At 39.3% G+C, this 72089-nt stretch overlaps 3 protein-coding genes across 8 annotated transcripts; 1 reads left to right on the plus strand and 2 right to left on the minus strand.

Annotated features, from left to right (window-relative positions):
- Positions 1–5285: 5285 nt before the first annotated feature.
- LOC117206528 (leucine-rich repeat neuronal protein 1-like) lies at positions 5286–9145 on the minus strand. Of its 2 annotated transcripts, XM_033445972.1 has the most exons (5): positions 8791–9145; positions 7955–8311; positions 7283–7884; positions 6553–6799; positions 5287–5525 (listed from the first exon to the last, which is right to left on the minus strand). In XM_033445972.1, exons 1-5 carry the CDS (start codon positions 8848–8850, stop codon positions 5520–5522), a joined length of 1272 nt encoding a protein of 423 aa, XP_033301863.1. In that variant the 5' UTR covers positions 8851–9145; the 3' UTR covers positions 5287–5519. The 2 variants fall into 2 exon arrangements, with proteins under 2 accessions (XP_033301862.1, XP_033301863.1); XM_033445971.1 differs by having other exon boundaries at positions 5286–6799.
- Positions 9146–10445: 1300 nt separating this feature from the next.
- LOC117206526 (protein C12orf4 homolog) lies at positions 10446–18107 on the minus strand. Of its 5 annotated transcripts, none has more exons than XM_033445967.1 (11): positions 14338–14480; positions 13670–13811; positions 13022–13577; positions 12255–12476; positions 11980–12183; positions 11766–11881; positions 11543–11679; positions 11344–11464; positions 11155–11273; positions 10915–11040; positions 10577–10822 (listed from the first exon to the last, which is right to left on the minus strand). In XM_033445967.1, the coding sequence occupies exons 3-11, from the start codon at positions 13525–13527 to the stop codon at positions 10709–10711; spliced, it is 1665 nt and encodes a 554-aa protein (XP_033301858.1). In that variant the 5' UTR covers positions 13528–13577; positions 13670–13811; positions 14338–14480; the 3' UTR covers positions 10577–10708. The 5 variants fall into 5 exon arrangements, with proteins under 5 accessions (XP_033301859.1, XP_033301858.1, XP_033301854.1 ...); XM_033445963.1 differs by lacking the exon at positions 13670–13811 and adding an exon at positions 14255–14256 and having other exon boundaries at positions 14316–14480; XM_033445968.1 differs by lacking the exon at positions 13670–13811 and having other exon boundaries at positions 10446–10822.
- LOC117206529 (SUMO-activating enzyme subunit 1) lies at positions 14534–16674 on the plus strand. Its single transcript, XM_033445973.1, has 6 exons — positions 14534–14854; positions 15028–15199; positions 15262–15518; positions 15605–15786; positions 15854–15986; positions 16074–16674. The coding sequence occupies exons 1-6, from the start codon at positions 14757–14759 to the stop codon at positions 16237–16239; spliced, it is 1008 nt and encodes a 335-aa protein (XP_033301864.1). The 5' UTR covers positions 14534–14756; the 3' UTR covers positions 16240–16674.
- Positions 18108–72089: the final 53982 nt, after the last annotated feature.

Consider the following 72089-nt stretch of genomic DNA (forward strand, 5'->3'; position numbering starts at 1 on the left):
TAAATGCGTAACGTACGCGCTTAACACGCGCCTATGCACGCGTGTAAGTGCATGAGCCTCTCTCTCTCTCTCTCTTTCTCTTTCTCTCTCTCCCTTCTTCCCTCTTCTACGGGGGACTCCATAATGTAAGTTCATCGCGGGCGCGCTGATGCGTATGTAATCCCGTGGTGCTTACCGATACTATCGTGGGTTTTATTTTCATTATTCATTTGTTCGACCCGTTCCCCATGGATGGCCGGCAAGCTTACACGCGTAACCCCGTGTTTCTATGTTGCTTTAATCAGATAAAGCCCCGGAACGCCAAAAATCGCCGCACACTAAACCAGCGCGGTTCTACTCTTTTCTTCTGTTCGCCAAAAGGAGAGCAGCCCTGATTTCCGACCCTCGACACCCGTGTTTCGTCGCGTTCACGTTTTCGTCCATCGGCTATCGCATCGTCCACGATTCCCTAACGTTTATCTTTCCCTTTTACGACGAAACTTTCGGAGGCGACGCGACAATTTTTGCCTACGTTAGGTCGGCTCGTACAGGCAGAGACGGTTTCTCGCGAAATATATTTTGCTGGACGATAGTTTGATTCTATTAGACGAATTTTAGGTATTAGATGAAATCGATCAAATTATATCGCGCGATAGATTATGCTACTGCGTTTCGGTACATTTTCGGGAATTTTAGTTGGCTCGCGAAAGTATTAATTTCGGCGAAAATGCGTTATATACGGGAGAAGTGTATAAAGAAAAACAGTTGATTAGGTTTAAAGGGGAAATATACGCTGTTTACGAATATAATTGCACGCAGACCGAACATAATTAATCATACTACGATCATACTGACTCTAACTCGTGATTCTTCTTTTGCCGCGTATTTTATACACTTACGTTTATACGTTCGCTTATCGTGTTTGTAATCCAATCATTTATGATTAATGAAACCGAAGAAGAGGCGAGGAAACGAAAAATGAATAGCCGCCCGTGTATCTGCCACAAAATCCTTTAGATCGTCGTAAAACAATTTGCCACGTACAAATAAAACGATCACTAACCGAACGAACATGAATATTCAAAATCGTCGATCTACGTTTCCTACAAGATCTTTCGTTCGTTCACCAGTCCCACTACGCGAAGGATGAAATAGTAAAAAAATGAGAACGAAATTACGGCAACGAGATCGGCATCTCTGGTTGCGTTCGAAGCTGCGCTGGGTTTGAAGCCGTCGTGGCGGCTCCTTTTTTTCCGCGTTTCCGGCGGCCTCGGGCCGTTTCAAACAGTAGGCGGAATGTCGGAGGAAACGGGAGGCCGGCGGGAAACGAGAGCAGAAAGGAAACGGGCGAACTATCGGAGGTACGGTAATTAGCAGGTCAGCTTAGTTAATGCAAGAGCACCGGCTTAACGAATCGTAATGGAAAGTGTGATATTTCGAAAATACGTTTCACCGAGTGCTAAGTAAGCCGTGTACGCGTTTCATTAGCCTTCTATATACATCCGAGATTCATGTCGAATAAAACGAAATCGAAGGAATCGTTTAATCGCTGTTCCATCCGCCAGTCATCCCCTTTTTCTTTCCTTCCAATTTACCTTCTCTTTAAAACTTCCTTCGAAACTTCGAATCATACTACGTACAGCATGCGTAATTTCGGACATCGCGCGACCGTGTTTCGTTAATTTCAGCGTATTATTAATTTATCGTCGTTCTTTCTAAATTTGGATATTTCGCGGTAACGAAGCAGCGAACGAGAAGTACAGACAAGTGCGAGCCATCCGAATGAACATCTTCGTGAGGTGTAGCGTACAGAAGCGCGCGTACCTGCAATAATAGACGAAAATCATGTAAAATGTAGCCAGTGCCTGTGCTATGTACGATTCGATCGGAAAAAGAGACTTCGGAAAAGGAATAAAAATTTATATAGTTCGTAAATCCGTCGGTGGTTACTGTTTAATGTTTCATATACGCAGGGAAGAGATTTAAACTGGCAGCGATAAACGAAATTGCAATTGAACCAATGAAATACTAGCTGCTACACATCCGCTTCTCTCTTTCCGTATGCCTTGCTAGAACGAAACAAATGCAGTTGAAAAACTGTAATTCCATTTGGAGAAAATAGTTGAAAACGTTGAATATGTAAAAAACGTGTGGATCGTCAACGGGTTGATCTTCGCTTCTTCGCAAAATTCGTTACCTTTTTAATCCACGACGTCGACCAATTTTTTGTTCTTCTTTTCTTCGCTTCCTCCCTTCGTCGTTTGCTTCTTTTTCCATCGAAAATATCGGCAGGGCTATCGAGGCGTCTTAAGGGAGGATCTCGTATTTGCTTGTGCCGGAAACACGATATTCCCGATACCCCGGGACCTGGGCTACCCTCGTGTTTTACGTTGACCGTTAAAATTCGCTTCTCCGCGCTACTCGCGACATGCCGTGCCTGCGACGCTGGTAGGCAGTGTATTATTTTTCCGCTGGCTCGCCAAATTGGCTCGCACGGATTCGATCTCGAATTACGGACACTCGATATTGCCGCGCAAAACTCGCAGCATCCTCGTCCGGTCCCGACCATCTCGCCGTGGAATATCCAAAAAGGAGTACCACAATGTCCCATTGAGCGCGGATCGGTATAATCGAACCGGGCCCCCGATCTCGTCTTGCTTTTCGTCCGATCGAACCACCCGTAACTCGGTTCGTCGATTTTCACGCGGCCGTAAACTGTAACGCAATTGATGGTTCTTTATTCTTTTAGCTTAGCATTTAGATTGGTAAATTTATAAAGAAATCATGACGATCGAGCGACGTATAAAAAGTACACAGGGTTGCGATTATTAATAATATTAACGCGTTAATTATCCTTCGTCCGTATCTTTTTTTTTTTTACCAAATACATGGTACTTAGTGTTTTGTTCTCTTTGGAGTTTTTCGATGAAATACGCAAAGCCAAAAACACGACAGTCGCTGCAGCATTATTCAGAATCTTCAGGTACAAAACGATTGAATCACCGTGATATGTATTCGTACGAGCCGTTTAACGCAAAATCGATATAAGTCAATTTTTTGCCCATTTGATCCAACACCACATCTCGAAAGAGTAAGTTTCATTCTGCTTTGTGGAGAAACGGCGTAAGTATATGTTCGTTAATTTGCCGATGGAGTTAGCGGAACGAGCGAGAATCGTTCGCTCGGTCCATCGCAGAATATTTACTTTATCCCTCATTGGCCAGTGATCAACCTTCTTGACTTGTATCGCTTTTGCATTAAACGGTTTGTACGTATCAGTCACGGTAAAGGTACTGTACGTAGAGAGAGAATTTTCTCTTCTGGCTCAGATATTCGAATACATACGTATATTTTGATAAACGAAAGTAAATTAATTAAAAAAAGAATCCGGTCGTTATCCACTGGCAATATCGTCTGTCAATAAAAATAAATCCATATGGATATCGGAATTTTGATAGCTACTATCAACTGTGTAGCCGTTCAGGCTAATTTTACACGTTGAAGCATGCAAAATTAGTATCTGTTACGATTTCTTCATTTTTCCTCCGTATCTCTTCGAGATACTCAATCAGAACGATATTCACCATGGCAAACATTCGCGTAAAGTGCTTAACATTTCACGTAGCTTCAGCGAATCGTGTAATCGTGTAATAGAATTCGCGTTACGTTAAAGTCTACGAAATTCGTATCTCGAATGGCTTTTGCTAAAATGAGTTTCCTTTGGAATATAAAGCAAGGAAAATCATTCATTGTTAGAACAGAGAGATTAGAGATGACCAGTTAAAAATTAAAAGAATTAATAATTCTTAGCTCTTGGAAAGTAGAATTAATTTCTTAATTCTCCGACTTGAATTTGACAGCGTTAAAACACGTAACATATGTCACGGTTTTCTCATTGACCGTACTTCTCTCTTAGCGTAATGTGCTCTTCCATATGGAAGGAAAATTATTCATTGTTAGAACAGAGAGATTAGAAATAACCAGTTAAAAATTAAAAGAATTAATAATTCTTAGCTCTTGGAAAGAAGAATTAATTTCTTAATTCTCCGACTTGAATTTGACAACGTTAAAACACGTAACATATGTCACGGTTTTCTCATTGACCGTACTTCTCTCTTAGCGTAATGTGCTCTTCCATATGGAAGGCTCTTCGTTCGTGGCCCGTAACCCAATAGGCTTCCCGTAGGAAGATCATACTTCGGTACAAAGGCTGATCGCTACATCGCACGCGATCACGATGCACGTCATGGAAACTGACGATCTTCATAGCACCATTTGCTCGCTCGTCCTCTGCCACGCCAATATCGCACTCCCTTTTGGAACAAAGTGCACGTCTTCAACACATTTTCCGTATTTAACAAGATGAACCTTGATGTCGTCGAATTTTTCGCTTCGTTCGTAATTTCTACAACAAACTGTATCGATCATCTTCGTTCTTCCCTTTTCCCATCCAAATTGATATATCCATATAATATACTTTTTGTATTTGAAAACGTCTACGCGCTTGAACATCGAATAAATACGATACTATAATTGTATATAATAGTAATATTGTATTGGCAACTAAGCGATTGCGGATTTTGTCAATAGGTGGTATTGATAAGATCCGCAATCGCTTAGTTGCCAACCCAATATTTTCTTGAAACATTACCATCTTTCTTATTCTCCTACTTTACGTAAGAAAACAAACGATCTTAACGCTCCGATCTTCTTCTCGAATCTAACATCGGTATAACTTTTTACGTTTGAAAATTTGTATATAATTGGACTCGGCGTAAGTTTAACGCTGTAATTATCATTCTTTCGGAAGTTTCTTGCTCGCGTATACTATCAGGCTGCGCAACAAATTCTATCAACATCGGTATATCAGTTTATCGGTATATCAGTTTTTATAATCGCCAACTTTTACATCATCGAACATGCAATTAACTAAATCCCACGCTACCAGCTTCTTCGATTCTTCGATCTTTCTTTAAGCGAGAACAGAACAGAGTACTCGACTCTTTCTTTCTATTTCCGTGCTGACTTAAAAGCACATCGTATAAAAAATATTCTTCGGCTCGAATTGCCGGCAAAGGGGAAGTAACCCCATAGAATCTCAATTAATATTTGAACAAAAAAAGAATATACGCGAATTCGTCGATGCGTGGAATCACGTTGGAGAGCGCGGCTACCATCGCGGAGGATCTTTCAGAGGAAATGAGCCATCCACTGCTTTGTATCCATTCTCTTTTGTACCGCGGACATTTCGTTTCGAAATCGATGAGAAGAGGCGCGGTAAAGGGTTTCGAAAAATACGACGATACGTGCCGACAAAAAGACGTTTTATTCGATTCACAAAGAAGTCCCACATTGTTGGCTGTGCCACTTGAGGCGATGCCCGTGCACTCGACGTTGCTACGGTGTTTCGAGGTTCGAGGGATGCGCTAGAATCGGGCTGTACGTTGCCTCCTGTATTTACGGCTCGTTTTTCCGCGTTTCGACGCGTGGCGATTCGATACAAAGCCTATTGATGCTCACCCGCTGTACAATGTTACTCGTTAAATCTATTTATATATGAAGACATCGTTAATTCCTCGTCGTTTCCTGTTTCACGCTATATATAGAAAGGTATAGAAAATTAGCCGTAGAGGATGTTTCAACATTGGCGACGCTCGATCATCGATGAAATTTTATCGAACAACGAGAAACAAGCGTTAATCGATGAAAGTTCGCGAACTTTCTCGCCAAGATATCGATATCTGTACAAAATGTTGAAAACATCGACGATACGTGCGATTCATACTTCGACGCCTTCAAATTGATATATTCCTGTGGATTAGATTAGCTTCTGCAACTTAAGCTTCTTACGCTAGGTTTTAGATACCAACTTTGTATATAATATTCGATATGAACGTATTGTACGAGTAGACGGACGATTGGTTCTTTATACAAAGATAAATTAAGAGCGCAGGATAAAGCTTGTTTCGTGTAAACTGTCGGCCGCATACGTATGCGCGTTTACATGGCTCAGATAGTCATTAATCAAATTTCTCTTTCTGCTTTTTCGGATCCAATAACTCGTAAAAATTGCGTGGTCAGATTTCGCAAAAAACAATAACCGTATCTTACAATTAACTACATGCACGTTGTTGGTTGGTTGGCATTCGGAAGAAATGCGGGTCTTATTGGTCAATTTACCAGCAACGTACAGTACTTAATTACGTATTGAAGATTGATCTCTTTGAGAATCTTTTGTTGCAAAAATTCTATTTTATTTCGTGCCTTTTATTTGTTTTTGCGTAAGAAATTACCACTCCTCCTTACTTTCCAACTACACCCTATATGTAAAATCATTCTTCGACCGTCATTAAAATGACTTCCCAATCTTGAAACATCCTGTACGTTATTTCGTACGGAACTCGGTTGGTTTCGTGGCTGCGGAACCGGACCTAGTTCCTAGCTATCGTCTTGTTCCTTCGTCGAGAAACTGTATCGCTTAGCCTAAGTTAATACATTTCTAGTATATCGTTCTTCCGTGTTCATTCACTCGTCGTTTCGTTCGACCGTTTCGTTGGCCGCCAGGATTCTCACCAAGTCGTTCGAGGACTCGTCGACGTTCGTGTAGGTCACCGTGTCCCGGTTCTTTCGCCTGATGTCCCAGTGACCGAGCGGTCGTCTCAACAGGAAAAAGCCCGCAGCCAAGACAATTGCCACGACCAATATAAAAATGCAGGCCCACAACACTGGATGTAGCATCGTTGCATCGTCCTCGCATTCCAGCTCGTGACTTGGTATCTCGCTTAGCTGTCTATTCGAGTGTTGTTCGGGAGTTCTGCACCTGTGACAGAGATGAAGCAGTTGTATTTTCCGTATAAACTCGATTCATCGAAACGAAATTTTAGATAATTTAAACGCGAGCTGTTATTATTATAAAACGAGCTATGTCGTGCGAATGAAAAATGATAGATGGAATGATCGACGAACTCCAATTATATCGATTGTTTATGCTCTGATAAATTTAGATGAAGGAAGTTCCACCATAGTAAAGAAAAATATCTTTTTACTGGGTTTTAAATATGTCAGGTGAACGAAGGAAAATAATTTTCCGTATATGGGATAAGGTATTTAATATTGTAACAGAGTATTAGCTTAAGTAGCATGTAAATGTGTTAAAAGATTAATAAAAAAAATAATTTTAGTAGTAGCAGAGACATCTATACTAAATTCGAAAAAGCCTTTGTCATTTGCTGCTCGATGCTTCAAACTATCGGCTGTTATTCGATGAAAAGTTTAGGTTGAGTGTTCGGCAGATTTTACTTACTTAATTTGTCGACTAAGAGCCTTCGTAGCGTTTAACATATTTAGCCACTGCATTTTACAGTCGCAATGCCAAGGATTGTTTTCAAAGCTCAAAATCGGTGTTCTCTTTATTATCGACATGAGGTTGTAATCCAAGGTTCTCAGTCCGCAGTTGCTTACCGAGAGCCGTTGCAGTCGTGGTAGAAGACGATCGTTATATGGGATCATTTTTAAGGACATTAATGTTCTCGAACCATCTAAAGACAGTATTTCTAAACTGGTCAAGTTTTCGAAATCGTTAAGTAATAACTCTCTCAGATTTTGCATGTTATTCAGTTTCAGTTCTCGTAACCGAGGCAAATAAACGTCTCGTAGTCGTGATATATGAGTGTTGGACAAGTCGAGCTCTTCTAGATTGACTGGTAGCGATGGAACCCTACTGATGGGATTCATCGATAAATCTAGGGTAGATAAGTTAGTTAGCGTTTTGAAAAACTCCGAGGAAAAATACGACGACGATACGTTGCTCAAATTCAAATATCGCAGCGCCTTTAAGTTCCAGAAAGCGTTTTCATGGATTCCATCGTTGATCGGATTGTTGGCTAACGTAAGATATTCCAAAATCTAAAAGACACGAATCGTTTACAGTATATTCATTTTTCAACTTGTATATTATAAGATAAGAGACAGTTACTTTGAAATGCTCCAACATAGTTTCGTTAACGATAGATAGTTTGTTCGACGAGAGATCGAGTATCTTGAGCTTCGGGATTCGATCGTTGAAGGCATTGTCGTCGATATATTCGAGTTTGTTATGGCTGACGTTTAATACTCGTAAATTATACTCGTCTTTGCAAAGGAAGAAAAACCTTTGAAGATGATTCTGCGACAGATCCAATATTTCCAAATTTGCAAGGTTAGTAGAACAATCAAGGAAACTGTCAAATTCGTTCTTCCTTAGGATGAGATCGGTAACTTCTTGCAGATTAATCTGTGACTGAATCCTCATGAAAAAGTCTTCTTTCTTCAAACCACGCTCGGACAGATCCACCTACGATGTGCAGAGAAAGAGAAATAAGATTTCAAAGAAACATTATTCCTGCATGAAGCGAGGAGAAAAATAAACGTAAAATTTCGACATTGTTCCCGCATGTGTCATTCGCGCCAATTTTAAGAGATGCGAGGAAACGAATTTTGGCGCGTCGTTACGTCACAGTAAGTGCCATTACAATTTAAAAAGTCGCGGCCTATCGTGATACAATGCAATATAATACATAATCCTCTATACGTAATTATTTAAATCATCATCAAACGACCAATAAAACCGTTATTGGTGCCACATACAAATATTATAACAACGGACAACGTACAATTCAAAATTCAAAATTACTACGTATCGTACACAATGAATAAGTAAAAAAGTTGTGTAAACAAACGATTTGGGGAACGAAATTAAAAAGAAATGTCACCAAACGGCTCGCGAATCGTTATCAGATCGAGTGTCAAAACGTCCCACCAATATAGACCCACCAATTTCTTCGAAGTCGTGGAAGCAATTAAAACGAGGATTGTGATAGCCCTGAGCCACATTGTCCAGGTGGTGGATGAGTATGTGGTACACAGATAGACGTGATGGAACTTTGATTTCGTTTAAATCGATCACGTCGGGACCGTCTAGTTTCAACTATGCCTCTCACACAACGATCCGATGGAATGGCAACGAATTCATCCGCGGCATACTCTGCTCATGATTACAGTGCCGAATTAAGAGGGGATCAGGAGGGGCCTCGACATCCTGATGCAGTTGCTTGACCGATTTCCCTCTTTTTCGCGCCGTATTTTATAAGCTTTATTGCTTTATGGAAATCTTTCAGCGATATTCGAACCACTTTATTATACTTTAGAATTTTATTTATTTTATTATTTTATTACTCTACTTATACTTTAACTTTTAACTTTCTTACACAACTTATAAATGATTTAATTTCCTTCACATCACGTAAAGTATAAACTTCGCCTGCAATAAATTTAGTTGCAAATAAAAAAAAGTCAGGTCGATAATTACTACGAATTTAATCGATAATTATTACGAAAAACTTTCGAATTATTTAATTCTTCGTGGTAATTCTCAGTAATAATTTTTGGTTCGTTGCCAATGATATAATATAAGTATCGTGTTCCTTAAAATTTGAATTATTCAGTCGAATCCTTCTCACGATATTATTACATATATTAACATTTATACACTTTTCATTCGATATTTCAGTCAAAATTTGCCATTGAGTTTCTTTTTGAATTTTCAATTTCTCTTCAATTTTTCCATCAATTTTACACCATGGTCACGTTTATTAAACGACTTGCACAACGCTGCTGGCGAACGTGAAATGTAAAAAAAAATTCTTCAAATGTCCTTTCGAATGGATTCACGGGGCGCGCATCGTGTTAATCCGTTCTCGAACAGTTCAGAATCCGAAAGGCTAACGCACCACTTTTTCGATAAAGCGAGATTACGTCCCCGATCCGCTCTTATGGTCTGCCCTGCGTTTGCTTTTTTCTTCCCATTAATCGCGTGTTTTTTCAATTAATTTATATTCGCACTACGATATCGCGCGACAAAACTTATTGCCATTAAACGCGGGACAATTAAAAAAAAAAAAAAAATATCGGATGGAGGTAGAGAAAAGAAACAGGAATGGTTGGCATATGACGACGATGCACCATTAATATCATTGTACTCGAATGCACGACTAATTATTAGACAGTCGACGGAAACGTTGAAGCATATCTGGTTAACTCCCAACGTCGCGATAAAGTTGGCTCCACCAAGCTATGATAATGCGTTGCGCTATAGTTTTATTGCAATTAATTCAATGCTTTTTGTTTCATGCCTGTGATACGACTCATCTTTTGATGATTTTTTTCTTTTTCTCCTTCCAATTTAAAATCTTATATCAGCAATGTACATTTTTTTTCATCTTGAAAGTGTGATACTAAAGACGGGTAAGATAAGATTCGATATCTCTTTTACTAGGGTATTACAAATTGTTGTAATTAGAGATATATGTAATACCGTTTAATGGATTGATTTGTCAGAGATTGTATGTTTAGACCATCATGTCTTTCATTTTACTTGAGCATCAACTTTAAATATATTATGTAAGATCATCGAGTTAGAACTTTAATCGTTGAAAGGTTAACATAGTTTATTAGGGAAGTCTGACGTACGACGAACGCACAGATATTGGCTATCGATTGGAAAATCTATCTTGGAAAATCAATTGTGTAAATATAATATAAATGAAACAGTTTGTCAAGATTCGAGCATATCTTATATAGTATTCGCGCCAGCGATGAATTATTGCCGCCAAGATGTGTGATATACGTATATATAACAACAAATACTTTAATATTTTCGACGCGTGTACAATAACAGTGGCAAGAGGGTCATTCACTTTTTTGGAGTTTGAGGTGTGCTTGTCGCTTTGAACACCAATGGATTCGATACTCGGAATATGCTCGGTAACATTGTAGCTAGGGTACCAAATACTTCCTCTGACATTCCCTAGAAAATACAAATATTTGATTAAAAAAAGTTGTTAATTACATGGAGCTATCATTTGTTGTAATGCATCTTTCGGATTCAAATTAAATCACCTTTGGTACCAGAAATTGCAGATTCTTCAATTCAGCACCACCCCAAGATGCCATTTCTATCATGAACCCTTTTACACATTTGAAAACTAATTCTGCTCTCTTTGTACACCACGCAACAGTCATATCCTAGGACAATAAAATAAGATTTATAATTTAATATTATTAATCATTTACTATAATTAGATAATATTTCTCAACAAAGTATTAGTACAGAGATTATTTTTTTTAAGTGAAATATACCTCCGACATTTCATGAACAAGAAGTATTGGAATAGTTAGTGTGGTTACATCGTTGCAACAAGCAGTTTTCAAAATATTTCGTAATCCTAAAATGGCCGGGTGCCTCGAATTGATATCGCCTGTAAATTAAGTAAAACTGTTATCAACATGAAGCATCTGTAGCGAAATAAATACATATTTATTACTCACCAGATCGCAATGAATCGTTCACTACCATGTGGAAAATTACATGAACTTGCGCTAAATTTGAATGCCTCGTAATATAAACATCGCCTGTCTGTAAACTTTTGCTGCCCGTTGATCTTTTTGTCTGTAGAAAAAAGATGCATTTAGACTGAATTGGATGAGATATCAATATCTACTTTCTTTTTAGTTTACTTTTACGTACTTGTGAATCGTTTCCTTCTTTGTGATGCGCTTGCCTCCAGGCAACAGCATCTTTCACATCCTCTCGAATTTTTTCTAGTTGTTCATCGATTGGTGGGAAGTGAAACTCTGTCGTTAATTGACATATTGAACATAATTCTAAAAGAAAATTTGATTGTTAATAAGATATGTATAATCGAACAATAGCACTTGTTAATTTAGTACTCAACAAAATAAAGTGATACCTTTCGTTATTCCCGAATAACTTCCTAAATGATTGTCGCTCAATAATACTAATCCACACAAATCATTAGAATATAATCCAAGAGCAGTCTGTAGTCTTTGAGGCGTTGGATCCATTCTATTTTAAAAGAAACGAAATGCTTTTTTTCAAACTGAATTTTAATACAAGGTAATCATAGTGTCTTTTTTTGTTTTTGTTTTTTCTAATTTACCAACCCAGACTCGCTCTTTTTTGTTCTACAAAAATCTAAAACATCGCCTGTCAGTATACGTATATTGTGCATCTGTTTCATCTGGGAACCCAAATGTATAGTGAAACTTTCTTCCAAGATAGGATATTCAGCCGTGTTCTTCTCTTCGCTATGAACAAAATTGTCTAACGCCGGTCGTATCGGTGGCATCGTCAGAATTGGAGAACCCCTAATAGTCATATAATCTATAACTACCAAGCCCATATCGTATGTCTATTCGTTATATTTATATATACGTACACTGGACTCGGCAACATATTAGTCTGCTGCTCTTCGAGTAACCTCATGATCCAGTTACGATATTGTCGCCTTTGTTCTAATTTCAGTGCGTCAACTCTTGACCCCCAGTGACCTTGCAATAAACTTTGTTCCTCAAAATGTCGTCCCGCCATCTCGTTTATAGATTTTTCGGTAGAACCAGCTTCGAGAGCTTCTACAGCGACTCGCATCTCCTCAGTTTGCCTAAAATTCATTTTTCTGATGTTTCTCTGTTCTCTTCTTTTTTTCATGCATTTGTGGAATAAAGACGAGTTATTTGTGTTTCAAAATCAATATTGAATCATTTGTATTTGTACAATTATAGGTCAAAACAAAAATGTTAAAATGTCAGAAAATTTTAATTGGAGCTCTACTTTTATTTATGTTAGACAGAGATGAGTTAACTGCATTTCAGTTTTTATATTCTGTAAATGACATTCATGCATATCACTATCATTATAATCAAAAGATATAGTCCGGAAATAGGGAGCATAGAGTACAAGGTTCAATTATAAAAAAATGACTGTTGACTTATATTGAAGCTGTTAATAATCTACATGAAAGGTCAATGCAAGTGATAATTTATATTACATGAACTGCTGTGTGTAATATAAATAGATACTAGTATATGAATTTGGTCTTTATTTTGTAGTGTAATATGTAAACAGAAGAACATAAAAAATAATATGTACAAAGCATTCTGTACATACAAAACAATATGTACAACATAATACAATATTGCTACTAACTTTTGTGTAAGTTGTTCATACTGGGAGTCCCTCATCTGAATAACTTCAGTTACTTCTCTTCCATGTTTATGTTCCGCTTGAAGGATAGGCTCTAATGATGGAGAGTGTACCAATCTATGATATGCAACAGCAAACAATTCTTCGTCCGTTGTTCCAATAGGATCAGCATATTCTACTGTTTTCTGCTTATAGATTTTTTCCCAGTTTTTAATAATATCTTCAATATCTAAGGTCCCAGATTTTGCATTTTCAAGAGCTTTTTCTGCTTTCTCATCATAAAATTCTAATGTTAATGTTTTAATAGTATGCTCCAATGATTCCAATAGGTCTAATTCCACATAGCATGGCAATTTAAAAGATGACATTATACGGTGCATAAGTTCCTTGACATTTCCACGATAAGGTATCTTTAATGGAACTTCCAATACATATTCTTGGTTTGTAGTACATGTTGGAAATTTATATATAAATGTTTTCTCTATATACTCATCCTCAGGCATATTCATATCTTCTAGAATAGTCTTTCATTATACTTTACAGCCCAGATATTTATTTTCTAAAGAAAGAGAGATAAAGAGAAAGAAATCTTTAGTTAGTTTTTATAAAAGAAATTATGTAAAAAAAAATTAACTTAATTTAACATTTAACTCTTAAAATATCAAGAATAATAAAGAGGAAGGTCAGCTTATTTCTCTGTAGTCAATAATGTTTTGCAGAGATCTGCTTTCACAATATTCCGGTCATAAGGTCAACGATAAGTTATAGAAACACCTCTGATTGCACCTCTTATCTATAATATATTAAAAACAATTATTTTCATGTATTAATTGTAATGGCTTTAGATTTGGCTTTCAGATAAACTTGTTATCAAACGCATATAAATCCGAGATTACTCTTATAAAAAAGTCAATTAAAAACATGCAACAAGTAATTTTAATGCAATTAAAAATGTTTATAATAAAATTCGATATCAAGCATTTTTAAGTGTATTCTGTACACTGTGTCATGTGCAATTTTTTGAAATAAATATGTCTTTCAACTTTTCTTACCGACTTATGAGGGCGCTAGTAGAAAGGTCTCTGATTTGTTTATAAATAATTATTTCGATGAATGTATTATTGAGTAATGATTTAAAACTCTAGCAACATTTATTTTAGATTCCCATGGAATGTAAATGCTTTTAAAAATATATGTAAAACAGCAGATATCATATTAAATTAATATATTTGCTACATCTCTTTACTTATGACTACTAATCTAAACCTTGAAAATTATACTTGCAAGATGTTTATACTTTCGAAGCAAGCTATCCTTACCTTGTCAAGCGTGTTGTCACGTGGAAAGCTTGTTTCTGATTTGTTTCAAGTAAAACATTCTAAACGAACAAACGAAACACACACATAACAGTCGTAGAAACCATTTAACGCCCTCCAATCATTTGATCACCAGTTCGACCAACCTAAACATTATGTATATCGTTTAAGTATGTATAGAATATGTTGTTTACTGCGTTATATTTCGAACGTATAGAATTAACAAACAAAATTTTGTTGGGTAAATCAATTACATCAAGTATTATAATTTATTGAGTACTGAATGATTGTCGCCTGCTCTTATTATTTGAATTAATATATTGTTATGTTGGCTGCATTCTACGAGACGTAGACGTCGGCGAAATTTTGGATCGTGATTTTGGCGGTAGTAGATTTTCAAGTATTAAATCATATTTTTGAATATGGTTGGAGACAAAAGCCAAAATGTAGAACTAACAGACCATGAAGCTGAATTATACGATAGACAAATTCGTTTATGGGGTTTAGAATCACAGAAACGGCAAGTAAAATACAATCTAACCTAAGATTTCTGAAGTTTCAAAATACAATATAAGTTATTGTTTTATACAATTAATTAAGAAATACATTAGCAATATATACTTAATTACCGGGATATAAACATTCGATTTATAAGTGTTTTTTGAGTTGATGTGTAATATTAAACAATTATAGGTTACGAGAGGCGAAAATTTTATTAATAGGCCTGAATGGATATGGAGCAGAAATAGCAAAAAACATTATTTTAGCAGGCGTTAAAGCAATTACATTTTTGGATCATAGAAATGTAACAGTTCAGGATCGGTGCTCACAATTTTTAGCACCTAGAGAATTACTTGGAAAAAATGTAGGTAAACAACTTCAGATATAGAGGAAGGTATATTATTTATATGAATATCATGTTCATAGAGGGCTGAAGCATCTGTGCAGAGAGCACAAAGTCTAAACCCTATGGTTAATGTAGAAGCAGATACATCTAATGTTGACGATAAACCAGATAAGTATTTTAGCAAATTCAATGTAGTCTGTGCAACACAATGTACTATAACGCAAATAAAGAGGATTAACGAGGCATGTAGAAAACATAATACTAAGTTCTTTAGTGGAGATGTATGGGGATCGCTAGGTTATACTTTTGCTGATTTAATGACTCATGAATATGCAGAGTAAGTAGATTTCTAAATCAAATTTTTGGAAGTGGTTTTGTTAATGTACGTAAGTTATTAAAAGCAAGAATTATTTTATTTCACAGAGATGTAATACAAACAAAGAAAATACAAATCTCGGAAAGCGGTGAACCTATGCAAAAGGACAAATTTGAAAATATCGTTGTAACTGAAAGACACGTGGACACTTTTGTACCTTTTAAATCAATTTTAAATATTACAAAATCTTCTCTTCCTAAAGATTCAGAAGTATATTATATGATACTAAGTAAGTGTTTTGGAAAAAGATTTTTATAATAGTAAGGACACTTTTATATTATCTATTCTTATTTTAGTAATGCTCAATTATCGTGAAAAGTATGGCAAAGATCCATTGCCCAGTGAAAGAGGTTCTGAAGATTTTGCGGCTGAAGCTGCAGGAATTATTAAAAAATACGATCTTGAGGATAAAATAAATCATTTAGTCGAGTATGTATTAGAAAAATTGTTATATTATTTAAAAAGTTTACGTTTAATCTATTAAAAACTATATAGTAAAATTTATCATTGATTCAGGGGTGATTTATACGCACAAATTAGTCCAGTGTGTGCCATTGTTGGAGGTATTATGGGTCAAGAAATAATTAAAACAGTTTCACAAAAAGGTACACCACATAATAATTTGTTTGTTTTTAATCCAGATACATTGTGTGGAAAGATTTTAAGATTAGGTCAGTCATAATTTTGCAGGGTGGTATGTCCTAAGTGCTTTTTTGTATTACTGACTATTTCATAATTTCGTAAGAATGAAATAAATTTGCTAAAAAAGAAAGAAAGATACTATTGTGTTACAGCTATGTTCCTTCGTGCTTTATTCTTCTTTAATGAGAAGTTAGAATCCACAAATAATACAATATTATGTGTAATCACATCATCATAAAATGTCAGAAATTCTTTATACATTTATTTCAGGAAAGAATATTTTTCGAGGCTTTCCTGGCATATATTTTTGATTCAGGATTTCTTTCACTTCGAATTACATTACACTTCTTATATCTCGCTTCAAAACCGAAAAGAACATATCGCTCGAGTTTTGGAGCTGTAGTTGCGAATTGCCGAGGTTTCCAATGTTTATATTAAATATATGTTGCATTTTCATGTTCTTCATTTCGCGGCATATAAAAGTCAAATGTATACGTAAATGTAGTTTATCACAGCCCACACGGGTTCTAAGATATTTTTGTTCAACGTGTACAATCCTCGGAAACGAAGGGGTCGTCGCGCGTACGTGGAAATATGACTCACTTTCCCGGCTTCCGCCGGGGCAATTTGTGACCCGCTTTGCGGATTTTTTTCGTGTCCTTTCGCGTGGAAAACGCGGTGGGAAACGTGAAATAGAAATTGAAAAATTGGAAAAGGGGGAGTCGAGTTGGAGCACGGCTCGTTATGCTTTATCGGCTCGCTCGATATTACCTTCGTTGCCGCGACAATCTCTTTTTATGCTTCGACATTATTTAAAACGTTGTACCCTTTCGTGCAATCTCCCTGATGAAATCCCATCACTTTTCAATGTCCAAGTTTAATCGACTTTATTCTACGAGAATTTCAAAGTCTCTAAATATATACAATATACAGGGTATTTCAAAGCGTACAATCAATTGTACGTATCGATTCAGGTTTACTTTCCAAGTTATTTAGTTTTGCGGGCATGTTTTACCTATTTCACCTTCTTTTACGTTATTCATATCCATCCATATTCATTTTTTTTTCATAGATTCTTTTAATTTTCATTGCTATCTCTATTCTAGCGATGGTAATCAAATACTGTACAGTGTTAGATATTTGATATTTATTTTACCTTAACACCATAAAAGATGTAATAAACATGAACAGCGTCACCAAGGTCTGATAAGTACGGAGAAACGGAGCACGTCTCCATTATTTATACCCGTCTATTTACTTCTCTCGTCTCAACTTTCATAATTACCTTTTTCTTGATGAGTGTAATCAGATATTTTACTATATTATCTAACCCAATCCGAAGAGATTTAATAAACATGAACAACGACATGAAATCTGATAGGTATAGACAAGTTATCCAACATCAAATTATTTAATTACGCCATGATCCTGCGCCAAGCAATTGCTTTCACGCGAAGTGTCATACCTTGTTTCCTTGTCCGCGCGTATCAGCTTCGTACGTAGGTGCTTGAGAATCGATTCGTTTTTATGACGTATCGTCTTTTCCCATGGACACGATGTCGCGTGTCCCAATGATCATCGCGAACGATCGTACGTAAACGCGAGGAATTAGCTTGTCAAATGTTCCTCGTGTATATCCTTCTCCCCCTCCTCCTCCTCTTCAATTACAGGTACTTACAGGCGTGTACAATCGGGTTCCTTAACGATGCGTGCACGTGCTTTCACGGCTGTCGAATTATCTTTCACGAGGCGCTTTCACTCGCGTGTCTCCTGCTCGTTGAAAAACCATTAACTCAGCCGAAACTCGTATACGAACTGGTCACCCTTGCTTCCCTTAAATCGCGTTGGTACGCTCCTTCGCGTTCGCTCTGCTGGTCCAGACTAGGTTGAACCGTTACGTGACTGATGTGCCGTCACATGTCCGCGAGCGCGACCAATTGTGTTGACTGGTGATTTATAAATTTAATAGTCCATCGTCATTCTGCCGGAAAAGAGTCTGTCTCGGTCTCGAGAATCTTGCTCGGCCGACAGATAAAAAGTTTCGTCGTTGCGAATGGACGGAGATTGTTTGAATCTCTGAGCAGTGAATTTATTTCCGTTGGTAAACGTAATTTCTGGGTTTGGAGTTTAGATTATTATTACTAAATTGTGGAATCGGTCAGTTCGTAAAGGCTATTTGTAAAGGATTATTCCTTATAATGTACTTTTTAATCGAACGAGTTTGCAGAGGGTGGTTTAGATTCTAAGGAATTATCAAATTGATTAATTTGCGAAGGGTAGTCTATAGAGCGGAGTTCTAAGTGGAAAAATTCGAAAATTCATTAATTTGTAGAGCACAGCGTATAGAATTTATGGATACGGTTCCTAAAACAAAATATTTTACAATTCATCGCTTTACAGAGGCTAGTTATACAGGGTGGTTGGTAACTGGTGGTACAAGCGGAAAGGGGGTGATTCTACGCGAAAAAAGAAGTCGAAAATATAGAATAACAATTTTTCGTTCGAGGCTTTGTTTTCGAGAAAATCGACTTTAAATTTTCGCTCGGTACGCGTGCACTTTATCACGTCTTGTTATAATGGATCTCACTGTAGATCGTTGTCTCGATGGAAAAATTAAAAAAAAAATTTTTGTTCTATATTTTCGACTTCTTTTTTCGCGTAGAATCACCCCCTTTCCGCTTGTACCACCAGTTACCAACCACTCTGTATATATAAAATTATCATATATATCGTCAAATATTTATTAAAATTTATCTGACTGTTAAATATATTACTATGCGTTATTGTTAAATATATTTAATATGTTAAATATTGTTTCGTATAAAAATCTTGCGATCAATTAATATGTATACAGCTCGTGGGCTTTGATTTTAATTAAAAAGAAATCCTGGAATTGACTAGTTTGTAAACGGCAATTCATAGAGTTCACGCTACTTTAGCGAAACAAATCCTGAAATTCTTTGCTTACCCTTGTAAAGCTTTTTTTTTCAATAAAAAAAATCGTGGAATTAACCAGTTCGTAGATGGCAGTTTAAAGACCTTATGGGACGTTTGTTTGACGTTTTGGTACGAAATCGTATAGCTACTGTACCTGTTATCGATGCAATGGTATGGTTTTATCGCGAGAACATTCGCCAGGTTCGCGTATCAGCAACGTGGAAATGCTCACGGTAGTTCTGAAATATGATCGACCCGCGCAACAATTTACTCGCGATATTATCTCACGGCAAATAGGCTAGAAGACGTAGAGGTACTTCCCGTGAGTCAGGTAAGGAATTTACCAAGACTACTGTCACGGCTGCCGCGCGTACATTCATTGAATCAATACGACACGTACGCCTCTAGGAATGTTAAATGACTGCGGAGGAGCAAACGTAGAGGAACGCGTGTTTCATTTCCAGCGATATGCTCGTTTGAACGTTCCACCAAATTGCTCGTTAAAACGAAATTATCGTCACGCAAACGCGCCTGAATGATTTTATTCTTGAAAACATAACTTTGCAATTTTCAGTTTATGATTTCGTGTGTTACGGCTCCTACATATTTTTCATTTCTCTGTTTCTTACACGAGTGCGTCATGATTATTCATTCTCGCGTTCCTCTTGTGGAAGAATCGTACAAAAATTAAAAAATCGAAACAAAAACACACCTGCCGAAGCAATAACGTTACTTGGACGATTGGATCGATGCAACGTATGCGTCAATAGCAGCGAATGTGTAAATTACGAGCGCGGTTATTTTACGCAATTTTGTAATTTTGTGCAATGATATCGAAAATTTAACGAAAACGGTTACTTAACCGCGAATTGTCAAATTGAAGACGAACGTAAGTAAACGAACGTTTGTCGGTCTAACTTACTATCGAGTTTCCAAGTCTAAGCATTAAATAAATTTAAAAATTTATTATATGGACATAAACTAGTTTGCAGAACACTTTTGGGACAAGAGTCCATCGTAGACGAAGAAAGAAGAAAGAAGACGAAGAAAAAAAACGAATGGAAGAGGGTGCGCCCTTTATACATTGCGGCTGTACACGCTGATTTATGATGCGACGAAAATTATTGCCGCTGTTAAAATATCTCGAGACGTATTTATTGACAGATACGCGTTGCCTCCGCGAGACCATTCGTAAAACGAGGTGGTCCTCGAGACAACAAGGCAATGCCGACTCTAAATGCTATCCGTAAAGCCTCTCGGTACAAACGAATCGTAAAGGTACCATTTTTGCCAGAAACTGGTCGCCTTTCTTCCAAATATGCAACTTTAATAGCTTCCCATCAAGACTTCCGGGCGTTGAAATCAAAGTTTCCGAGCATTTTACAGTTTAACCGAGCAAAGTACTTTCTCGCGTCATCGCGCAATTCGTGCAAGTCTTTTATCTCTATTATAGTCTTTAATTTCGATAATCTTTTTAAGTACTGTAATCTTTTATTTATGATACGAAGAATATTTATGCTATGTAGTAAAAAGATGAAAGCCTAAAAAAATCTCGAGATCCGAGAATTGGTAGAATATTCAGCATTAGGTACCTAAGTCGACGATGCTATAAGAACAATTAAGAAGCTTTTTAGATACTCTTTTTTACGTTGAATCCAACAGAAGGGAAATTAAGATCTTTATCCCTTGTTAAGTTTTAATTCTGCGAATCTTTTTCTAGGAGAAAATTCATCGCGAATGTATCAGTTAAACATCGAACTAGAAATAATTATGGTAATTATACGTTGTTTTTTTAAAAGTAAATTACATATAGCTGGATCATTGAGATTTCCTAACGCCTAACAAAGAAAGAAACAAAGCGAATTAGGCTTTGTACGACAACATAACTGTTCTATCATACACAAGATTAAGCGATGACAAAAATGATATTGTAACAATCGTTTAAATTACCGCTTTCTAATAATCTGCCCATGTTTAGAGAAATGAACTAAATTTCGAAGAAAATTTGGAAAATCCCTTCGTCAAAGAGAGAACGCGACGCCTGGCGCCTACGACACGCGATTTCAAGCGTCGCCGGTGGTGGCCGACTAAAATTAACCTTTCCGGCAACAACCCCTACGATTCCCCGTGTAAACATGCAACGGGAGTCGCCGTTGTGTTCGTCGCCGTGCTAAATCGTCCGCGCTTGTAATATTCGGGCAAGGATCGTCGGCGGCGGCAAAAATTGCGTACGTGAGGCAACTGCTTACGACTTCGTTCGTTTACTAGCCGCTTCCTATTTATACCAAACCGCCACGATGTTTTCTCCTTATCAGTGTGTTATTTTCTCTATCTCTACTTAGCCTCGGTTTATTAACTTCTTCCTCCAAAGGAACTATTTTCAAGGTTTCGTTTTGTGGTCGCGTTTCCACCCTTTTACGACGAGAACTTTTCTTTTATCAATGAATGTAATAACGTAATAGCGTGGACAATAAGGTGGCAAATTCGAAAGCGATATAGCTGAATTATAATTTGAAAAATGGGATATTAATTCCGCTTACAATTGGATTCTATCCGATTCCAACAAGTTTCGGTAGTGCGAGATATTATAGTAATCCAGCGGTTTCTTTAAAAGTCACCTACAAACGTAGTTCTTATAAATTAATGCTCTACGTTTATTATATTTCCTCAAGTCATGGAAACGTATCGCAGCAAAGATAAAAGTTATTTAATTATGAAACCAGAGAGGTGATACTTTTAAAAGTTACATTACGCGACTAAATTCAAACTCTCAAAGTCTTCGCTTACACCGCTATGATCTTCCTTCCTTGTTATCAACCTCGTTTAAGGAGTTTCGTTGCTCGTTCCGAGGACGAGATCTTGCGTACATGAAATTTTGCAAACGAATCCGAAGAAGGAAGGCATAAAAGGTTTTCATGGTTGATTTTCTGACCGTAAAGACATAAAATATTTTGTCGTGACGCATTGGAGGCGCGTGGATCACCGGTCTTCGAGTGCATTAACAAAATAACGTAATAAAATCTGCCCCCGCGGTCGCTGCTCTTTGTCCCTTCACCTCTTTCACCTCTTTCACCCCTTTTCGCCCCATTTTCGCTCCAACTTCTCTCGTTCGTTCTTTCTTTCCTCTGTCACACTCGTTTCTTTCGTTCGTTTTTCTTTTTCTAGGTGGCCGCTCGTAAAATCTGATACATTGTGCGACCAGCCGTGGCGTATTCGTCATGTCGAGACACACCGAGGACACGCGATCGACGAAACGAAAGGATTGACCCCGTGGAACGTCCGTGACCAACCATCTTCTTTTTCTCTGCCAGGCACCTACGACTCCAGCGTTCCACGAAGTATCGATTTATGGGGTGAGTCGTATGAATACTTCCTTCCGTGGATTTTTATGCCGTGCATGATGCATGTAATTCAGCGTTTTACTGCTCACAGCGAGATATCCTTGATTACATTGTGTCTGACTTGCTTTCGGATATCGCGATGTTATGTAGCTTTGTGCACCATCTTAATTTACGAGGAAATTCGAAATCCTTTTCGAGCTGATGAAATTAACGACGGGGTCGATTTCGAAGATCGAAAATTTAGCAGCGTTCGTAATTTTTTCATTGAAACTATTTCAACCGAAACTTTCGTTTTATTAATCGCTTTAATGCTACGCAATTTGTTTAACTCTAAGGATATCTAGAATTAGATTGCGGTTAGGTTAGAATTAGATATCCTTAGAATTAAACCAATTTCGTAGCGTTAAATCGATTAATAAAACGAAAGTTTCGGTTGAAATGGTTTCAATGAAAAAATTACGAACGCCGCTAAATTTTCGATCTTTGAAATCAACCCCATTGTTAATTTCATCAGCTCGAAAAGGATATCTAGATATATTAGGACGCTTAGCACGTCAAAAACGGTGCTGCTTCTATTAATAGTAGCTTGCAAAAGTCATCGATGGAAAGTATGATGAAAGTGCAACTTTCTTTCTGTGGTAATATTTGCCAATAGAATGCTATTCGTATTCATGATGAAATACAGAAATGTAAATGAAGAATGATTAATTATAAACCATAAATAGTAAAATTGCAACGCTACACGTCGGGTTTAATATATAATTAACGATATAGTACGACATAATTGGACAGTCTATATAATGAATTAAAATACAATACAAACATTAACGTAAATAACAATTACTATGCGAAAAGTACCTGCACACCATCAGGCAAATAATTCCTCAGTTTTCGAAACTGTGTATATAATTTATATATTACATAGTGTGTGTACACCGAGGAGGTGTCAAGTTTTAATCTTTAGATCCTCGAGCTCCAAGAATCTACCAACGAATCTCGTCTCCCAATCACAGAATCGCGAGAATTCGGGGTCCATCTCGAGTGGAGTTTCAGATTTCGAGCGTAGCTACGATTCCCTTGTAACATAGCCTGGCTTTACGAGCAGTCGCCAGTGCAGTTCCGACAGTTTTTAGGGTCAAACGAATAGCTAATGCAAATACGGCTTCGTGGTCGGCATTATTTCACCTCTTGTGCTTCACGGTCGGCCGTTAGTCTGGACTGGCTGGAGACGAGCATCTTACTCCGTCTCCTTCGACCCTCCATCGCGCTTTCCATTGATTCGCGCGCGTCCCTTGTCTCGCTTTCGGGAGGGACATTACGCGAGAACTTAACGCTGTTCGTTATCAATTAAGACACGGTCGTCGCAATTAATTCCCTCGGCCGGTATGGAAACGAGAAGCGGAAACGGCGTCGTCTTACGAAGGCGGAGCGCGCGGGTATTTCCTTCGGATCGTGGACCAGAGTCTTAACGATATGCGCTGGGAATAAAGCGGCTTAGGAGAGAGCCACGTAATGATACTGATTAAGAGAGAGGATTTCGAGTCTTGTTTCATTTAGTTAGACAATGGCTGCGTTTATTTCTACGATTCGAGGAAAAAGGGTGGGAAAAAGAAAGAAAGGAAGGAAGGAAGGAAGGAAACAAAAGAAGAGGGGAAAAGAGAGGATGGAAGTTAAAGACGAGAAGGATATTTCTTAGATACAACGTGATCTGTGACACAAGTTTTCGAGCCTCGATCTGAGCAGTGTTAATACAACTGTTTCGTTGCACAACAAGCTTCGCGTATTTGCTTCAGTATGAAACATACCTTTTGTGCGTGTATGTGGGCGCTCTTGCGTAATTGAATTATTATTAACAATACGTGCAGGTTACGAGTTATACGCTATTAGCTCAATGTAGAATATATTCTGTCGTACAATAGCTTAGTTATATATTACTATTGTCTATGTTATTATCTATATTGCTATTATTATTACACATAGCTTGGTTATGAACAAAACAGATGAGATTGTACATGTAAATTTTATAAATTCCAGCGAGCAATTACTCCATATGACGTTAAACAGAGAAATCTATAACCAATAACTTGTTGTTTGCCAATTTAGTAATATCGTTAATTGGTCAATTATTGCGCAAGACGTAATCAAAACACTACTACGAGTCAATCTCTATTTCATATCACGAGGAACATATTCCCAAAGCATAGATATTCGATGAAAAACCAAGAGCAACAACGTGCAGTTCTTAAAACACGTAACACAACGCGAAACACAAATGAGACGATAGGATGCAAACGAACAGACGATCTCTTGGAAGAAAGAGAGAAATTTGAAAATAAAAGCTCGCGGCTGAGGAGGTAGGAGGTTTTGGAAGCAACGCGGAGAGGGTCGAAATTGAATTAATATGCATAGCCATGCGAGGTCCGGTTTGGAGAGCGACGGTGATGGAACGACGAAATCTATCTCCGACGCGCGTCCCGGTGGCCGGAGAACAAACCTGTAATTTGTCAGAGTGGCGGTCTCTAAGCCCCGGCATTATAATTTACGCCTATGCAGAGAGCAAACTAGAAAGGAGAAGGGTCGACAGCCTCGGACAACACGTACTTGGTTGGCCCTATACCGCGAAATCGATTGACTTTCAGATTATTGTAGAGTGTAGACAAGTAGATAGCATTCATTGTTCGTAGAAATAGGTAAAAAATGTCGCTACGTACTTTGTGGGTTGTTCGCAAATTCAAGGGATTCTCGTGTAACAACGACAAAAGCGAGTGATTTCCACGAGCCTTTTTAGATTAGCTAATTGGTTATATGGGACCTTTGTAGACCATTTTGGGACATAGATAAAATAGTCTCGGAGTAAAAATCTAATTTTTTTATTTCAGTTCTTTTTATCGTACATGATACAAGCCTTGTGATAGTCTTTAACAATGTGAGCATTGTGGCGTGCAATATAATATCTGTCACAACCATTAGAATGGAGAAGTTAAGAAATTTTCTTACAGTCAGATAGTTTACGCTGGGACTGAATCTATTTTTGAAAGGAAAACATGGAAAATTGGAAAGCGCCAGAGTTTAGAAGAAAAATTGAATATAAAGTTATTCGGATCTACGTATATACATCGATGCAAGTTTCATCAGTTTGTTCTTATGGTGTCTGCTACGAGAACCATACACGCATTTCGTACCAATCAGTTGAAAAAACGAATTGTCTCTATCATTTAAATGTTCGATATAAAAAAACGCCTACATATTCGAAACTATTCGCTCGATCCTATTAAAAGTTTGCTCGTCGTAAGTCTCGAATCGAGCCATCCTCGCTTTCGTTTCACTCTCCGCGAAACTCAGCGAAAAGATCGTTCTCTTGTTAATCTCGTTACATCGAGTTTTTCCTCTTTTTTTGCGGTAAAAATCCCAACGAACAGAAAGCTCGGTACAGCGACGAGTCGTTAAATCGTTCCTTTCTTCGCCAAGAAGAATTTGTCATGTTTCCTCCCGTTGCTTGCCGCTGCTTTAAGCCACTTCTTCTTAAACTTCTCTGGAAAGAACGCAACTCTCGACGAATCGGGAAAGATAGGAGCGAGAAAAAAAGATGGGAAATCCTCGAGGGACGAAACCAGGAGAAAAAGATAAAAATCTCGCGAACGGCGGAACGCATCCGTTAAATTACAATGGGCACGTCGTCGTCGCGTTACAATGTTTTCCTTGGAGCGTGCGTGGAAAGAGAGAGGAAGCGTATCATAAGTTACCGTGTGTGACAGAGGGACTGGTGACGTCGGTTCAGTCCATATTTCATGCTTTTGTTCGATTCTGTCGGGCATTATTTTAGGTTATGTCGAGAAATGCTTTCTGGATCGCGGTTTACCGTTCTCTTCCTCTTGCCACTTCATCCTATTCCCCAACTTTCTCTCCCTTTTTCTTTTTTTCACTCCCTCTCTGTCTCCCCTCCTCTCTCTCCTCGTCTCTACCCATAGCCAATAACCAAAGAGGGAGAAATATGTGGAGTTTCCTGGCCAACCTCACGAGGGCTCTAATGTAAGCCCCTTGTTCGAGGTACGATTTCGTGCTGTACCATCGACACTCGACCTTGTTTGCCCTTTTCCATGTCTCCGCTTGGACAAATAATATCGAAAGACCCGCGAGAACTACTTAATTCCGAAGTACACATCGTACACATCGTACGAAAGATGCTTGAGGAAGATCGATATAAGCCGATTTTGTCTCTTGTTTAGGATCGTTTAAAACAATAACGTCGTCATTTTTGTAAGGGATCGAGACACGAGAGGGAATCTTCCGATGTTTTTAATTCACGCCCAGTAGGACGACAAGCATCGTGCATTTTGAACGGAAACACTGATACAAATTGTACGTACGATTAATTCATGCCTGGTTCGTCCTGATATTTATCAGTTTCGAAAATAGAAATAACGTTAGTACACAGTTTATCGATGAGTTTTGCGAGAAAACTTCCACGATCTCTGTCACTCTAATATACTTCAGGTAAATCATGCTCTCGCGGTAGGTACATTTGGTCGCATCAATCTGAGAACATGGATGATGCTACAGCCTTCTTTCGCGTGCTCGATCCGAATCATTCGATCCATTCATGTACCTTTATCGGTGAAAAAACTATCGATCACTTGATAAGAGCAACCCCATAATTCTCATTCCTCCAGATGTGAATGATCGATAGCGAAGGCAAGCGTGCTGCATCCTGAAGATTATCCTTAGTTGACGAGTTGAATTCTTTCCAGTAATCAATTTCCACCACTAAGTGGAGTACTTTCCATACAAATCTTCGCGTGGCTGAATCCTCGCAGCATAAATCAAACTGATTTTATCCCGTTCGGACGAGGGGGGTCGACTTTAACGACACACGTCGTTCGGAATCGTCGCGAAGGTTGCCCGCGTGTCATTCTTGTCGGTCGTTTAACAGCGGCGATAAAACACGTTCCACCTATCCCTTTCTACCTTCAACCGTCTCTCCTCTGTTCGTAAACGGTCGAAACCTTCTCTTACCATGGTTGCACATGGCTTATAAGAGCGCGTGCCACTTTAAAGCATTTCTGCCGATATAAGGGGTTGACTTATGGCTCGCGCGATTCCCCCGAAAAACGACGGAGACGCCAAGATTGCGAGAACCGAGATACCAGCACCAACGAAGAAAAGAACCGAAAAGAAAAAGAAAGAAAGAACGAGAAAGCCAAGTATGAAGCATACGAAGCAGGCTGAGAGAAGAGAAGAAAAGAAGAGAACTAGAAAGAGGGAGAAGAGGAGAGACATACGCGGTGGCGTCTCGACCGGGACGACCGGGATATTGCATTGTGTTTTCTTTCGGGACAAATGATTTACCGTGTTTCCCCTTATATTGCCGCGAGCTACTACAGCCCCGCAAAAACACGTAAGGGGTTGCGAGAGTCACCGTGAATCGGCGACGGGGCCACGAAGCGCAAGGGGATACCGTTGGTTGAACAAGAGAAAGAAAGAGAGAGAGAGAGAGAGATCGAAATAGAGGCGGACGGAAAGCAAACCGTACGATATGGGAGGTATTACATATTTATGGGCTTCTGGTACGGGCACGGAAGCAAATTTCAGGCAAATCTTGCTGGAAATAACGTTAGAGCCATTGGGACGTAAGGCCGCACCGTTTTCGTAGACGACGAATATCGGCGTGGTCTCGAATATTATTTTCCTTCGGGGGTGGCCGAGATTCCCACTATTTTTACGCGTACGATCCTTCGTCGGCTTGTTTATCGTTTATTAAAATCCAATATTTGAATATTTCTTTCTGCCTGGCGCGAGAAATCGTGCCCTCGTGTCGTGGATTCTCATCTCGTTGATTGTTTACAATGTTCAGATTAGTATAGCCTTTTTCTGTATATAATTGGAATATTTCTTCGCGAGGTATTTTATTGACGATTTCTCTACGCTTTTCCTATGTCTCAATAATATATTATTTATCATATAATTCTCCAAAAACTATATACAAGATGTCCTGTTTCTCACATTCGGTTGCAAGTAAATATTCTCGAAAAGCGTTTGGAAACTCGCGAGTCAGCAGACAGCGAGGGAAACTCATCGAGAAGTCCGCGAATTAATCGCAGTGCAGGAAAGTTAACTCATAGGGAATTCTACCGGGCGTATCTACCAGCCAGGCTCATAGAGAATTCTATGGGGCAAATTTGCAGGAAATAACAAGCTACCGGTAGCAATCATGCAAATTAGCATTCGGTGATACATTATTCGTTTCCCATCGAAGCTACCGCGTCCTTGTCTTCGAAGGAGGGGTGTAGCCTTCAAGAGGGTGGCAATTATCGTTTCTTTGTTCGTTGAGTGGTGCTCGCGAACGATCGCGAACTGTGTTCGTGAACATTATCGTTAATAGCGCCATTAACGTGAGATATCGTCGCGGATATTCGTCGAAGTAACCGGAAGGAGTTAACCTCTATTCCGTGGCGGACAGTGGAACTCGATGGACTGTCGACTTCCGATTTCTTTCGGCGATATTTTATGCGTGGGTCGGAGAACGACCCTAGGGGAGCGAGCACGACTGACCGGCGAATTATTGAATATTGAGCAGAGCCACTTCTTCATGATCGTTGGGAATCGAGGGAACGGGAAACAATGGCTAGCTCGTGATCGTAACTATCATTTCGGAAAACAGCCACCCCAGACACCGTGTTCCATAGAAAACTCGTAAACCGGTGGCCACCCGCAGCGAGACAAATTTTTATTAAGCCGATGCAGCGTGACGGGTGCTTTGTCGGTGATTAGAAGTTTAACGAGGGGCTGGATAAGGGTGGATCGAAGTTAATTAAGCTTGTATTTAAAGGAAATTTGTACTAATTTAAGTTCTCGAAGTCTCGGTATCAAATATTCCGATTTAATGTTTTAAGTCTAAACAGAAATTCAATATCATCATCATTCGATATATCATATAAATCATATAAATGTTAAATATCGTTCCACTGAATATCGTTCATTAATAAAATAGACAATTGATCCTTTAAATACTTTTGTGAAAATACCTTTGTACGTGTGTGTGTCAAATATTTTCAAGTTCGTTCCAAGCTTTCCGATATAACGAAGATAGTCGTATCTCGTAACAGGGAAAACACTAGTGAAATTTCAAAATGTTTCGTATAATGCACATAATATATTCGTAAAAGGTGTCTGCGAATGTTTGAATACTTTCGTGAGCCTGTGTAGTTGGGAAAGCCTATCAGGGTTGCGAACCTTGGCGACCGAGTAATTTTCGATTGCCAAGACGAAACGACGGATGAATAAGTAAGAAGATATCGAGCCTGCAGCAGTTTGCGATCACTTTGTAGTCGGATCGACTATCTTCGTCTCCTTGTGGATGCGTAGCAGCTACGGTCGAAAAGGGGTTGTTCGGGCTGGCTTTCCACGGAATGTCCTGGTTCGCCGTGGTTAGAGGCGACTGGATACACTGGCACGGGATTTCGCGAGCAATTACGTGATTAAGACGCCTCCGGCTCTGCTTCGGGTCTACTAAGTACGTACTTAGGTCTGATCCGTTACAGTGCTAACTGGCTGTCTCTCCTACCATCTTGTTTCTCCCTTACCGTCGACTGTATCGTTTCTTGTCCTACTCTGCTGGTACGTGTATTTCATGACGAACGTTTACCCCGTCGGCCCTTCTTCGTGAATTTCGTCGCTTTTGAAAATAGAACCACGGATCGTGATCAGCTAACTGAACCACGCAACTTTGCATAGCAACGGCAGTCTCATTTACCATAGAAAACATTTCGTGGATAGTTTTATAAAAATCTGAACAAGTTATATATTTATGCTAATCTACATTGTTCAATATCTGCAACTGAAGGATCGTTTTCTATGTTACTTTGATTTTTAAACTAATTTTTGGTAACATACGCGTTTCTACACTTTTTTAATGATTATATTTTTCTTAGTGATATCACAGGACGACAAAGTCCCAACTTAGTTCGGTTAAGTGCTACAACTGATACAAATAAAGTGCCGTCTAAATCTGACACTCGAGTTATTTCATCTCCTCCACCTTGAACGTTAAGTCATTCGAGGTACGCGATATCGACCGATCGGTTTGACCTGACCGATTGCTCTTTAGTCGATAATAGGCAACAACCTTCAAAGGGATTGTTCATCAAGTAATCTCTGTTGCACATTTTGTTGACTTTAACTAATTTACAGTAATCAAATTCTCATAGTAGACCGCGGATTTGTACAAATTTATCAGATTACATTTAGTAAGTAAAACAATTGAAGAATGCTTGTAAGAAACAACTTAAAATGTCCAAGAAACAATTTTTCCAGGAGGAACAGGAAGCTTATGCATTAAGGAAGTTCAAGTTCATGGAAAATATAAACTATATGTGCCTGTATGTTCCGTTTCTTAATTGTAAAGAAACCTCAATTTTCATTTAGACTTTGGATAGTTGGCACAGACAAAAACTAAGAAATCATTAACCGACGTTTATTGGCACTTAGATTTCTCTCTATGTCTTCTGACATTTCTAATAACTAGTTAGAGAGGGAAATTGCATTTAAATTCTATACCAGAACATTCTCATTCGTACCTAACACATTTTCCTATAGAAAGACCAAATTGTTAAATTACAACGTTTTCTATAAGCACTCTCCGATGGATCTATCTAGGTTCAATTTGAAAATACCTGATATAATTTCTCCGATAGCATTACAATGGTCCTTTTATTGCCACAACTATAAAGTCGTGTTTCATCCTTCCTTCTCCATGAATCTATACAACAGACCATCCGTAGAGAGGCTCACGAGGAATTAAAAACGACGGATGTCGCGTCCATCCTAGCTTTTATCTCCGGTCGCGACGTGTCGCGTACACTTTATGGCCTCGTGAAAGAAGTCCTCGTCGCGTTAGATATTCATTAGGAAGGACGAACAACGTGGTCCCTCTAGTCGTTACGAAAAGACGCGGGCGAGTTGGTTGTCTATAATAAAAAAAAAAAAAAACAATAATTGGCTGGAGTAACGCGGCGGATTTAAAAGCATTTTACGACGCTCTTAATTAACCCGGAAATCACAATACGAGGCACAGCGACGTCGTTGGCGTTTCTGTTTGACGGAAAGCCTCGATTCTAACACGCGTTTTACGTTTTAATAAAATACTCTTCTTTAATTATTTGCGCGACTCGTTTCGGCTGTTTCAGCCTAGCTTTTACGCTCGTGCTCTCCTCTTGACGCACTTGTTACGCGCTCCATGTTGCTCCCTAAGCTTTCACGTTGATTCGCTCGTTTTCCTGCGAAAGCAACGTCGTAAAGCAAGGATTAAAACTGCCTGGTCTTCTGTGTATCGATGAAATAGTAACAAAATGTGCGTGGAGCGCTTCGTACAGTGCTAGATACGATTACGTATGTATTTATGCATTTCAGTCTGATGGTGTAGAAATTGAACTTGGTTTTACATAAACTACAGACGCAAATCATAAGATACGAAGACACGAAACGTAAAACTCGCAGTAAAACAACATGCAAATATCTCGTCTATGGTTATCTTTCTTCTGTATCTCAGAATACTTTGTATAAACCTTCTCCCTGTTATACCAGCACGATTATGTTTCAAGCTGTTGGAAGGTAGCTGCAATTTCCGAAATCCAATCGTACACAGGATCTTCGAATATTCAAATTTGAATTTTCAAATCCGAGTTCAGACTCGCCTAACCTTTCAATGGACATTCGGGATATTTCACACAAGTGAATTACCGCGAATAAATAAATATTCTCGAGTGTAAATTTTCAAGCACGACAAGTTCGATCACTTTTTCTACAATAATCGTTGTTTTTTTTACTATCCACATAAAAAAGTTTTCTTACGTTCGATCATCGGAAATTCGAGGCTCACCGTAGGTCATAACCAAACCATAATCTCAGACATGAAAAGAGGAGGATTAGAGAACCAACTATCTTTATTGCTGAGAGCGTTTAGTAAAAATCTCAAGCATAATCTCGACGAAATAGGATAGCTATAAAGCGTGGAGTGTATCAAGGAAGGAATCAGCGTGTTCCACCCTCTTTCTTCCAACGATTTCGACGCGTCGAACCACTCGAAGCGCCTAAGGGGTATATGACGCGTGGCATGGTGTGAACGAGGCCTCATTTGAATCCGAATGGAGACGATTTTCGCAGAAGAGGTTGTCAGTGAAATGGCAGGCCGCGAGAGGGAAGAAAGAAAGCAACGTAGAACGAACAGAGAGGACGAGAGAAACGGTTCACTCTACTTTCTGGCATAACGACGATGCCAGCAATATGTCACCGACAGATATTCCCGTTGGTATTTCAGAGAGTGCGAACTATCGACCGGAAGCTCATGTATTTCCGTTTCTATATTGCATCGGGCTCACTTGGATTCCCTTTCACCGAACCGTTTTTTCTTTCCCTCCCTTTCCTTTCTTCTTTATTCTTATTCTTGTTCTTCTTTTTCGCGATCCTTCGTTCCGAGGAAACGCTGAGTTCGCGTTTGCCAGTACGCCTCAGTCGAGGTTCTCTATTTCTTAGAGATAAAAGTAAACATCGAATTGGAAGTTTTATTTTTACGAGAGAAAGAAGTATGTACATTGATCTTTTTCCTGTTTTTCTTGTTTGAAGAAACTGTGATTTCTAACACGTACGGAATATAGAACAGATAATCGCCTGTGACTTAACGATATCGATAAAGTACACTAAAATATTGCAAATGTTAACGAACAAATGTCCAAATGGATCACACAGATGCAACGCATCTTTTATGAATTTTCTTAAACTGTGTCTCTTCCTCTTTCAGTCTTTCGAATGCTCTGAAGAAGATTTCGCAAAATAGCAGATTAGAATGTTGAATTACGTATCGTATGTGTATCATTACGATACAAACGATTCACAAATCGATACGGTCCTTTCAAGAAGTCACTTAGTCCATCCTTCCTTACAATTTATCTGAAGGTTCGTTTCATTTCATCGGCTTACATTATCGCTGAGAAGCCGCGGGGCAAGGTGGCGGATTAAGTCGCAGAAAAGCAACAGCTCGAAGCGTCGGTCGAATGTCGCTGTTCGACTATTAGCACTTCCTCCCTCTCACAACCTTCCATCCACTGTTTCGCTGGCGGGGTTATTATCCTGCCGATTTCATAACATCCTTCGAAGTCGACGCTTCCTTCGGTATTCCTCTCTTCTCGTCGTTTCCCCTCCTCTTCCGGGACACTAGAACGCCGACACTCGCGCTCCATTAAAGTAATGAAGGCACTGTTGCCTCTGTCTTCGTCTGTCCTAGTCGCATGACGCTACGGACACCAAAGGGTTTCCTTCCAAGGAATTTATTCCGCGTCGGGGGGCTGTTAAACTCAAAACAAACCCAGGCCAACCCATCGTCTTAGCCCTTTCTCATTTTCCGTGGCTCGCGCCTCTGCGCCTTATCCGTCGACGCGGTCGTATCGTCGCCGTGCTCGACGACGTTTCTTCGTTCGTTGTCGTCGTCGTCACGCCGCGAGAAAGACTTTATCGTTTCGCCTGCTTTGCATCCAGGGTATTAAGCCCACGCTGACGACCGGGTATTATTCTTAAACTGCGACGCTCGCGGCTCTTCCAGTCCCTCGATTACCCTCTAATTCTAATTTGACGTTTTCCAACCTACCAGCCACCGGTACTTTCGCCTTTCATAAAAACCGGAGACGAGACTTCTGGTTATTTCTTGCTTACCGCGAAACTGGAACGACTGTTGCTTTTATTTTCCGAGACTGGTTGTCGGTGTCCTTCCGCGCTGGTAATTGCTTCCTTGGAAATTTGCTGATTATCTTCTGCGATGCCAGTGTTGTGCAGGTGTGCAGCGGCTGTTTGATTAACCAAGAGTAGAAGGTGAGGTATTTCAGGATGTATTTGTCCGAGGTTTGTTTGAGAATTAGCTTTTTTGAGAGTAATTGGAACAGGTCATTGACAAATCGTTCCTTGCGTACATTTTTTCGTTTTGTCGTCTTTAAATAAACAAGTTCCTAGTTCCAGTGACCGCTTATAATAGAATTATTCTGTTTCGCAATAAAAAGCTCGTCTGACGATCGTAAAAGAACGATGGTAAACACGATAATAGACGAAGAGCGTGACTCACCAACGTCGATGTTACTCACTTCCTGTATGTGACTGTACGTCTTCGAGTCTTAATTTGTCAACCAGGAATCAGTTCATGAAAAACGTATGGAGCAGATCGAAGGATCTCGCGGTTCACGTGTACCGATGAATGTAGGCCCGACGTTGGCCATATGTCGCGTGGGTCGCGTGCCTTCACGAGTGGCCATTCGGTGGCTCAGTAATTACGTGCTCGAGGAATAATGAACGACTAATATTGTCGTCCTACCTCCATTCCCGTCTCCTTTCTTCGTCGGTCACGACTTATCGACCTTTCGTTTTGTTGGCTTTTCAGCCGGTTCGTAGCCACGCACGAGTCCTTTGATTCAACTCACGCGTACATGTATACTATATATGTATATCTTTTTTCTACTTTCTTCTTCTCCTCCTTCTCCAATTCATTTTGTATTTTTGTTTATTATTTCCTCTGCCCATTGTCTCGACAACATTTTGTCGTCGTACAGGGGAACAATCGATCTGCCGTGTTGCATTCGCGTTGCACCCTGCCCTCACCCCTCGTGCAAACGAAGATAAGGATCTCTGTCGGACAGGTGAGGCGTGGGAAGCTGAGGCCAGAAGCCGAGGGTTCGAATTCTCTCCACGTCCCTCAAACCTTCTGACAGCCTCCTACAAATAATTAAACTCTTTGTCGTTAGGTTCACCCCTTTCTATTCGGCTGGGCCGGCCCTCTCGATTACTATGGATTCTTTCGACTCTGAATTGCGAAACAGTCAGCTCGAGTGAACGCACGCCATCTCGACACTCTGAACGCTTTGCTATGCTACTTGTTACGGTCCATGCTGGTGAAATATTTTCTGCGGTGAAATTAATTACTATTGCGTTAAGGATGACTTTTCGTTCTTTCTTTTGGTTCTTCGAACTACGATACGAGCAAGTTCTTCCAGCGTGGTTACAGTAGATCGCTGCACTTGTGATCTGTGCGAATGAAATTTCTTCTTTCCAGAAGAAATTGAGAATTCTCTTAAGGTAGTTCGAATTACAATTTTATTTGCATTGATCGAAGCGGTTGTTCGTACAAATTCACTGATTCTCCGTTTAGAATTTTGCGCTCGTACATCAGGAGTTCGAGTAAGTAAATTCAATCGGCGGAAGCCAGATGCTAACTAAAACTTTGCTCGAATAAATAAGGTTCATATAAACACAAATCACTACGATAAATTACTTGAAGTAACCCGAACCAAACTATACCTGTGCTACGCTAAATCTTTGTACCAAGCTCACTCCGCTATTCATTCTTAAACTCTCATACTTCCATCTCCGGTAGATTACCTTTTCGTTTCGCACAGGTACCAAAGCCACATAATTAATTAAACTTGCCTAAACTTTCCAAGACGGTACTGGTGTGTCGTTTGATTTGCGATTCGCGACTAGCCGATAGACTTTCACCGCGATACAGAGTGGAAGTCGCGACCGCGTGCAGTTCTCTTCTTTCGTCGGTGAAGAACCAAAGGATAAAAGAGAGGGAGAGAGAGAGAGAGAGAGAGAGAGAGAGAGTGAAAGAGAGAGCAAGGGGAGGGTTCTAATTAATGGGCGGCACTGTGCTTGACATGTTTACTCTGGGCGCAACCCCTTGAGCCTTCTCTCTCTATTCTTTTTCAGCGAGGGCGATACAATCCTTGCCCCTCCGTCTTACTTGCCTCCGCCTCTTTCACCTTCCCGTTTCACCCCTCCTCCTCCTCCTCCTCCTCCTCCTCCTCCTCCTCCTCCTCTTCTTCCTCTTTCCTTCTTCCTCTCGCTCTGTTTGTTTTTCTCTCCTTTTTCTTCTTTTTCCTTCCCCTCTTTCTCTTTTTTCTTTTTTTATTTCCACGAGTTTAGTCAAAAGCAGCACGCAAATACTCGCGCGCTCGACGAGCGACCAATTATGCTGACCGAAGAGCGTCGGCGAGAAACTTTAGAGTTCTGATTAAACACGGTGCCTCTAATGGATGGTGCTTCCAGCTGGAGGAGCTGGAAACACGTCATCCGGCAGATCGATCAACGCGACTACGTCGCACGGCTACGAGTTAAGTACGAAATGTAGCACTTTGCTCGGCCGCTTTTATATTTATGGGCTCGGTGACTCGGTGCAACGCGTTCGCGTCGAGGTAAATCGTTGAAAAGGAGCTGCTGCCTGCTCTTGCGAGCTTTCCACTCCTTCCTCTCTGTCTCCTTTACTCCCTTTTCTATTCCTCTTTGTGAATGCTGCGTGTTTCGTGCGATGAACGCGATGAAACGTAATTTCTGCTGAATATCCGATACCTTTTTTATTTTTTACCTTTTAATCCTCTGCGATAGTTCCTGTATCGTTGCAACGATAGGTTTTCTTCGGGTTTTTTTTTGCGTGGAAAGAAATTACGTAGGATTAAGAGCGAAATGTTTGCGATTGGGATTTTCAAAGGATGACGTGCGATATATTTTAACTCGTGTTATCTCTTTTATTCTAGTTTCTAACTAGAAAAGCTATATTATATATAAAAAAATATTTAAAACTGTAATACTGATATTCACATTTATGAGCGTAAGCGTTACCATTGTGGCGACGACGAATGTTGCAGTTTCAGGGAAATTGCTGCAATAAATGGTGCACGTAAATCGCGACGAAAACGTTGAAGAAACCTTAAGAGAAGTAAAAGCAAAAAGCAAAGATAGAAATCGACGCGGGGTTCGTTTGCATGCTACTTTTCGTTCTTATTATTGGAAAACTAGTTTTACTCCGGTCAATAATTATCTGATTCCATTGCAACCAAATCAATTACTCATAGTTACCACAATTATCTCAACTTTATTGACACCAATGATCTCGTTAAATACGATCAGCTGGTTATTATTAAATACTTCAGCAAGTATTTTAATTGCGATTAGAGACTTTTCCAATTGCGAATTTGTTACGTTGTTCGATCAAATTGTTTTTCTCTATCGTCGGAAAATTTCGGAAATTTCGGAAAAATACGAAAGAATTATTATCGATTTGCCTGGTTTCTAACGATTTGTCGTAAAACATCGCGTCTTTTTTTTCGGTTGAAACAAAAACCAGATCGAAAAATAAAAGACCCGAGAACTGCAGCAGGATTGAACGAAACTGCGGTATCTTAAATAATGTATACGGGACTCTGATTGTGCTTAGCTCTTCTTCTACGAGTATTTTGTTGAGAAATTTAGTAGAATATTTTTTCTCTGCCTAATGACTCACGCGGAATGTGTTAATAAGAACCGGCACGATGTTAGTCGAAGATGTTGCAACTTTGCGCGTGAACTTTTGCCTATAAGGTATACGGACGTGATTAGAGCACGACGCGGGATACAGTGTTTAGCACTGGCACTCGTGCAACCGGTTATCCCGATACGTGGCGTGCATTTTAAGCGTTTCAATTACATGTGAATTAGTGGTGAGCCATACTTGCTGCCTTGTTGCTTGCTTACCCGATACGCGTGTATACGGAGGCAACAGTTGATTGCAGTTCTTCGGACGAGGAAGCGGTTTTGTTGAAAATTTAATTACACACTCTGTGCGGTATTTTCTTTTACTACGAGCAATTAATTAGCAGAATTGGTTTCTACCGATGGTTGCTGTTGGTATTTTTTCCCAATTATGTCTGATGGATGGGGGAAGGTTGCAAACTCACTGTGGTAAAGGATTACAAAAGGTGGAGATGTAGGTAATTATTTTTTGATATTTTGTTCGCCGCGACTCCTTTGGTACAGTTTAGGATAATTATCGTACGATTTTTTATTCGTTAATCATGGAAATATTTCTATTCTGATCGTTACACGCGTGTATTTTCTGCATATCGTAAAAGTATATATGTTTATGAATTACTATAAAAATTTCTTTGTAAATTTTGTGATTTCTGCTTTATTCCACGCGTCGATCAAGGCTTGAATTACCTCATTATCATCCCCTATTTCGCTTCAGATATGTCGCCAAACAATCAAGCCTCCGGTCTATTAACTTTGGAAACAACAAACGCAATTACATAACATCACAGCCTTTGGCTGCAACTTTCTATTACAAACCTGGTTCGATCGATGGACCTGTCCTCCTCGCAATTACCGTGGTTCTTGCCGCTGTGGGCGTCGTCATTTCCATAGAATCATTGAATCGCGTTGCGTACACGATTCCGCGGTGATTGCACGTTCCGTGAACGCATAATGAAACGTCGATGAATGCCACTCTCTGAAAACGCTTCGGCGAATAAATAGAGGAAGAAGACGCGAATAAAGGAGGAAACGTCGCGCTGCGAGACTTGACGCGTCGTAATGGAAGCGCGGTACGGTTGCACGCAATTTCCGACCTCGATGACGTTCGATCGATGCTCCGGATGATTATTATCTCCGTGGCTGTTTTGCACCGCGCCCTTTTAACCTTTCACGCTTTTCCGTATCGACGTGCATCTACGTACCGTGAAATGAACAAAGTTGCTTAACGTGCCACCGCGTTTGTTTCAATTTCGCGCCTATACAAAGTGTTCGGCTACAAGTGTCAGGAAATCTAAAGGACGACTCTTGAAGCCGAAATAGGAATTAAGATATGTAAGATAAAGAATAAAAATGTTACATTTCCGGCTTTGTTTTTTGATTATTGACAATTAACAATCGGCCAAAATATCCCTGCACGCGAGCAAACCTCCTTACACGAACGAGAGGAGGTCAGCCGAACGACTAACGAGAAATGGTAGATTGGACGTTAAAGGTGCTTATTCACGGAAATCCATAAGAACATATGAAATTTTCGAGTAGTGAAGTATTGTTATTTCTATACTCAGAGGTAGGATCAGAATAGTTATTATTTTATTGAATGGATAAATCTGCCACACTGTTCCGAGCCAAAAAAAAAAAGGTTTTATTGCACGCGCTTACAAAAACTAGGGATAAAAACAAAGAATCATCTAAAGCCTATTATCTTCTAGTTACTATTTCTTATAACTAACGCACCTGCATATGGATGGCGAGCACGAACTCACGTTGTGAGTTTCAACAAGAAGATTAATGTTTCCTCTAATCCTTTGCTTCCATAATTCATAAATAAAAAGCCGTATTTTCAATGTTCATAAAAGTTTTACATAGATACGTTGATATGAATACCTAGTCAGAGTCGCAGCCTATTAGCTCATATTACTTGTCATATAATTAATAATTATACCAGTTATACAGTTAATTGCTTTACTGTACAGTGATACAATTAGTAATTATATATCAAATAATAGTGATTGCCCAGGTCTCACCACGAGGAGGTGCTGCGAATGGAGACCCACCCTATCCGCGACCCATCCACCCTCCTTTTACGCAAAAAGATCTTAATAATTCATCATCAAATAAATGCTCCTTTTGGTGTGTGTTTGTACAATGTTCGAAACAAACAGCAAAAGGAGCTTTAAGAAGAAAAACCGACGCGAAAACTAAAAACCTGACTAGGATTCATGAAAACTTGAAATCTCAAAATTAAATTCAATCTTAATTTAATTTTAATTCTATATGTCGCGTTGCTTTATATATTCATATATATTCATATATATGAATATGTATGAATATATGTATATATAAACAAGAATAAAATGAAAGATGCGCCATGGAGAACTAACTACTACGTAATATACATTCTACAATGCCATGCTTTTACTACCACACCATGCTTTCGCTACGATACCATACTTCTTACTACCATATCAACCTATTTACTACCCACACCTTATCTACTTACTTATATTACAACCTCGAAGTAGCCTACCTAACCGTAAATCACACTTACGTAATAATCTAAATGTAACAAAGGGAAAGGGAAGGGATATCGTATGGAGTACGAGTCATCTTGCCTTGATTCCACATAACAGCCTCAAACAAATTCAATCAGCGAAAGATTAGTAAAATTCTCTAAACTTCCTTAATTTCTCTCATTGATTTGAGCCCTAAGCATACTACATATTTCAGATGCTATGAAATATTCAAATATGTAATTGAAGTGTATTTTCTGTAAATAGATAAATCAAAAACAAACTCATTTACTGGTTTAGTATATAAAAGAAACAAGAATCTCTAAAACGAGAACATTTTATACATAAAACTAAAGTACTAGTGATCAAATAGATTAAATTAGTCTTGATCAAAGTTTAGCAAAAATAGAGGATCATTTGTATCTTCTTAATCAAAAATGCGTAGTTTGAAAACAAGAATTTTAAGTAATTGAATTTAAACTGAATTTAAAATTGAACATTTCATTTGAATACTAAGATGAGAGAAAACCCGATTATTATAAAATCACATGCTTTGTCTTTTAACTTTTACTAGCTGTTATTTCCTACAACATAGTGACTTGCAATATAATGAACCGAAAGATATGCGCATAAATCATTTTTTGCAGAATTTTTGTTACAAATGAACGGTGATCGCGAATGAACTTTTGTTTCGTGTAAATGAAATTCGAATATTTATAAAATTCTACATTACTGTTAAAAGATTGAAAATATCGCGGTCGAAAAGATTCGAAAAATTATGATTCTAAGAACGAACAATCACCAGCATTAATTCTAATAGCAATGAATTAAATTTTAAAAAATATTTTAAGCCTTCATAATAACATTAAGATATTTCATTATAATACCTTGTTACGCACGAAATCGCTCATAATTTCATACATGTATATATATATTACATTCGTAATAAAGTTCTGTATTTTGGCAGTCATGGTAACGTTAACACTGACAAAGGAATATGTCTTATTTTAAGTAAGCAGTATTTTCAGAAATAAACGTAGTAATAAGGGGCGTATTAATAAGGGGCACTGAAAAAGAAACAAAGTAGTAGCCAGAAGGGCTACTAAAATTCGATCGTATTCCACTCTATATAAACCCGATCAACAAACCGTGAGTGGAACGGAATATTCTTGTTTCGCAGCGCTAATTTACTACTGATATTTATGAAGCAGAAAATTCTCAAAATCAAACGCGAAGAGTGCTTCGTTATATCTGCAATATCAATTTATCTATCATAAAAAAAAATTCCCGAAATTTGATACGCAACTCTAATAAATACAAATCTACGCACTCGTATTTAAACAATACGCAACACTAATAGCGAGAGATCGTAGTGCAACCATTTAGAAGGTTGCCGATGAATGGTCACATTTGTACAGTTCTTGCAGCTGTACGTGTGATCCAGTATCCGACAAATGCAGTCGGTGGGCATTTGGGCATTTTGTAAACGCAACGCTACTTAACAAAACGCGATCATTCATTATCGCAACGCTAAAGGGAAAAATAATTTAGAAATCGCGATGGAATAATATCGCAACGCTAACTCTTAAAGTGAATTCAATGAATATTACTATTTACTGTATGAAAAAGCTATTTCAAATATTCTGGTATTGCTATTTGCAATACAATAAAATTAATTAAAAACTAACATTTCTATAAATTAATTTCAAACAATAAAAAATAGGATAAATTCTGATACGTACAATTTTCTAAAAAGTTCTAAAAATTCATAATAAAAATTGCAAAAGACAATCGCGATATCGTAATTCGCAACTCTAAAGCAAACGCGATTGTCATTTTATCGCAACTCTAATTCAAACCGTAATCATTTTTTCGCCACACTAATGAAAAGCCGCGATGTTATTTCGCAACTCTAATACAACCCGTAATTAATTTGTCGCAACACTAATCAGAAAAATCGCGATTTGCCCAATGGGACGACGGACCGATATATACATCGGCCAAAAAAGCAAACTACTACTACTACTACAAATACTAAAATCGAGCATAGTGACAAAGTAGTAACATAAATGACTTCCCATGCTCTGGATGACCCAGAGGATGGGGAGTCATTAGTAGTTGCCCTCTTGAATGGCAGTTTGCCGGGCCTCTTCGGCATATAGCCTCTTCTTTCTTCGGGCGCAATGCCCGCTGAAACTTAAATCTAAGCTCGAGTCTTCTAAGTCGCAAACAAAAAAAAAACCTATAAAGGTAAAATAAAAATATAAACCGCGGAAGCTGATTGAAGTGCACATGGACTGACCAACGATCACAGCGGTAATCGTTGCCCACTCACATGTGCGTGCTCGAGCGATAAACGTTCGTTTCGAGCCTACTCGCGACCGCGACCGCGAAATTCGAAAAATCGATAGGCAAAACCAGAGACGAGAGCATGCTCTACTCGTGCCGGTTTCACCCCCGATTTTTCAAATAAATTTCCAGAAACAGGTTGGTCACACGAAAACGCGCCTACCCGACCAGAGACTGTGCCAACCTGCCCGGCCCTACCTACTTACAATTAACAGACATACCAGAAAGTATACTACCTATCCTACCTAGCGCTATATTTAAAAAATGGCAAAACAGGCACACCAACACACTCGCTCCACGGTTCTCACACAAACGCTCGGGCGCAAAGGTCCTATACTAGAGAGGACGTCCCGGGACGCCTCCGACACCCGAGCTTAACACACACCATGCACACTCTAAGGTACGTACCTTTTTCCTGAAATCGACTGACGAAGGCTAGTGACCATTGCGTATAACGTGATCAAACACGTCTACAGAAATTATATTTTTAAAGTAAATGTAAGTAAACTTGAAATTATAATTGCAAATGATAGCAATATTAAGAGCGTGATTGCACTTAATCGTGTAAATGATATTATCACAATTGTGATTGTATCGAGACGTAAATTTAATCGATATATGTCTCGACATTTTTAATATTTGAAGTTTTAACGAATAAGAGAAAGCGACGCAATTCCACGGCCTAACAACACACACACATAATGTGGAAAATACGTCGTGCACGATACACTAACACATCGTCAGTCGCTGAGAAATTATTACATTACTTAATTCTAGATCATCGTGCCCAATGTCTTTCTCCCATTCAAGTAGCACCTGGGCACGTGAATGAGGTCCTGACAATGGGCACGGAAAGGGTTAAATCTGAAAATCCTGATCTAAAAAGATGATTAGTTTGTGTAATTTTTATTTAACGGACTAACGTTCTTTGATTTTATATTTTACTACTTTGTATCTGATTAAATCTACTGTATTAATTTAATAGTAATCAAGTAAGTCTACTTTATTAATTTAATAAATCGGAACAAAATTTTAATATTGCAATAAAGATAGCGTTAATTGAAAAAGACTGAGGCTCGATCAAATGAAATAATTGACTGTAAAAATATTACTAAGAAAGAAATAATCTCAGGCGATCTCTTTATCAAAGCACATACTCGAAAGTGCAGAAGCAGTGTTCAAAATTATTGCTTTGATTCAGAAATCTGCCTGTCGCGAAGTGTCTTCTTGCACGTAAAATTTCACACAATCTTGTACGGGAAAAAATGAATTTTAACTCATATTTTAAAGTGAAATAAACGAACGTGACTTAATATTGTCACGATTAATTTATTGCTTAAGATGAAGTATATTTATGTCATACAGATATATTCGTGTAGATATTTGCCATTTGCAAATATTCATACGGAATATTAACATGCATATTTATAAATAACACGAATATATTCTCAGGTGTATATGTTTAACTTAATTATTAAAAGGCTAATTATTATAATCGCGCTGTGCAAGAAGACCTATCCTAAACTAATAAATTTGCAAAAAGAATGTTACTACTCACGGGTATAAAAGATACCCGCGGTCACTATGCTCGCAAAAAATTCTACGTAATACAACCAGTCACTCGTGTCGATTCGGACCTTTCATCCTACGACATGATTGAGTGACCGGAGGAACAGAAATGCATGCGACTCACCGTTCGAAGCGGAGAGACAGAGGACGTACCATGGATGCTGCGCCATCCCAGCGAATATCATCCGGGAGACTAACATCAGGCAGGAACGGTGTAAGGTCCAGTGGTAGAAATGGTGGTTGTGGGCGGGGGGTGGGGGGGCGAAGAAGAAGCGAAACGTCGTTTCGACAATTTTCTTCTTTTTCCTATCGAACGTTTATTTAGAAAATACTGCTATTTTTTTACACTTAAAAATTATTATTAAGAAATTGGAACAAGTTTGAAAAATATTATTTAGTTGAAAATTATGAGATATTTCTCGATAGCGTACAAATGCTTATGGATGCCGTGAATGCAATGCAATCATTTGCAAGAATTATACTGTTGGCAATAAGAATATATGCTGTGAATTTTCGTTATTAGAATACGAAATATACATTCTACTAATACACTATAGTCGCGTGTTATAAATATTGGAAAATATTTGCAAGAACACAAACGCGCGCGAAACATTGTTTCGAGGTATTTCAATCTAACTGTTACAAAGTTGCAAGTTTATGGCGTTAACTGTAGCAAATTCACATAATATAGCAAAAGAAATTGAATCCGATAAGTGAATTGTGATATAACTCAATTTGAGGCAATAAAGATAATTCGTTAGGAATTCGTTCGAAATAAGAGAATGACTTTATACATCAGAAATGGAACAATAATTTATTTCATCGTCTTTACTTTCATCTTAGTATTTCAAATAATTAAGAAATGATCTATTATGAAATATGTATCAAATATATTTGAAAATAAATATAAATTGTATATCAAACGTTACCCATGTTCGAATAAAAAGACAACAGAATTGTTCATATAAAGCTGTCTTAATTAAAATAAATTCATTGGATTGATCATTAAATTGACCATAAATATTCATCGGATTAATAATATAGTAATAGTATTATTTAGCAAATAGACGACTGAAGAAAAATTAAAACAAAAGATTTTAGAAAACCACTTAATTTCATTATCCTAATGTTCAATGAATCGTTAAATAAATGTGTATTAATTAAACGATATTAATAACGAGATATAAACGATAGTAAAAAAATATAGCAATGGATATTACGAAAAATATAGTAATGATAGTAATGAAGAACCAACGCCACCAATAGGTTGGAATACGTTGCAAGCCTGACGAAACGCGATCCATGCTATTGGTACTACATGAAACGACTGAATGACTCCTTGCACCTTACTTTATCTGTGCAACTTCCAAAGTGACGGTGGAAAGGAGGGAGAACGAACGAGCTGACGGTACAAACAGGAACACAGTTAACGATTACATGCAGTTACAAAATTAATGACCTACACACAAAAACGTATACAACTACAAAGACATTCACCTCCAACGCAACGCTTACACAAATCTTTCCAAATTTCAAATAAAACATGCATACACGAAATATCTACCTCCTACACAATGATTACATCGATCTTCACAAACATCGTACAATAATTCGTAGCCCTACTGGCAGCATTTGGTATCAAAGTCACATTATTCCAACTTGGAACGAAAGAAAGAAAATGAAGCTACTGACAACTCCCGCGATCCGATGCAAACGTCGAACAGTTCGAATCCAAAGAGTTGTCTAGTGCACGTTGACCCGCAGGCACCCGGAATACGCGCAGGTCAGTACGTCACGCGACAGTTTGAAAGACCTGAGTGATCGCGAACCGATAAATCACGGGTACAATTTTTCAAATATAGTAGGCGTGGGTATCAACGGACACGAGATTTTCAGTTTCCATTTCAAGATGGACAAGTATCGTTGTACCAAATGGGCTCACAATGCACTTAACATAGGTATCTATCTTACGATTAATTAAGGCTAAAACGCACGAATTCTACGGTGTCCAACGATGTCCCACGGTGTCCCACGATGTCCCACGGTGTCCCACGGTGTCCCACGGTGTCCCACGGTGTCCCACGGTGTCCCACGGTGTCCCACGGTGTCCCACGGTGTCCCACGGTGTCCCACGGCGTCCAACGGCGTCCAACGGCGTCCAACGGCGTCCAACGGCGTCCAACGGTGTCCAACGGTGTCCAACGGTGTCCAACGGTGTCCAACGGTGTCCAACGACGTCCAACGGTGTCCAACGGTGTCCAACGGTGTCCAACGGTGTCCAACGACGTCCAACGACGTCCAACGACGTCCAACGGTGTCCAACGGTGTCCAACGGTCTCCAACGGTCTCCAACGGTCTCCAACGGTGTCCAACGACGTCCAACGATGTCCAACGACGTCCAACGACGTCCAACGGTGTCCAACGGTGTCCAACGGTGTCCAACGGTGTCCAACGGTGTCCAACGGTGTCCAACGGTGTCCCACGGTGTCCAACGACGTCCAACGGTGTCCAACGGTGTCCCACGATGTCCCACGGTGTCCCACGGTGTCCCACGGTGTCCAACGTTGCCCCACGGCGTCCAACGTTGCAGTCCAGTGTAGATCATCCAAAATTCTTTTCACGGCATTTGGTGACCCACACTGGACCGACGATGTCCCACGTTGCAGTCCAGTGTATATCATCCAAAATTCTTTTCGCGGCATTTGGTGACCCACACTGGACCGACGATGTCCCACGTTGCAGTCCAGTCTAGATCATCCAAAATTCTCTTAGAGGCTTTTGGAGACCCAAACTGGACCGACGGTATCCCACGGTGTCCCACGGTGCAGTCCAGTCTAGATCATCCAAAATTCTTTTGGCGGCTTTTGGAGACCCAAACTGGACCGACGGTATCCCACGGTGTCCCACGGTGCAGTCCAGTCTAGATCATCCAAAATTCTTTTGGCGGCATTTGGAGATCCAAACTGGACTGGTGCGTAGTTCTTAGCTTGGCATCGTTTTCCAAAGATTAATCAACTGATTAATTTTTGGAAAAGGATGCCAATTACCAGGTCTCACCACGAGGAGGTGACTACGCACGAGACCCGCCCATGAATTATTTAACACTATGCATCGGTCTCGACATTCAACCTATTGGCAAGAATGTCGAGTTCTGACTCTACTTGATCATGGGCCTGCGTAAAGAGATAGTTATTTCGTAGCCTAACCGCGAAACACCTATCTCCAACGCAGCAGGTACACGAATCCTTACAAACGTAAAACAACATACATAACACACCATCCATCTCCCACACAACGATTACATCGATCAGTACAAATATCGTACAATAATTCGCATCCCTACTGGCATCATTCGGTATCAAACACACATTTATCTAACTTGGAATGAAAGGAAGAAAATGTAGCTACTGACACTGTATATACCATTTCGTGTCTCGCAGAAGGGACATACGAGTCGCTGTACTAGGCTGCTTAACGTTCTACTTTTGCGACGCTATAAGATATTGAAGATACTGAAAAGTTATAAACTCTAACGTAATCTCAATAAGTTTCCCTTAAAAATAGGAAAACAAGAAAATGCCCGATGTATCAGATGATAAAGGAAAAAATCGCGGCGCGCCCGAAACGAACGAGATCGCGATCTCTCGAAAGAACTAACAAACCTACGCGACGTACCCCCGTACACGAGATAACCCCGAGGTTCAGCGGAAAGCCCAAGAATTGACCGTAACTCGATTCCTGTATCGCCGTTCGAAACTTACACGAGTCGCGGTCGATGGCACCGACCGATGATGCCAGTGAACCACGGGTAATTCAGTCGTGGATCCAGCACATAGGCCAGCAACTTAACACACTCCAACTGAACATGTGGAACCCGGGGATGGACCGCTGAACAGGATTACGAAGGCAAGAGGCCTCAACTGAACAGTGGGGTCCACTCACGGGGAGGGACCGCTGAACAGGATTACGAAGGCATTGACCTCAACTGAACAGTGGGGACCACTCCCGCGGGCCCGAACAGAATTACGGAGGACGTGAAATTGCAGGTCCCTGACCGAGTACCGAAGTACCAATCGGACAGGACTGCGGATCCACGACTGAATCCCCAACAGATTCGCAAGCATCACCGGCGCGACGACAACTCCCGCGATCCGATGCGAACGTCGAGCAGTCGTCGAGCAGTCACCAAGACAGAGGTTTGCTTGGGGCGACTTACGAATCCAAAGAGTTGTACAGTGCACGTTGACCCGCACGTACGCGGAATACACGCGAGCGAGTACGTCACGCTACGGTTTGAAAGAACTGAGTGATCGCGAACCGATAAATCGCGAGTACAATAAGTACTGTGTGGTAAGCGAGTGAAGGGAGACGAGATTTTTCTTCTTTTCGTTCTAAGGGGGATAAATGTCGTTGTACAGAATGAGCTCACAATGCACTTAACATAGGTATCTACCTTACAATTAATTGAGACAAAACGTACGCATCCCACGGTGTCCCAAGGTGTGCAGCGATGTCCCACGGTGTCCCACGATGTCCCGCGGTGTCCCACGATGTCCAACGGCGTCCAACGGTGTCCAACGGTGTCCAACGGTGTCCAACGGTGTCCAACGGTGTCCAACGGTGTCCAACGTTGTCCAACGTTGTCCAACGACGTCCAACGGCGTCCAACGGTGTCCAACGTTGTCCAACGACGTCCAACGGTGTCCAACGTTGTCCAACGACGTCCAACGGTGTCCAACGTCGTCCAACGATGTCCAACGGTGTCCAACGGTGTCCAACGATGTCCCACGGCGTCCAACGGTGTCCAACGATGTCCCACGGTGTCCAACGATGTCCCACGGCGTCTCACGATGTCCCATGGCGTCCCACGGTGTTCCACGGCGTCCCGCGGAGTCCCACGGTGTCCAACGGTGTCCAACGGTGTCCAACGATGTTCCACGGTGTCCAACGTTGTCCCACGGCGTCCCACGTTGCAGTCCAGTGTAGATCATCCAAAATTCATTTCGCGGCATTTGGTGACCCACACTGGACCGACGATGTCCCACGTTGCAGTCCAGTGTAGATCATCCAAAATTCTTTTCGCGGCATTTGGTGACCCACACTGGACCGACGATGTCCCACGTTGCAGTCCAGTGTAGATCATCCAAAATTCTTTTCGCGGCATTTGGTGACCCACACTGGACCGACGATGTCCCACGGTGTCCAACGATGTCCCACGTTGCAGTCCAGTCTAGATCATCCAAAATTCTCTTAGAGGCTTTTGGAGACCCAAACTGGACCGACGGTATCCCACGGTGTCCCACGGTGCAGTCCAGTCTAGATCATCCAAAATTCTTTTGGCGGCATTTGGAGACCCAAACTGGACCGACGGTATCCCACGGTGTCCCACGGTGTCCCACGGTGCAGTCCAGTCTAGATCATCCAAAATTCTTTTGGCGGCATTTGGAGATCCAAACTGGACTGGTGCGTAGTTCTTAGCTTGGCATCGTTTTCCAAAGATTAATCAACTGATTAATTTTTGGAAAAGGATGCCAATTACCAGGTCTCACCACGAGGAGGTGACTACGCACGAGACCCGCCCATGAATTATTTAACACTATGCATCGGTCTCGACATTCAACCTATTGGCAAGAATGTCGAGTTCTGACTCTACTTGATCATGGGCCTGCGTAAAGAGATAGTTATTTCGTAGCCTAACCGCGAAACACCTATCTCCAACGCAGCAGGTACACGAATCCTTACAAACGTAAAACAACATACATAACACACCATCCATCTCCCACACAACGATTACATCGATCAGTACAAATATCGTACAATAATTCGCATCCCTACTGGCATCATTCGGTATCAAACGCACACTTATCTAACTTGGAATGAAAAAAGGAAAATGCAGCTACTGACACTGTATATACCACTTCGTGTCTCGCAGAAGGGGCATACGAGTCGCTGTACTAAGCTGCTTAACGTTCTACTTTTGCGACGCTATAAGATATTGAAGGTACTGAAAAGTTATAAACTCTAACGTGATCTCAATAAGTTTCCCTTAAAAATAGGAAAACAAGAAAATGCCCGATGTATCAGATGATAAAGGAAAAAATCGCGGCGCGCCCGAAACGAACGAGATCGCGATCTCTCGAAAGAACCAACAAACCTACGCGACGTACCCCCATACACGAGATAACCCCGAGGTTCAGCGGAAAGCCCAAGAATTGACCGTAACTCGATTCCTGTTTCGCCGTTCGAAACTTACACGAGTCGCGGTCGATGGCGCCGACCGATGATGCCAGTGAACCACGGGTAATTCAGCCGTGGATCCAGCACATAGGCCAGCAATTTAACACACTCCAACTGAACATGTGGAACCCGGGGATGGACCGCTGATCAGGATTACAAAGGCAAGAGGCCTCAACTGAACAGTGGGGTCCACTCACGGGGAGGGACCGCTGAACAGGATTACGAAGGCATTGACCTCAACTGAACAGTGGGGTCCAGTCCCGCGGGCCCGAACAGAATTACGGAGGACGTGAAAATGCAGGTCCCTGACCGAGTACCAAAGTACCAATCGGACAGGACTGCGGATCCACGACTGAATCCCCAACAGATTCGCAAGCATCACCGGCGCGACGACAACTCCCGCGATCCGATGCGAACGTCGAGCAGTCGTCGAGCAGTCACCAAGACAGAGGTGTTCTTGGGGCGACTTACGAATCCAAAGAGTTATCCAGTGCACGTTGACCCGCACGTACCCCGAATACGCGCGAGCGGGTACGTCACGCTACGGTTTGAAAGAACTGAGCGACCGTGAACCGATAAATCGCGGGAACAATTCTTCCAGTGTGGTAAGCGAGGGGATCACGAGAAACGAGATTTTTTTCGTTCTAAGGTGGATAAATATCGTTGTACAGAATGAGCTCACAATGCACTTACAATGGTATATATCTTATGATTAATTAAGGCTAAAACGCTCGCATCCCACGATGTCCCACGGTGTCCCACGGTGTCCCGCGGCGTCCCACGGTGTCCCACGGCGTCCCACGGTGTCCCACGGCGTCCAACGGCGTCCAACGGCGTCCAACGACGTCCAACGGTGTCCAACGACGTCCAACGGCGTCCAACGGCGTCCAACGTCGTCCAACGGCGTCCAACGGCGTCCAACGGCGTCCAACGGCGTCCAACGGCGTCCAACGACGTCCAACGGTGTCCAACGACGTCCAACGGTGTCCAACGACGTCCAACGGTGTCCAACGACGTCCAACGGTGTCCAACGACGTCCAACGACGTCCAACGACGTCCAACGACGTCCAAAGATGTCCAACGATATCCACCGATGTCCAACGATGTCCAACGATGTCCAACGGTGTCCAACGATGTCCAACGTTGTCCAACGGTGTCCAACGGTGTCCAACGGTGTCCAACGGTGTCCAACGGTGTCCAACGGTGTCCAACGGTGTCCAACGGTGTCCAACGGTGTCCAACGATGTCCAACGATGTCCATCGATGTCCCACGGCGTCCAACGGTGTCCAACGATGTCCAACGGTGTCCAACGATGTCCCACGGCGTCCCACGATGTCCCACGGCGTCCCACGATGTCCCACGGCGTCCCACGGTGTCCAACGGCGTCCCACGGTGTCCAACGGCGTCCCACGGCGTCCCACGGTGTCCCACGGTGTCCAACGGCGTCCTACGGTGTCCAACGGCGTCCTACGGTGTCCAACGGCGTCCCACGTTGCAGTCCAGTTTAGATTATCCAAAATTCTCTTCGTGTCTTTTCGTAATCCAAACTGGACTGTATTAGCGTGGTTCTTATCTTGGTATCGAATTATTGTACAATGTTTGTACTTATCGATGTAGTGGTTTTCCAAAAGTTAATCAACTTATGAATCTGCGAAAACGATTACATCCACCAGTACAAGCATTGCACAATAATTCGCAACCGTACTGGCAACATTCGGTATCAATGATACATTTGTCTAACTTGGAACGAAAGAATGGAAATGAAACTATTGACACTGCATATACAATTTAGGATCTTGCAGAAGAGACATACGACTCGTTGTACTAAACTTATGAAAATGTCGAAAAGTTATATACTGCAACCGTACCGCAATATGCTTCTTTTAAAAATGGGGAAACAGGAAGAAGCCTGAACAATCAGACAATGGAAGAAAAATCATTTGGGTATCTAGCATACATATTTAATATGCTATGAAATGTTCATATATGTAATTGAAATGTACTTTCTGCAAATTGATAAATTTGAAACAAACTCATTTACTTGATTTGGTATATGAAAGAAACAGGTATCTTTAAAACGAGAACATTTTATACATGAAAAATAAACTACTAATAATGGTTAATTATAGATCAAATTACTATTGATTAAATTTTAGCAAATATAGAGAATCACTTGTATCTTTTTAATCGAAACTAGGGTTACGTTGAAAACAAGTATTTTAAGTAATTGAATTTAATCTGAATAAAAAATTCAATATGAAATTCGAATATTTATAAAATTCTACATTACTGTTAAAAGATTGAAAATATCGCGGTCGAAAAATGTAAAAGTTATGGTTCTAAGAACGAACAATCACCAGCACTAGTTCCAATTGCGATGAATTAAATTTTAAAAAATATTTTAAGCCTTGATAGCAACATTAAGATATTTCATTATAATACTTTGTTGTGCATGAAATCGCTCACAGATTCATATATGTAAATATATATATATATATATTATACATTCGTAATAAAGTTCTGTATTTTAGCAGTCATGGTAACGTTAAAGCTGACAAAGAAATATGTCTTATAGCAGTATTTTCAGTAATAAACGTGCTAATAACGGGCGCTGAAAAGGAAACAAAGCAGTAGCCAGAAGGGCTACTAAAATTCAATCGTCTTCCACTCTATGTAAACCCGATCAACACGCCGAGAGTGGAACTGAATATTCTTATTTCGCAACACCAATTTACTACTAATATTTATGTAGCAGAAAATTCTCAAAATCAAACGCGATGAGTGCTTCGTTATATCTGCAATATCAATTAATCTACCATTAAAAAAAAAAAAAGAAAAGTCTGAACATTCCCGATATTTGATACGCAACGCTAATAAGTATAAATCTATGCACTCGTATTTAAGCAATACGCAACACTAATAGCGAGAGATAGAAGTGCAACCATTTAAGAGGTTGCTAATGAACGATCACATTTGCACAGCTCTTGCAGCTGTACGTGTGATCCAGGAACAGTGTCCGACAATTGCAGTCGGAGGGTTTGGGCATTTTGTAAACGCAACTCTAGTGAACAAAACGCGATCATTCATTATCGCAACGCTAAAGGGAAAAATAATTTAGAAATCGCGATGGAATAATATCGCAACGCTAACTCTTAAAGTGAATTCAATGAATATTACTATTTACTGTATGAAAAAGCTATTTCAAATATTCTGGTATTGCTATTTGCAATACAATAAAATTAATTAAAAACTAACATTTCTATAAATTAATTTCAAACAATAAAAAATAGGATAAATTCTGATACGTACAATTTTCTAAAAAGTTCTAAAAATTCATAATAAAAATTGCAAAAGACAATCGCGATATCGTAATTCGCAACTCTAAAGCAAACGCGATTGTCATTTTATCGCAACTCTAATTCAAACCGTAATCATTTTTTCGCCACACTAATGAAAAGCCGCGATGTTATTTCGCAACTCTAATACAACCCGTAATTAATTTGTCGCAACACTAATCAGAAAAATCGCGATTTGCCCAATGGGACGACGGACCGATATATACATCGGCCAAAAAAGCAAACTACTACTACTACTACAAATACTAAAATCGAGCATAGTGACAAAGTAGTAACATAAATGACTTCCCATGCTCTGGATGACCCAGAGGATGGGGAGTCATTAGTAGTTGCCCTCTTGAATGGCAGTTTGCCGGGCCTCTTCGGCATATAGCCTCTTCTTTCTTCAGGCGCAATGCCCGCTGAAACTTAAATCTAAGCTCGAGTCTTCTAAGTCGCAAACAAAAAAAAAACCTATAAAGGTAAAATAAAAATATAAACCGCGGAAGCTGATTGAAGTGCACATGGACTGACCAACGATCACAGCGGTAATCGTTGCCCACTCACATGTGCGTGCTCGAGCGATAAACGTTCGTTTCGAGCCTACTCGCGACCGCGACCGCGAAATTCGAAAAATCGATAGGCAAAACCAGAGACGAGAGCATGCTCTACTCGTGCCGGTTTCACCCCCGATTTTTCAAATAAATTTCCAGAAACAGGTTGGTCACACGAAAACGCGCCTACCCGACCAGAGACTGTGCCAACCTGCCCGGCCCTACCTACTTACAATTAACAGACATACCAGAAAGTATACTACCTATCCTACCTAGCGCTATATTTAAAAAATGGCAAAACAGGCACACCAACACACTCGCTCCACGGTTCTCACACAAACGCTCGGGCGCAAAGGTCCTATACTAGAGAGGACGTCCCGGGACGCCTCCGACACCCGAGCTTAACACACACCATGCACACTCTAAGGTACGTACCGTTTTCCTGAAATCGACTGACGAAGGCTAGTGACCATTGCGTAAAACGTGATAAAACACGTCTGAGAAAATGATACCGTTAAAATAAACGTAAGTAAACTTGGAATTATAATTGTAATTTACGGCAATATTTAAAGCGTGGTTACACTTAATCGCGTGGGCGATATTATCACAAATTGTGATTGTATCGAGACGTAAATTGAATCGATATATATTTGGACATTTTTAATATTTGATGTTTTAACGAATGAAAAAAAGCGACGCAGTTCCACGGCCTAACAACACACACACATAACGTGGAAAATACGTCGTGCACGGTACACTAACACATCGTCAGTCGCTGACAAATTATTACATTACTTAATTCTAGATCATCGTGCCCAATGTCTTTCTCCCATTCAAGTAGCACCTGGGCACGTGAATGAGGTCCTGACAATGGGCACGGAAAGGGTTAAACCTGAAAATCCTGATCTAAAAGAAATGATTAGTTTGTGTAATTTTTATTTAACGGACTAACGTTCTTTGATTTTATATTTTACTACTTCGTTTCTGATTAAATCTACTTTATTAATTTAATAGTAACTAAGTAACTCTACTTTATTAATTTAATGAATTAGAACAAAATTTTAATATTGCAAAAAAGGTAGCGTTAATTGAAAAAGACTGAGACTCGATCAAATTGAATAATTGACTCTAAATATATTACTAAGAAAGAAATATTCTCAGGCGATCTCTTTATCAAAGCACATACTCGAAAGTGCAGAAGCAGTTTTCAAAATTATTGCTTTGATTCAGAAATCTGCCTGTCGCGAAGTGTCTTCTTGCACGTAAAATTTCACACATTCTTGTACGGGAAAAATGAATTTTGACTCATATTTTAAATTCTAGCCGAAATGAAATAAACGAACGTGACTTGATATTGTCACGACTAATGCATTGCTTAAAATCAAGTATGTTTATGTTAAACAGGTATATTCGTGTACATATTTGCCATTTGCAAATATTTATACGGAATATTAACATGCATATTTATAAATGACACGAATATATTCTTAAGTGTATGTATTTAAACTAATTATTATAATCGCGCTGTGCAAGAAGACCTATCCTAAACTAATAAACTTAAAGAAAGAATGTTACTACTCACGGGTATAAGAAATACCCGCGGTCACTATGCTCGCAACAAAATTCTACGTAATACAACCGGTCACCCGTGCCGATTCGGACCTTTCATCCTACGACATGATTGAGTGACCGGAGGAACAAAAATGCATGCGACTCACCGTTCGATGCGGAGAAACAGAGGACGTACCATGGATGCTGCGCCATCCCAGCGAATATCATCAGGGAGACTAACATCAGGCAGGAACCGTGTAAAGTCCAGTGGTGGAAATGGCGGTTGTTTAAGGGCGGGGGGGGGGGGGGAAGAAGAAGCGAAACGTCGTTTCGACAATTTTCTTCTTTTTCCTATCGAACGTTTATTTAGAAAATACTGCTATTTTTTTACACTTAAAAATTATTATTAAGAAATTGGAACAAGTTTGAAAAATATTATTTAGTTGAAAATTGTGAGATATTTTTCGATAGCAAACAAATGCTCATGAATAACGTGAATGCAATGCAATCGTTTGCAAAAATAATATTGTTCGCAATTAGAATATATACTGTGAATGTTCGTTATTAGAATACGAAATATACATTCCAGTAATACACTACAGTCGCGTGTTTTAAATAATGGAAAATATTTGCAAGAATTCAAAAGTTCGCCACTAAATATATTTAAAAAATACTGTGCAAACGCGAGCGAAACCTTGTTTCGAGGTATTTGAATCTACCTGTTACTAATTTGCAAGTTTATGACGTTATAACTCAATTTGAAACAATAAGATAATTCGTTAAAAATTGGTTTGAAATAAGAGAATGATTTCATACATCGGGATCTTTCAGAAAGAATCAATGGACTCACGCGACGCACTCCTGTGCACAAAATAACCGCAAGATTCAGTGGAAAAAAAGAATAGATTTTTATATCTCGTTCCAAGTCAGATAAGTATCATTGTACAGAATGGGCTCAGAATGGATTCGACATAGCCAAGACATATCCCACGGTGTCCCACGGTGTCCCACGGTGTCCCACGGTGTCCCACGGTGTCCCACGGTGTCCAACGTTGCCCCACGGCGTCCAACGTTGCAGTCCAGTGTAGATCATCCAAAATTCTTTTCACGGCATTTGGTGACCCACACTGGACCGACGATGTCCCACGTTGCAGTCCAGTGTAGATCATCCAAAATTCTTTTCGCGGCATTTGGTGACTCACACTGGACCGACGATGTCCCACGTTGCAGTCCAGTGTAGATCATCCAAAATTCTTTTCGCGGCATTTGGTGACCCACACTGGACCGACGATGTCCCACGTTGCAGTCCAGTGTAGATCATCCAAAATTCTTTTCGCGGCATTTGGTGACCCACACTGGACCGACGATGTCCCACGTTGCAGTCCAGTGTAGATCATCCAAAATTCTTTTCGCGGCATTTGGTGACCCACACTGGACCGACGATGTCCCACGTTGCAGTCCAGTGTAGATCATCCAAAATTCTTTTCGCGGCATTTGGTGACCCACACTGGACCGACGATGTCCCACGGTGCAGCCCAGTCTAGATCATCCAAAATTCTTTTGGCGGCATTTGGAGACCCAAACTGGACCGACGGTATCCCACGGTGTCCCACGGTGCAGTCCAGTCTAGATCATCCAAAATTCTTTTGGCGGCATTTGGAGACCCAAACTGGACCGACGGTATCCCACGGTGTCCCACGGTGCAGTCCAGTCTAGATCATCCAAAATTCTTTTGGCGGCATTTGGAGACCCAAACTGGACCGACGGTATCCCACGGTGTCCCACGGTGCAGTCCAGTCTAGATCATCCAAAATTCTTTTGGCGGCATTTGGAGATCCAAACTGGACTGGTGCGTAGTTCTTAGCTTGGCATCGTTTTCCAAAGATTAATCAACTGATTAATTTTTGGAAAAGGATGCCAATTACCAGGTCTCACCACGAGGAGGTGACTACGCACGAGACCCGCTCATGAATTATTTAACATTATGCATCGGTCTCGACATTCAACCTATTGGCAAGAATGTCGAGTTCTGACTCTACTTGATCATGTGCCTGCGTAAAGAGATAGTTATTTCGTAGCCTAACCGCGAAACACCTATCTCCTACGCAGCAGTTACACGAATCTTTACAAACGTAAAACAGCATACATAACACACCATCTACCTCCCACACAACGATTACATCGATCAGTACAATAATTCGCAACCCTACTGGCCGCATTCGGTATCAAAGACACATTTGTCTAACTTGGAACGAAAGAAACAATATGAGGCTACTACGGAAAGGAAGCCCCAACAATCAGACGATGAAAGAAAAACCGCGGCGCGCCCGGAACGAACGAAATCACGATCTCTCGAAAGAACTAACAAACCTACATAACGTACCCCCGTGCACCAGATAACCCTTAGGTTCAGCGGAAAGCCCAAACATTGACCTTCGTCCGATTCCTGTTACGTCGTCTGGATCTTATCACGGTCGATGGCACCGACCGATGATACTAGCGATCTAGCAAATAGGCCTGCAATTTAACACACTCCAACTGAGCAAGTGAGGGTCCGGGGAGGGACCGCTGAACAGGATTACGAAGGCAAGGCCCCAACTGATCAGTGGGGTCCACCCTCGCGGGTTCGTCACTTGAACAGGATTACGGAGGACGTGAAATGCAGGTCTCTGCCCGAGTACCGAAGTGCCAATCGGACAGTATTGCGAATCGCAGGCATCACCAGTGCGATGACAACTCCCGTGATTCGAGGCAAACGACGAGCAGTCGTCGAGTAGTCATCAAGACAGAGGTGTGCTTGGGGCGACTTACGAATCCAGAGTTGGCCAGTGCACGTTGACCCGCACGTACCCGAAATACGCGCTAGCGAGTACGTCACGCTACGGTTTGAAAGAACTGAGCGACCGTGAACCGATAAATCGCGGGAACAATTTTTCCAATGTGGTAAGCGAGGGCATCACGAGAGACGAGATTTTTATTTTTCGTTCCAAGATAGATAAGTATCTTTGTACAGAATGAGTTTACAATGCACATAACATAGGTATCTATCTTAAGATTAATTAAGGCTAAAGCGCTCGCATCCCACGGTGTCCCGCGATGTCCCACGGTGTCCCGCGATGTCCCGCGATGTCCCACGGCACCCCCGCGGGGGGATATTAGTCCGGTCTAGATCACCAAAACTATTTTGGATGATCAAGACCAGACTATATCCAAGTAGTTTTTAGCTTGATATCGTTTCTCAAATAATAATACTAATATTCAAAACAGTACTTGGTGCATTATTATTTGGGAAACGATACCAATTACCGGGACCCACCACGAGGAGGTAACTACACTCGGGTCCCATTTACATAAACAGTTTTTAAGCATTGGAAGCAGAGATGCAAAATTATTTTATAATAAAGCGACATTGTAGCAGCGACATTGTTTTACCCGGAGTTTATTTGTTCTTATATTACTTGTAATCTAACGGTCTCGATACTCCGAGGCAAAAAAACAACATGATTTGAAATGTCCTCTGACTGATGTCCAGCTACAGATAAGATGTGGTTGCCTTCGGTTAAATTGCACTCGCTTCCTTGATTCCATGAATATGGTGTTGTTTCCTTAGTTTCGAGCAGACATGGAAAATTACATCTTAAGATTACACTCTGTGTTAAGACAGGTTTTATACGAAATAGTGAAATGAGAAATTAAATACTGTATTTAAAATTAAAAAATAATGCTATATAGAAATAAAATAGTACTTCAAAGACTTGATAGATTTCATTAATAAAATGAAACAAAATAAATCATTAATTCACTCACTACGAATTGATGGTATTGATTTAAATCAATGAATGTAGAGTTACTCCCGATTAACGGTACAACTGTTATAAATTAAGAGCATCATTACTTTGAATTAATGGGAGAATGTGGTTATAAATTATTGGTATAACTGTTAAGAATTAATGGAGTAATTGTTTTCGATTAATGGCTTAAATGTTACAAATTAATGGCTCAGATGATATAAATTATTAGTTTAAATGTTATAAATTAATAGCTAAATGTATAAAATAACAGTTCAAAAGTTACAAATTAATGGCTTAGATGTTGTAAATTAATAGCTTAAATTTTATAAATTAATGGCTTAAATGTTATAAATTAATAGTTTAAATGTTAGAAATTAATGGTGTAATTGTATAAAATAATAGCACAAATGTTAAAAATTAATAGTTTAAATGTTATAAATTAATGGCTTAAATGTATAAAATAACAGTTCAAATATTGTAAATTAGTGGCTTAGATGTTGTAAATTGGTAGCTTAAATGCTATAAATTAATAGCTTAAATGTATAAAATAACAGTTCAAATGTTGTAAATTAATGGTTTAGATGTTGTAAATTAATAGCTTAAATGTTATAAATTAATAGCATAAATGTTATAAATTAATAGTTTAGACGTTATAAATTAATTCCTTAAATGTTATAAATTAATGGCTTAAATGTTATAAATTAATAGCTTAAGTGTTGTAAATTAATGGTTTAGACGTTATAAATTACTAGTTGCAATGTTGTTATTTGATATTTTTTTTTATTTACCTTATATTTAAATTCTTCTTCGATGTTCACTCTTCGGAATTTCAGGCACAAAAGAGCTCGCGCGCGACTTCCGTGTTCCTTATATACCTTGACAAGGCGTCGAGGTGTCAATCAAAGGGCAACGATTTTTTGACATAGCAGGAGACGGTTTTTCCATTATAATAAAATCAAATTGAACGATTTCTTAATTTTTATCGTAAATTGGCGACTTCAACGATTTAATACGATATCCATTTTTATCATTTTAATAGTTTCTGCAAACTAAGGCTACATTCACACTTCTTCAATACTAGTTTTCGACTATCAATTAGTTTGAACAAAATTTTCTTAGAGGCTTTTGGTGATCCAAACTGAACTGTTGCGTAGTTCTTGGCTTGGTATCGTTTTCCAAAGATTAATCAGCTGATTAATTTTTGGAAAACGATGCCAATTACCAGGTCTCACCACAAGGAGGTAACTATGCTCGGGCCCCATTTATGTGAAGAGTTTTTAAGCATCGGAAGCAGAAGATGTAAAATTATTTTAGAGCAAAGAAGTAGCGTGTATTGAATTTTATTAATCATTAGTTGCCGAATTCTTATGAGTTGTTAATTGTTAAGTGTGAGTTATGAATTATCAATTTGGTTGTCTTAGTTACACATTAAATAACCCTCGTTTCTTGTTTAAATTTCAATTTATAGTAATTTTGATGATTCTATAATATTGTTATAAATTAAAATCATAATTGTTAAAAATTAATCGAGTAATAGTTTTAGGTTAATAATAAAATGCTATAAATAAATATCGCAATTACTATAAATTATTACCTTTGTACAAATTGTTACAAATTAATAATTTAATTGTGAAGAATTAATATATCGAATGTTGTTAACTAATGGTTTACATCTTGTACAGTAACAGTTTAAATATTATAAAGCAATAGTTTAAATATTATAAATTAAAAGCTTAAATGTTATAAAATAATAGTTTAAATGTTGTAGATTGTTGGTTCAAATGTTATAAAGTAATAGTTTAAATGTTGTCGATTAACAGTTTACATGTCCTTGATTAGTTGTTTAAATGTTGTTGATTAGTAGTTTAAATGTCGTTTATTAATAGTTTAAATATTGTAGATTGATGGTTTAAATGTTATAAATTAATGATTTAAATGTTATAAAGTAATAGTTTAAATGTTGTTGAGTAATGGTTTAAATGTCATAAATTAATGGCTTAAATGTTATGTTCTTGTTTCGCAATGATAACTTATTATTAATATTTATGAAGCAGAAAATTTTCAAAATCGAACGCAAAGGGTGCTTCATTATATCTGCAATATCAATTAACCTACCATTTAAAGAAAAAAAAGAAGAAATTCTGAAAATACCCGAAATTTGATACGCAACGCTAATAAATATAAATCTATGCACTCATATTTAAAAAATACGTAATGCCAATAGCAAGAGATCACAGTGCAACCATTTAGGAGATTGCCGATGAACGATCACATTTGTACAGCTCTTGCAGCTGTACGTGTGATCCAGGAACAGTGTCCGACCAATGCAGTCGGGGGTTTGGGCATTTTGTAAACGCAACACTACTTAACAAAACGCGATCATTCATTATCGCAACGCTAATTCTTATAGTGTATTTAATGAAAATTACTATTTACTATATGAAAAAGCTACTTTAAATACTCTGATATTGCTACTTGCAATACTATAAAATTAATTGAGAACTAATACTTTCTCAATCTAATTTTAAACAATAGAAAACAGGATAAATTCTGATACGCATAGTTCTATAAGAAATTCTAAAAATTCATAATAAAAATTGCAAAAGATAATCGCGATATCGTAATTCGCAACTCTAAAGCAAACGCGATTATCATTTTATCGCAACTCTAATTCAAACCGTAATCATTTTCTCGCCACACTAATGAAAAGCCGCGATGTTATTTCGTAACTCTAATACAACCCGTCATTAATTTGTCGCAACACTAATAAAAAAATCGCGATTGGAGGGCTGACATATCGCAGTGCAACCATGTAGGAGGTTGCCGATGAATGATCACACTTGTACAGCTCTTGCAGCTGTACGTGTGATCCAGGAACAGTGTCCGACAATTGCAGTCGGAGGGTTTGGGCAGTTTATGAACGCAACTCTACTCAACAAAACGCGATCATTCATCATCGCAACGCTAACAGGAAAAATTAGCAGAACTCGCGATGGAACATTATCGCAACGCTAACTCTTATAGTGAATTTAATAAAAATTACTATTTACTATATAAAAAAGCTACTTTAAATATTCTGGTATTACTACTTGCAATACTATAAAGTTAATTGGAAACTAACACTTTTATAATCTAATTTTAAACAATAGAAAACAGGAAAAATTCTAAAAATTGCAAAAGACAATCGCGATATCGTAATTCGCAACTCTAAAGCAAACGCGGTTATCATTTTATCGCAACTCTAATTCAAACCGTAATCATTCTCTCGCGACACTAGTAAAAAGCCGCGATGTTATTTCGCAACTCTAATACAACCCGTAATTAATTTATCACAACACTAATGAGAAAAATCGCGAGTGGAGGCTGACATATCACAGTGCAACCATTTAGAAGGTTGCCGATGAATGGTCACACTTGTACAGTTCTTGCAGCTGTACGTGTGATCCAGTATCCGACAAATGCAGTCGGAGGGCATTTGGGCATTTTGTAAACGCAACGCTACTTAACAAAACGCGATCATTCATTATCGCAACGCTAAAGGGAAAAATAATTTAGAAATCGCGGTGGAATAATATCGCAACGCTAACTCTTAAAGTGAATTCAATGAATATTACTATTTACTGTATGAAAAAGCTATTTCAAATATTCTGGTATTGCTATTTGCAATACAATAAAATTAATTAAAAACTAACATTTCTATAAATTAATTTCAAACAATAAAAAATAGGATAAATTCTGATACGTACAATTTTCTAAAAAGTTCTAAAAATTCATAATAAAAATTGCAAAAGACAATCGCGATATCGTAATTCGCAACTCTAAAGCAAACGCGATTGTCATTTTATCGCAACTCTAATTCAAACCGTAATCATTTTTTCGCCACACTAATGAAAAGCCGCGATGTTATTTCGCAACTCTAATACAACCCGTAATTAATCTCTCGCAACACTAATCAGAAAAATCGCGATTTGCCCAATGGGACGATGGACCGATATATACATCGGCCAAAAAGGCAGAAACTACTACTACTACTACAAATGCTAATAGCGAGCATAGTGACAAAGTAGTAACATGAATGACTTCCCATGCTCTGGATGACCCAGAGGATGGGGAGTCATTAGTAGTTGCCCTCTTGAATGGCAGTTTGCCGGGCCTCTTCGGCATATAGCCTCTTCTTTCTTCGGGCGCAATGCCCGCTGAAACTTAAATCTAAGCTCGAGTCTTCTAAGTCGCAAACAAAAAAAAAACTTATAAAGGTAAAATAAAAATATAAACCGCGGAAGCTGATTGAAGTGCACATGGACTGACCAACGATCACAGCGGTGATCGTTGCCCACTCGCATGTGCGCGCTCGAGCGATAAACGTTCGTTTCGAGCCCACTCGCGACCGCGACCGCGAAATTCGAAAAATCGATAGGCAAAACCAGAGACGAGAGCATGCTCCACTCGTGCCGGTTTCACCCCCGATTTTTCAAATAAATTTCCAGAAACAGGTTGGTCACACGAAAACGCGCCTACCCGATCAGAGACTGTGCCAACCTGCCCGGCCCTACCTACTTACAATTAACAGACATACCAGAAAGTATACTACCTATCCTACCTAGCGCTATATTTAAAAAATGGCAAAACAGGCACACCAACACATTCGCTCCACGGTTCTCACACATAACACCCGGGTGCAAAGGTCCTACACTAGAGAGGACGTCCCGGGACGCCTCCGACACCCGAGCTTAACACACACCATGCACACTCTAAGGTACGTACCGTTTTCCTGAAATCGACTGACGAAGGCTAGTGACCATTGCGTATAACGTGATCAAACACGTCTACAGAAATTATATTTTTAAAGTAAATGTAAGTAAACTTGAAATTATAATTGCAAATGATAGCAATATTAAGAGCGTGATTGCACTTAATCGTGTAAATGATATTATCACAAATTGTGATTGTATCGAGACGTAAATTGAATCGATATATATTTGGACATTTTTAATATTTGATGTTTTAACGAATGAAAAAAAGCGACGCAGTTCCACGGCCTAACAACACACACACATAACGTGGAAAATACGTCGTGCACGGTACACTAACACATCGTCAGTCGCTGACAAATTATTACATTACTTAATTCTAGATCATCGTGCCCAATGTCTTTCTCCCATTCAAGTAGCACCTGGGCACGTGAATGAGGTCCTGACAATGGGCACGGAAAGGGTTAAATCTGAAAATCCTGATCTAAAAAGATGATTAGTTTGTGTAATTTTTATTTAACGGACTAACGTTCTTTGATTTTATATTTTACTACTTTGTATCTGATTAAATCTACTTTATTAATTTAATAGTAATCAAGTAAGTCTACTTTATTAATTTAATAAATCGGAACAAAATTTTAATATTGCAATAAAGATAGCGTTAATTGAAAAAGACTGAGACTCGATCAAATGAAATAATTGACTGTAAAAATATTACTAAGAAAGAAATAATCTCAGGCGATCTCTTTATCAAAGCACATACTCGAAAGTGCAGAAGCAGTGTTCAAAATTATTGCTTTGATTCAGAAATCTGCCTGTCGCGAAGTGTCTTCTTGCACGTAAAATTTCACACATTGTTGTACGGGAAAAATGAATTTTAACTCATATTTTAAAGTGAAATAAACGAACGTGACTTAATATTGTCACGATTAATTTATTGCTTAAGATGAAGTATATTTATGTCATACAGATATATTCGTGTAGATATTTGCCATTTGCAAATATTCATACGGAATATTAACATGCATATTTATAAATAACACGAATATATTCTCAGGTGTATATGTTTAACTTAATTATTAAAAGGCTAATTATTATAATCGCGCTGTGCAAGAAGACCTATCCTAAACTAATAAATTTGCAAAAAGAATGTTACTACTCACGGGTATAAAAGATACCCGCGGTCACTATGCTCGCAAAAAATTCTACGTAATACAACCAGTCACTCGTGTCGATTCGGACCTTTCATCCTACGACATGATTGAGTGACCGGAGGAACAGAAATGCATGCGACTCACCGTTCGAAGCGGAGACACAGAGGACGTACCATGGATGCTGCGCCACCCCAGCGAATATTATCAGGAAGACTAACATCAGGCAGGAACCGTTAAATGTTGTTAATTAATTGTATAAATGTCGTTGATTAATAGCTCAAATGTTGTTAATTGTTTGTTTAAATGTTATAAATTAATAGTTTAAGTATTGTTTATTAATAGCTTAAATGTTGTCAATTATTTGTTTAAATGTTATAAATTAATAGCTTAATTGTCGCAAATTAACAGTTTAAATGTTGTTTATTAGTAGCTTAAATGTCGTAAATTAATAGTTTAAATGTTGTTGATTAATAGTTTGAATGTCGTTGATTAATAGTTTAGATGTTGTTAAATTATAGTTTAAATGTTTCAAACTGATAATTTAATTCGTAACAGCTTTTCTTCGATCTTCACAGTCCAGGAGATATAGCACAAATGAGCTCGCGCGCGAGTATTGTGTTGTTTATATATCATCAGCATGTACTTGACAATGTGCCGAAATGTCAATCGAACGGTAACGGTCTTTTTATAGCTTGAAAGTTCGTTTTTCCCGTTATGACACTGTCGAATTTGACAATTTTTTAATTTTTATTGTAAATTGACGCCTCCAACAATTTATTACAGCAATCATTTTTATAATTTCAGTAATTTTTACAAGCTTAAACTAAATTTACGCTTCGGTGGTACTATTTTTTCACTTAAAACTGTACTAATTTTTATCAAATGTCAGTTTATGATGAAAATAACTGTACTATTATAGCGAAACGGTGTAACTATTATAAATTAATAGCATAATTGTAAAGAGTTAACGGAGTAATTGTTTTAGATTAGGAATAGATTGTTATAAATGAATAGAATAACTATTATAATCTAGTTATTAATAAGTATATTAAAATTCTATTTCGATCTACACGGTTCCGCAGATCAAAAAAATACTCCCGCGCGAATTGAATGTCCTTATGTATACATGGTATACATATATAATTTTTATACTGGTGCATACTATTGATAGACTTGACTAACAACGAATTTAACTGGGTTTTTAACTGGCGTTGATTATGTTTGGATTAGGTTTATGGTCAGAGAAATAGAGACTTCTTCTTAAAAAGAACTTTTACTATTTTTCCCCTGGTCTCCTTATCTACGAATATACTCAAGTAAAAATATCTACTTTGAAAGGTACTTTGAGTATAGATTCGATTTCTAGCGATAGATAACTGTTAAATAGAGAAAGCTAGAAAAAACATTATACCAATTCGAGGAACAAGGCATTTAAAAAATTTCAGTAATGTCTACTATAACACGCGCGTCAATTACGTAATTTATTATAATATCCACGTTCGTTAATTTCTTGATACGTCGTGTACTTAGTATTTTATCCTACGTTTCCCATAAACGAGACATAGCTTTTTGCCAGAATGAGTACCTACTTGCGTCTAATTGGTACTCTTACGATCTCTTTTGTCATAAAGAAAACAACTGAAGCAATTTCCTTGTACAAACAGACCCATTCCGTGTCGATATAATTTCTTCAACATAATATCTTCTTCAACACTTTTCCATAATCGAAGATGTGATCGTACTGAGAAAATCGGTGATTCTTCCACATCGATTTCCCACAATCGTCGTTCGAGAACCGCTTTGATTTGGATCGAGCGCAGAGACGATACGAAATTATTGCAATTAAGGAAAAAGGACGAAGGTGAGTTTGCACGCGATCGTTCCTGGCCATGCACGATCGATCGTGGTCACTTTGGACGATTATTCTCGTCTGTGGCGGGAAATTGCTGCTTTGTGGTGTCTGTCCTCTTACATCGTGCATAAGCGTGTCTCTGCGAATGTACACTTGTACACATTGTAGGCCGAGAGCAGTCAACTATGGAGATTACACGCGCAGTTCGATTCTGACATTATTGCGCTCGATCCAGTTCCAGTCACACGTGATTCGATGGTAATTGCGTCTGTGGTAATGTCCTGCGTTTTAAGCGGATACGCGCTACTCCGCATGTCCAACGATTTCTGAACTGTGCGCTATAATTCTACGTTCGAGAGATCGCTTGTAACGATGGTAATATTAGATCGATGTATTATTCGATATCCAGTTGTTAGAGAACGTTAAAGAGCAAGAAATTTGGTACAATACGCGTGCGTTCGGTATCAAAGAACGGTACGATAAAATTGTTAGATCTTTGTTTCGTGTTATAGATCATTCGGATGAAAATTGAACGATATATGTAAATATACAAGAAACGACTGTATTAAAAAAAAATAACTGTTTAAATTCCGGCGAATAAGCGGGAAAGAATACATCACATTGATTTCGCTAATGTAACGATCGGAAAGATGAAAATTTCTATATGCAATTGGAACGCGCGAAGATTCTAAAAAACTTAAAAGTAATACAAAGAAGTCTCAAGGAAATATAACGTTCCAAAAGCGTTTTTCCTGCAATTAAAAGTCTTTTAATTGTTTCCTGTTTAATATTATCATATATGAAACGATTTTAGTGTCGTACTAAAAAATTAAGAAACTCTAATTTCTGAGAAGGATCGAAACAACAAGTTGCAGAAAATTCTACATTTAATTTTCGCGTGATAATTTATTTTTCGATGGTTTCATATTACGATGAAGGAAACTTCGTGTACTATGGTATAACGTAAACTTGATAATCCGTAAAATCGTACGACCTGCATTCCATACAGTTTCGAACATATTACTCCTCTTAACATCCTCAGCATTATGCGTTGTACAAACTCGTCGGAGTTATCTGAAGTGGCAGCCCGTTCTTCGAGTCGAAGTACTCGTGTAATCCTCGCGAATGCAATCTGACGTTGAAATTATTTATCATCTCCTCGTAACACTTGTATCGCGGTCTTATGCAATTAAATCATTGAAAAGCAGCCGAGTTTAATAATACAGCGTAGAAGCTCCATTTATCCTTCACGCGTATTTCGTTTTACAAAGGCAACGCGTAAATCGCTATAATGTCGTAATTTCAAGCCGTCGAACAGAAACCTCGATTTAATATCGCCGTTAGATCGAATCTTTGAAATTGCACAAATGTCTACTTCTTTTGTAACGGTGATACTTCTTTCTAAATTTATCTGCTTGTAAATACGCGATTACGTCGATATCGCGTTGCAATGTAACTGAATCACGTTACTCTGCCGATGTTTCACGTTATTGCGTCAAATGTCGATGCATGTACGCAAACGAGCGCGTTACACATGTATCGACGAACGATTCTGATTATGCTAAATAACCCAACACTCGAACTGCGCATGATTTATTGAATCGAAATTAAATTTCTGATTTTTCCAATATCTATTAATATGCCTATTCGCGTAATTTCAATTCAGATGTGCGTTATTTGTGGTACGTGACGCAGTGATTACAGCGTCGAGCTAAGCCGACATCATGAAACGCTGATGGTAATCGTAAGTGCTGACTATGGTACGCGACCAGATATTTGATCGTTAACGTTATCGATTGCGCGATACTCTGTTGACACTGCGCCGTGTAAGACGTGTCTCTAATCGCGAGGGTTTGTTCTTCGATCGAGGGTGAAATTGGACGAGGGAGTGAAATTTCGTGTCCTCGTTTAGGTTTGAATTGGCACCGGAGACTGTTTTTGTTACGCCATAGGGCGTAGGTTTCATGTTTGAGTTTGATAAGTGGGTTCTCGGGAAAATTGTTCGAGTAATTGATACTCTATTATTAATTCTCCATTTTCACATGTATAATTCAATTAACAGGACCATCCTTTATCTAAAAACTTCTCTAAACATCGAATTGATAATTGACGAAGGCATATCGGTTTCAAATTAGATCGATTTTGGTTCTTGCAAATGTAAATTGAATATAATTTATTTGTAACAAAAGTGAAACGATATATTAACAGATAAAGGATCCGTGAAAGAGAAATTATTATGTCCAAGAAATTCTAAATGCAAAAATCTCACATCTCGCGAATCATGCCCGACTGGCAGTTTAATCAAACGTTAAATACTTTGTTATAAAACTTCGACGAGACATTAAAAAATTCTCCACTCTGAGTGAATTACCAAGCAGAATTCATCATTTGTCATTTTACGACTGATTAAAGGGCAATTTAAACACCGTTACACGGTTGGAAGACATTCCGATCGAAAAAGGGTGTAGAAAATAATCTCCAGTAGGATTCCCGCTATTCTTCACACAATTACGCCTTTAACTACCATATAATAGCTTTCATTACGTCCATTCGACAAAGTGATTTTTAATTATCCCTCGGGAACGATTCATCATCCGTCGTTCTTAACCTGCCCGATTAATGATCCCGCCAAGATCCTGTTCCATATTTATCCCGACCCTTCGAGTCTCAGCACTGTCCCAGCAATAAATAAATTTCGTCACGAGATGGCCACAACTCTTCGCCAGTCAGGAGGACTCGTTCCAGCTATTTCGCGGGTCGGCACCGAAACTGGCCCGCCCTCCTTTCGCTACACGCACATGTACAACCATGTACAACGCTCACGCTCACACACAATCGTTTGACACGACACGAAACACGCGTACAGAGCGTTCGACTGTAAATCAATTCTACGCATCGGAGGTATTTCAGTTAAATGACACACGAGTGCCCCGTGGAAGAGTCTGCCGTTTTTCCTTTGCCATCTTTCTTTCGCCAATTCTCGCGCGAGTAGTATTATCCTCGTTCTCCTATTCTCACCCCGTTCTTCCTCCCCTATCCTCCTTTTTTCCTCTTCCTTTTTCATTCGTGTCTTTCTGCCTCGTTTCTCCTATCCTCGTCCGGTCTGCTCTTTTTCTTTCCCTCTTCCTCTTTCACGTTGGTCATACAACCCCGGCAGCGTGTAGGATTCTATACGGTTCGGATATAGAATTGAATGCGACGCATTGTCCGGCGTAGTCTGACCGTACGATATTACAAGAGGAAAAGGGGCGACACGGAGGGAATAGGAGAGGGAGCAGGAGGAAGATACCAGGGAGGATCGAATAGGGTGAAGAGGAATAAGTGTGGAGGGCGCCAAGTCTCCCGAATGAAACGAGTGGAATGGGAAGGATCGAGTTATGTACCGTCCACCCTTGGCCAATGGGCGCGTTAAATTATGCCTTGTCTCGACCGGGACGCTGCATCCAGACTCCCAAATACTCGGATCCTCGTTGTACCAGAAGCGACTGCTCGTATCGTTCTGGTATTTATACTCTTTCTTCTTTTCCCTTCCTGTTTTTTCCCTTTTTACTCTATTTTCCTTCGAATTGCTGGACCATGAAGCTTTTCGAATTGGCCTCGCGCGACCGAACTATACGTTGCGCTGTTTCTCGTGCCTGAGATTCCGCTGGTATTCGAAAAGGAAATATAAGAGCCTGTAACGAAACAGCAAAACGTCTGTGAAATCGTTAAACACGAGAGAATGCACGCGTGCGCGCCACGAGCTCGCTAATTATTTTCTCGGCGTAATTGCGGCTCGCAAAATATAAGCGCGATAACATCGGGAAACGGGAGATACTCCCATTGCAATAACACAATTACAGGCCGATGTAACGTATAATTCAATTTGTCGACTGTGTTTCGACTGGTTCTCCGATATGTGGGAACAATTGTAAGTGGTGGACGATATTATTTGCGTGAGAATATCGTTATGATAAACATTTCTCGAATGATTCATAATCATTTTTAACTTTGCAGTAGAATTTTTATATTTTAACCGCATTTTTCTTTCGACGAATAAAAAGACTTTCAATGTTTTAAGAATACATTTTGTATAAAATTGGAACGAGAAATCATGGTACAAGCGAACAGTTCTTCGAGACTTTAAAACTCTTCGTACATGGTAAAAAGGTAGTTTGTTTTTAAAAAATGTTGCAAAATTAGTGCATTTTACGCTAGGACGATTAAGGTGTATTATATTATTGCATTACGTATTGTGCTTCACTTAAATAGGCATTTTATTATAAATTATACATATGCCTGAGAAACCAAATTTATATAAAAAGGAAACGCTGCAAAACTCCACTACAACAAATTAATGCGTTTTATGCTAAAAGAACTTCTAGCTATTCTATTACTGCTCGTATGTTATTATATATCTACTTTCTTTAAATAAAAGCCGTTATGCCGTCTACGAAGATTTTTGCCAGTGAGTGCATTAATAACAATTTAAGAAATGTTTCAACGAAGAAAACGATTGACTTGAAAACCACCCAAAAATCGCAGCAGGGTTAGGGAAGAAGAATAGGAAGAATAGAAGCAAGAAAAGCTAAAGTGTTCTTAAATCTCGTCTACCACGGTGTCGGAAGTACAAACGACCAGACGATCGTCGTCGATAAGGA

The sequence above is a fragment of the Bombus bifarius genome, unplaced genomic scaffold, assembly GCF_011952205.1.
Source record: "Bombus bifarius isolate JDL3187 unplaced genomic scaffold, Bbif_JDL3187 scf7180000008008, whole genome shotgun sequence".
Lineage (NCBI taxonomy): Eukaryota > Metazoa > Arthropoda > Insecta > Hymenoptera > Apidae > Bombus > Bombus bifarius.

Excerpts from the sequence above, each read along its gene's own strand:
- LOC117206528 (XM_033445971.1), bottom strand. The coding sequence starts at position 8,850 with ATGTGGCTCAGGGCTATCACAATCCTCGTTTTAATTGCTTCCACGACT. Across the intron at positions 8,312-8,790 it reads CCACGACTTCGAAGAAATTG|GTGGATCTGTCCGAGCGTGG; the intron begins GTGGGTCTATAT and ends TGCACATCGTAG. Across the intron at positions 7,885-7,954 it reads CTATGTTGGAGCATTTCAAA|ATTTTGGAATATCTTACGTT; the intron begins GTAACTGTCTCT and ends CGTGTCTTTTAG.
- LOC117206526 (XM_033445968.1), bottom strand. The coding sequence starts at position 13,527 with ATGAATATGCCTGAGGATGAGTATATAGAGAAAACATTTATATATAAA. Across the intron at positions 11,274-11,343 it reads GAACGATTCATTGCGATCTG|GCGATATCAATTCGAGGCAC; the intron begins GTGAGTAATAAA and ends CTTAATTTACAG. Across the intron at positions 10,823-10,914 it reads TGCAATTTCTGGTACCAAAG|GGAATGTCAGAGGAAGTATT; the intron begins GTGATTTAATTT and ends TGTATTTTCTAG.
- LOC117206529 (XM_033445973.1), top strand. The coding sequence starts at position 14,757 with ATGGTTGGAGACAAAAGCCAAAATGTAGAACTAACAGACCATGAAGCT. Across the intron at positions 14,855-15,027 it reads GGTTTAGAATCACAGAAACG|GTTACGAGAGGCGAAAATTT; the intron begins GCAAGTAAAATA and ends AAACAATTATAG. Across the intron at positions 15,200-15,261 it reads GAGAATTACTTGGAAAAAAT|AGGGCTGAAGCATCTGTGCA; the intron begins GTAGGTAAACAA and ends TCATGTTCATAG.